General features: G+C 42.0%; 2 protein-coding genes and 1 long non-coding RNA gene across 6 annotated transcripts in view; 2 read left to right on the forward strand and 1 right to left on the reverse strand.

Annotated features, from left to right (window-relative positions):
* Positions 1-11669: 11669 nt before the first annotated feature.
* Positions 11670-39018, reverse strand: LOC118500799. 2 transcript variants are annotated; one of them, XR_004903380.1, is made up of 3 exons: positions 38854-39018; positions 35984-35988; positions 11670-11697 (listed from the first exon to the last, which is right to left on the reverse strand). It is a non-coding gene; the product is annotated as an uncharacterized LOC118500799 (long non-coding RNA). The 2 variants fall into 2 exon arrangements; XR_004903379.1 differs by lacking the exon at positions 11670-11697 and adding an exon at positions 25878-25915.
* MAT1A (methionine adenosyltransferase 1A) lies at positions 35625-57885 on the forward strand. 2 transcript variants are annotated; one of them, XM_028512864.2, is made up of 9 exons: positions 35625-35953; positions 39843-39920; positions 42658-42780; positions 46062-46174; positions 46609-46752; positions 51027-51245; positions 52374-52556; positions 52895-53028; positions 53599-57885. In XM_028512864.2, exons 1-9 carry the CDS (start codon positions 35860-35862, stop codon positions 53699-53701), a joined length of 1191 nt encoding a protein of 396 aa, XP_028368665.1. In that variant the 5' UTR covers positions 35625-35859; the 3' UTR covers positions 53702-57885. The 2 variants fall into 2 exon arrangements, with proteins under 2 accessions (XP_028368665.1, XP_035882636.1); XM_036026743.1 differs by lacking the exon at positions 35625-35953 and adding an exon at positions 38135-38154.
* Positions 57886-70702: 12817 nt separating this feature from the next.
* The window catches only part of LOC114497910 (pulmonary surfactant-associated protein A-like), a 4223-nt gene continuing 2836 nt past the window's right edge, over positions 70703-72089 (forward strand). The window contains exons 1-2 of one of the 2 annotated variants that reach the window (XM_036026744.1): positions 70703-70987; positions 71812-72022. In XM_036026744.1, coding sequence (XP_035882637.1) covers positions 71851-72022 — 172 coding nt within the window. In that variant the 5' untranslated portion in view covers positions 70703-70987; positions 71812-71850. The remainder of the gene's footprint in view (positions 70988-71811; positions 72023-72089) is intronic. The other variant, XM_028513915.2, reaches the window with a different exon arrangement.

Raw genomic sequence — 72089 nt, forward strand, 5'->3', positions numbered from 1 at the left:
AAAGCAAAACCAAAAGAAACTAAGTAAACAATTAGAACAGGAACAGAACCACAGAAATGGAGGGCACATGGAGGCTGAGCAGCAGGGGGGTGAGAGGAGGAGAGAGGGGGAAAAGGTATAGAGAATAAGTAGCATAGAATGTAGGTTGAAAATAGATAGGGGGAGGGCAAGAATAGTACGGGAAATGTAGAAACTAAAGAACTCGTAAGTATGACACATGGACATGAACTAAAGGGGGAAATGTGGGTGGGAGGGGGGTACAGGGTGGAGGGGAGAGAAGGGGGGAAATGGGACAACTGTAATAGCATAATCAATAAAATATATTTAAAAAAAAAGAATGTTGATCTGAATCCAATTGTGAACCACATTAAATTCTAAGCTAAGAAGTTTAGCCAGTATCTGGTGACAATAAGAATGGAAATGAGGACTGTACATTGAACAAATTTATTGGGAATGAAAGATGAGAAAGTGGTGCTATTTTACAAAGAGATGTTTTAAGATCCTTAAGTGGTGGTTTGGGCTTAGGATGCTATTTGCCATTGTTTAGGCTTCAGGTGATGAATGTCTGAATCTAGGTTGTAGTAGTGGAAATTAATTTAATGAACATTTAATGTGTATCTAGTACATGCCAAGAATAGTCCTAGGTTCTGAGGCGAACTTATATGCTCATATAAGTTCATGCTTATACTCATGCTGAGTAAGAACTCAGGCATGGTTCCTACTCTCAAGTCATTCACAGTCTAGTAGGGGATATAAAGAAAACAATGGTGGGAAAATGGAGACATCTGTAATAGTATCAACAACAAAAAAGAAGAAAAAAAGAAAACTAGTGGGTGTGACACCTTCTGTAGGTTGGCTTGGAAGCTGATTGTGTGGATGTAAAGAACATAGGAAGAGCTGGGAACCTGGAAAACTTGTGGGGCCTTATATGGCTTAGAAAGATCATGCAGAGGTACAGGTTTGGTGCAGGGAGGGACACCTAGCCAGCTGGGTGTGTAGCAGGTTGTAAGGGAGAAGATCAGAGCTTGTTCCTAATGCTCTCACTGATCCAAAGAGTAGGGTGGTGAGGGGACAGGGGGACATTGTCTGGGGAACTCTATGAATGAAATAATACACGTTCAGACCAGTGGTTGAACCACATAATATATGCAAGATAACCTATTCCAAAGTGTCATCCTCATAAAAAATATTCAAGTATAGACTACTAAAAACACAAATAAAAATAAAAACACAAGCTTTTAAATTTTGTGACAATTTAATTAAACCTAGAATTCAGATATAAATGATACATTGAATCAAGGTTGATTCTAGTTATAACTAAATTGTAACTGTTTCTGCTACCACTAGATGTCACAAAGATTCAGTTTTTAAAAGCCCTACCTCTTTTACATTGTGTTCTCACCACAACAGATATATATACACACACACAAATAAATAAATGGTAAGTATATGACCTGATGGATGCATTAATTAGCTTGATCATGGTGATATTTCACAATGTATATGTATATCAAACTTCAAGTACTACTCTTAAATATATACACATTTTATTTGTCAATTATACCCCAGTGAAGCTGGGGCTGGGGGGAGCACTAACTCTTTAGGCTGTGACTTTGAAAAATTTCTTCTTGTACAGTATTCACAAATATAATAAAATACTACTTTTAAATTTTAAAATTATGAAATTTTCCAAATATGCACAAGAATATACAATAATATTATAAGTAATGTATTTTACCTCAACCCAGATTTAACAAATATTAACCTTTTAACATACGTATGATAGTTTTTTAAAAACCTACAGTCTTATAGCTGATATTCTTTTTGTGCTCCTCCAATCCATTCTTTCATTTCTTGCCCATGGGTAGGCATTATCTAGAGATGAGTAGATGGACTTCCCAGATACATATTCCTGATGCTTTCATACAAATGTTTATTTATGCAAAATTACATCATTTTTGGTGAGATTAGAACTTAATGTTAAATAGTATCACACTGTAGGTGTAATTGTGCAACTTGCATTCATTCAGCATTATATCTTAAGATTTATCCCTGCTGATTCACAAATATCTACTTTATTTATTTTAACTGCCGTGTAATGTACTGTTGTACCCATTCTTCTGTTGGCAGCTGCTTTTAGACTTTTAAATGTTTTTTTAATCCTCACCTGAAGAAATGTTTATTGGTTCTAGAGAGAGGGGAAGGGAGAGGAAGGGAGAGAGAGAGAGACCCATGTGAGAGAGGAGCAGTGATCAACTGCCTCCTGTGTGCACCTCAACCAGGGATTGGACCTACAACCTAGGCATGTGCCCTGACTGGGTATAGAATCTGCAATCTTTTGGTATATGGAGTGATGCTCTAACAAACTGAGTGACTTGGCCAGAGCTAAATGTTTCCTTTTAATATCTACATCCTTGTATGTACCTCTTTGTGTAAATGTGTACTTTGAGGAAACCTGATTATCTGCACACTGTCCCTTGACTTGCAGTGACACTTTATCTTAGTGAATCAGTTTGTCAGACAGCCTTCCTAGAAAATGTGTCAAAAACATGTCCCTAATATCCCGATACAATATCCTGTTGAAATAGGTGAGAACTCAAGTGTGAGAGTTTCTCTGGGGCAGTGGTTTTGAAACTTGAGCATGCATCAGAATCTGCTGGAGTATTTCTTAAAATGCATCCCAGTGCCCTGGCTGGTGTGGTTCAGTGGATTGAGTGCCAGCCTACAAACCAAAGGCTCACTGGTTTGATTCCCAGTCAGGGTACATGCCTGGGTTGTGGGCCAGGTGCCCAGTAAGGGGCATATGAAAGGCAACCACACATTGATGTTTCTCTCCCTCTCTTTCTCCCTACCTTCCTCTCTCTCAAAAAATAAATAAAATCTTTTTTTAAAAATGCATCCCAGTTAGGCAGGAAGTCTGGGCTGGGGTGGTAAATTTGCATTCATAATAAGCTCTCAGGGCCCCTGTTGTACTCAGTAGCCACTCTGGGAAACACTGCTATAGGGTAGAGGAGGCCCGCCTGTGCAGTTCCTGGTTCCACCCCACCCCCGGCTTGTCAGGCTACTAGACAATGTTCAAGTGCTTTCCAAAGTGGGTATGTGAGTTTACTAGACAATTCTACCAGCAAGATATGCGCATCCTGCTGTGCTGTTTCCTTTCTGATACTTAGTGATGTCACACTTCAATATTTTTGCCCATTACAGGAGTATAATATGGCAGCTTTTTGTTGTTTAATTTGCATTTTCTCTGATTATTAGAGAGGTTACAAATCTTTTCATGTTTATTTGACAGTGGGTTTGCTGTTCTGGGAATTGCATGTTCATATTATTTGTTTATATTCATTATTGATTTATTTGTCTTCTTACTGACTTTGTTGGCTACTTGTGTTGGGAAATCTCTCAGGTGGTAGGTTGATTTTTAGTTTGGCTTATACTGTTTCTTGTTTGGCAAATATGTTAACTTTTACTTTAGTTAAATATACTTTTTTCATTCATGTTTTGTGCTTTTCTGTATTTTAATAAATTAATGAAACATTATTAATTCTTACAACATGTTCAGTATGATAATTTAAAAAATTTTTCATATATTTTCATTTAGATTTTTCAAATTAATTTCTTTCAAGTAAAGTCAATGATCAGACTGAAAAGTTAAAAGTCAGGTAAAGTGTAATTTTACCAGTTACACTGAGTAATAAAAACAATTCTAGTTAATAATTTGTACATTGATGATATTGCTGAAATGATAGTTTAAGTGCTAAACATGAACTATTGCAGTGTAAACAGCTCAACCTACTTCCACCACTGCTAGTATTTCTGGCCTTTTAATTTGACAATTAAACACTTTCTTCAAGGAGGAAGGAAAAGGGTGTTTGAATCAGAGGACTCTGAAGTATAGGTTAGTGCAAGAGAAGTTATCAGGTGTGCAGCGAAACTAAGCTGATGGTGATTGATAGACACAATTTTATGTCACAAGAAATGCTTACCTACTCCAAAATGCCTCCCATGTGGCCACACCAGCAGGAAGGATACTAACTAGATATTCATTTGCATCAACACTATTTTGAAATTCAGTTATTTCTGACATTATAGTTTATTCATTCAAAAGGAAGAGAGAATACTTACTATATGCCAGACATGGTATGCAAGATACTTTGCAGTATGTCTACTCCCTATGTAAGGCAGACACTATCCCTATTTTACGGAGCAGAAAGGGAAGTTCAGAGAGAACTTAAAGTTCTGAGATTCTCACAGCTGAGTATTGAGAGAGCTGAGATGCAGACCCAGGTTTTTCTGACTTTAAAATTTTCTTGGTACCACTGTGTTCACTCAGTAAAGAATCCATTGCTGAGTGCCATCCTCAGCAGCCACCTGAGAGGGCAGAGGCGGGCGGGTTGCCCGCAGCTGGCAGGGTGACGTGGCACGAGGGTGTGTGCTCCCTGCATCATGAACACCTTCACCAAGTCGGCCAGGACCAGCGACTGGAGATCTGTAGGAGTCCAGCTGAGACACCTGCAAGGGGAAGCTGTGAGCACCAGGATACACGAAGGAGATTGCACCACTGAATCTCACAAATATTCTACCACAGAAGTTCACACCATAATTAAAGGGAATTAGAACAGATCAAATTAACAAACAAGAAGAAAAAAGAAGAAACCCACGAACAATGAGAAAACAAAGAACCAACCCCCAATTGAAGGGAAACTAAGAAGCCTCAGGAAAAATGCTAAATGAAATAGAGTCAACTCAACTATCAGATAGTGAGTTCAAAACAATGATTACCAGGAAGTTCAATGAACTCACAATGAGCTTTCAGAAATTAGAGGGAAACTACATCAATCTCACTGCAAACTATATAAACATGAAAAAAGAAATAGAAACTCTCAACAAAGGTTGAGAGGAAATGAAGAATACAATTTCTGAACTGAAGAACACACTAGAAGGAATGAAAAGCAGGATTGATGAAGCAGAAGATCAGATTAGCAAGCTGGAGGACAAAGTAGAAAATAGCATCCAGAAAGAGCAAGAAAAGGAAAAGAGGCTCAGAAAGAATGAAGAGGGATTAAGAGAAATGCAAGACAATATGAAACGTAATAATATCCGTATAATAGGGATACCCGAAGGAGAAGAAGAAAAGCAAGGGATTGAAAACCTAGTTGAACAAGTAATGAAGGAGAACTTCCCGAATTTGATGAGAGAAAAAGTCACACAAATCCAGGAAACACAGAGAGTCCCAATCAAGAGGAACCCAAAGAGACCCACCCCAAGGCACATCATAATTGAAATGACAAAATTTCAAGACAAAGAGAGAATCTTAAAGGCAGCAAGGGAGAAACAGGAAGTAACATACAAGGGAGCCCCAATAAGGCTAACAGCTGACTTCTCAATGGAAACACTTCAAGCCAGAAGATAATGGCAAGAAATACTTCAGGTAATGAGAACCAGAGGGCTGCAACCAAGGCTACTATATCCAGCAAGGCTCTCGATCAAGAAAGAAGGCCAAATAAGAAGCTTCCCAGACAAAAGAAGTCTAAAAGAATACACCTCAACCAAACCAGCTCTGCAAGAGATTCTAAAAGGACTGCTTTAAGGAAGGGAGGGAAAAGAGAGAGAGAGAGAGAGGAACACACGTACATAAAAGACAATGAATAAGTACCTATCAATAATAACCTTAAATGTAAATGGATTAAGTGCTCCAATCAAAAGACATAGAATAGCTGATTGGATAAGAAAAAATGACCCACATATCTGCTGTCTACAAGAGACCCACCTCAGGAAAAAAGACGTACACAGGCTGAAAGTGAAGGGCTGGAAACAAATCTTCCAAGCAAATGGACAGGAAAAAAAAAGCCGGGGTAGCAATACTCATATCAGACAAAATAGACTTCCAAAAAAGGGCCATAAAGAGAGACCCAGAAGGTCACTTCATAATACTCAAGGGAAGAATCCATCAAGAAGACACAAATATTGTAAATATATATGCACCCAACATAGGAGCACCCAAATACATAAAGAAAATCTTAGAGGACTTCAAGAAAGATATGGACAGCAACACAATTATAGTGGGGGATTTTAACACCCCACTATCAAAAATGGACAGATCTTCTAAACAAAATATCAACAAAGATATTGTGGCATTGAACAATACCCTTGATGAAATGGACTTTACTGATATATACAGAGCCCTCCACCCAAAATAAGCTAAATATACATTCTTTTCGAATGTACATGGAACATTATCAAAGATAGACCACATGATAGGACACAAAACAAGCCTCAAGAATTTCAAGAAAATTGAAATCATACCAAGCATTTTCTCAGACCACAAGGGACTGAAGCTAGAAACCAACCTGAAGGAAAAAAACCAAAAACACTCAAAATCATGGAGATTAAATAGCATGCTATTAAACAATGAATGGGTCAAGAATGATATTAGGGAAGAAATCAAAAGGTTTCTGGAAACAAATGAAAACGAACTCACAACAACCCAAAACTTATGGGACACAGCCAAGGGAATCCTGAGAGGGAAGTTCATAGGGATACAGGCCCACCTAAAAAGGTTAGAAACATTCCAAACAAACAACCTTACCCTACGTCTACAAGAACTCGAGGAACAACAACAAAGGCAGCCCAGAGCAAGCAGAAAGAAGGAAATAACCAAGATCAGAGCAGAATTAAATGACATAGAGACTAAAAGCACAATTCTAAGGATCAATGAATCCAAGAGCTGGTTCTTCGAAAAGATAAACAAAATCGACAAGCCTTTAAGCAGACTCATCAAGAAAAAAAGAAGAGAAGACCCAAATAAACACAATCAGAAATGAAAGAGATTACAACAGATACCACAGAAATACAAAGGATTGTAAGAAATTACTACAAAGAGCTGTATGCCAAGAAATTTGAAAACCTAGATGAAATGGACAAATTTCTAGAAAAATATAATCTTCCAAAACTCAATGAAAAAGAAGCAGAAAGCCTGAACAGACCAATAACAACAAAAGAAATTGAAGCAGTAATCAAAAAACTCCCAACACACAAAATCCTGGGACCAGATGGTTTCACGGGAGAATTCTACAAAGCATTTAAGGAAAAGCTAACCCCTATCCTTCACAGACTATTCCAAAAAATCCAAAAAGGTGGGAATCTCCCAAACTCTTTTTATGAGGCCAACATCATCCTAATTCCAAAACCAAATAAAGACACAACAAAGAAAGAAAACTTCAGGCCAATATCACTGATGAACATTGACGCTAAAATCCTCAAGAAAATACTGGCAAACCGCATCCAACAATACATTAAAAAGATGATACACCATGACCAAGTGGGATTCATTCCAGGGATGCAAGGATGGTTCAATATTCGCAAGTCAGTAAATGTAATACATCACATAAACAAAAGCAAAGACAAAAACCACATGATCATATCAATTGATGCAGAAAAAGCATTTGATAAGGTACAGCACCCATTTATGATAAAAACACTCGGTGAAGTGGGAATAGAGGGAGCATTCCTCAACATAATAAAGGTCATATATGAGAGACCTTCAGCCAACATCATACTCAATGGCCAAAAATTAAAATCTTTTCCACTAAGATCAGAAACAAGACAAGGCTGTCCACTTTCACCACTTCTATTCAATATAGTACTGGAAGTTTTAGCCACAGCAATTAGACAAGAAAAAGAAATAAAAGGCATCCAAATTGGAAAGGAGGAAACAAAACTGTCACTGTGTGCAGATGACATGATAGTATACATGGAAAATCCTATAGACTCTGCCAAAAAACTGCTTGACCTAATAAATGAATTTGGCAAAACAGCGGGATACAAAGTCAATATCCAGAAATCAAAGGCATTTCTGTACACCAACAATGAAACAGCAGAAACAGAGATCAAGCAAAAAATCCCATTTGAAATAGCAAAAAGAAAAATAAAATATCTAGGAATAAACCTAACCAAAGAGATAAGAGACCTATGTTCAGAAAACTACACAACACTGAAGAAAGAAATCAAGGAAGACACAAACAAATGGAAACATATACCGTGTTCATGGATTGGAAGAATTAATATCATCAAAATGTCCATACTACCCAAAGCAATTTACACATTCAATGCAATTCCTATTAAAGTACCAATGGCATATTTCACAGACATAGAACAAACACTTCAAAAATTTATATGAAATTATAAACAACCCCGAATAGCTGCTGCAATTTTGAGAAAGAAGAGTAAAGTAGGAGGGATCACAATATGACACTAAACTATACTACAAGGCCACTGTAATCAAAACAGCCTGCGACTGGCATAAAAACAGGCACATAGACCAATGGAACAGAACAGAGAGCCCAGAAATAAGCCCAAGTCTCTATGGTCAATTAATATTTGACAAAGGAGGCAGCAACATAAAATGGAGTGAAAATAGCCTCTTCAACAAATGGTGTTGGGAGAACTGGACCGCCACCTGCAAAAAAATGAAACTTGAGCACCAACTTACACCACATACAAAAATAAATTCAAGGTGGATAAAAGACTTAAATATAAAACATGACACCATTAAAGTCCTAGAGGAGAACATAGGTAGGAAAATCTCAGATATTTCATGAAGAAACTTTTTTACTGACGTGTCCCCTAGAGCAAGGGACATAAAGGAAAGAATAAACAAATGGGACCTCATCAAAATTAAAAGCTTCTGCACAGCTAAAGAAAACAGTATCAAAATTAAAAGAGAACCAACTGTATGGGAAAACATATTTGCCAATGATACCTCAGACAAGGGTTTAATCTCCAAAATGTATAAAAAAACTTACACGACTGCACTGTAAGAAGACAAGGAATCCAATTAAAAAGTGGGCAAAGGACTTGAACAGACACTTCTCCAAGGAGAAACATCCAGAAAAATCCAAAGACACATGAAATGATGTTCAATATCGCTAGCTATCAGAGAGATGCAAATTAAAACCACAATGAGATACCACTTCACACCAGACAGAATGGCCATCATAAACAAAGCAACAAACAACAAGTGTTGGACAGGTTGTGGAGAAAAGGGGACCCTAGTGCACTGCTGGTGGGACTGCAGACTGGTACAACCACTATGGAAAGCAGTATGGAACTTCCTCAGAAAACTAAAAATGTATCTGCCTTTTGACCCAGCAATTCCACTGCTGGGACTTATCCTAAGAATACTAAAATACCAATTGAAAAGGACCTATGCATCCCAATGTTCGTAGCAGCACAATTTACAATAGCTAGATGCCAGAAGCAACCAAGATGCCCATCAGTAAATGAATGGATCAAAAAACTATGGTACATTTACACAATGGAATTCTATGCAGCAGAAAGAAAGGAGCTCCTACCCTTTGCAACAGCGTGGATGGAGCTGGAAAACATTATGCTGAGCGAAACAAGCCAGGCAGTGAAAGACAAATACCATATGATCTCACCTTTAACAGGAACCTAAATAACAAAACAAAGAAACAAGCAAAATATAACCAAAGACACTGAAATAGAGGACAGGCTGACGGTGACTGGAGGGGAGAGAAGAGGGAATTTAAGGGGACAGTAGGGACGGTTCACAGGAACAAACTTAAAGGACACATGGTCATAAACTAAGGGGAGGGTGGTAATGGGAGGGAGTGGGGAGGGTGGGAGGGGGGGACTGGGATTGGGGAGTAAAAAGGAGAAAACTGTATGTGAACAATGGATTAAAAATTTAAAAATTCTCTTTTTCAAAAAAAAGAGATTAAAAAAACCAATCCTTGGAGCCTACTGTTTTGCAGGTATTATTAGCTATTATACTCTAAGGTAAAGTAGCCCAAGCTATTTTGCTAAAGAAAACCTGGCTGAATGGGATATGCTAGGGGAATAAGTGAGTAGGTGGTCTGGTGCTGGGATCATTAGAACTTGGCCTGAAGAACTGGTACCCAAAGGACAGCAGGGGGTGGCAACCAGACAGGAGTAGTTCACTTGCTTTGGGTCCTTTCCTAGAGTAGTGCTTCTCAAATTTCAATTTCCTTATAAAATTACCAGGATTTTGTTAAAAGTGTAGGTCTTAATTTTCTGAATCTAGGGTGGAGCCCCAGATTCTGCATCTCTAACAAGTGGGCAGGTGTTACTCAGGCTGCTAATTAGGAGATCACCCTGAATAACAAGAGCCCCAAGTATACACAGAAGGTGTGTGTGGTGGAGAATGGACTGGGGAGGGGAAAAAAGTGTTTGATGCCACTTGAGTTAGTGCTGCAGTTCTAAGGAAGGTGATGGAGGGCTGCCTGGGTGGTGGTGGCAGGGGAGGGGGGTGGTGGGCACAATGCTGGCAGTGCCTTTAGCTCACACTATAGGTTCTGAGCTCAGACTGAGCAGTGTACCTTTCTCCTTTATGGTGTCTGATGATGCATTAGACACAGTACTGTGGTACAAGTGATCCTTATGGCTCAAAAGCCAGTGGAAGCAGATCACACTTAGCAGTGGAATTAGAGATGGCTTTGCCTCATTGTCCAAGAACTTTTTGGGTGTGTTTCTGGAGCATTCAACAGCAAGCTTTCTGCAAATGAAGCACTGAAAGTCATTTTTCTGAGCTCTGGTAGCAGAAAGCATTAGAGTAGCTGGTAGCAGATAAGTAACAAGAGTTCAAAGGTCATTGCAATTTATGATAGGAAAGAAAATTGAAGTAGTTTTACTAAGGAGCACAGTGTGGGAAAAGGAGCCAGTACTTGGAGCTGGAAGTGATGATTTGGAGTGTGGTGTTACTTACTAGTTGGGTGACCCAAAATAAATCACCAGTTCTCTTTGGTGTTCAGCTTCCTCCTCTATTAGGATTTTCTATGTACACTATCATGTTATCAGCAAACAATGACAGTTTTGCTTCCTCCTTTCCAATTTGGATGCCTTTTATCTCTTCTTCTTATCCGATTGCTGTGGCTTGGACTTCCAGTACTAAGTTGAATAAGAGTGGTGAAAATAGACATCCCTATCTTATTCCTAATCTTAAGGAAAATGCTTGTAGTTTTTCCCCATTGAGTATGATGTTGACTGTGGTTTGTCATATATGGTCTTCATTGTGTTGAGGTATATCTCCTCCGTTCACACATTGGTGAGGGTTTTTATCAGAAATGCGTGCTGGATTTTGTCAAATGTTTTTTTCTGCATCTATTAATATGATCATGTGATTTTTATTATTCCTTTTGTTGATGTGGTGTGCCATGTTAATTTATTTGCAGATATTATACCAACCTTGCATCCCAGGAGTAGATCCCACTTGATCATGCTGTGTTTTTGTTTCAGTATGTTGCTGCATTTGTTTTGTGAATATTTTCTTGAGGATTTTGCATCTATGTTCATCAGTGTATTAGCCTATAATTATCTTTCTTCTTAGTATTTTTATTGGGTTTTGAAATTAGTATAATACTGGCTTCGTAAAATGAACTTGGCAGTCTTCCCTCCTCTTGAATTTTTGCAATGGTTTGAAGGTAGATATTAGTTCTTCTTTGAATGTTTGGCAAAATTCACCTGTGAAGCAATCTGGTCCAGGGCTTTTCTTTGTTGAGAGTTATTTGATTACTGCTTTGATTTCATTGGCTGTAATCAGTCTGTTCAGATTTTCTGTTTCTTCTTGATGCAGTATGAGAAGATTGTACATATCTAGGAATTTACACATTTCCTTTTTTTTTCTTTTTTTAATTTTAATCATTGTTCAAGTACAGTTTTCTCCCCCCTACTCCCATTCAGCCCACCCACCAACCCTCCCCTTCCCCCCCATTACCCCCCACCCCTAGTTTTTGTCCATGTGTCCTCCAAATTTGTTCCTATAAACCCTACCCATTCCTCCCTGAAATTCCCTCTTCTCTCCCCTCTGGTCACTGTCAGACTATCCCCTATTTCAGTGTCTTTGGTTATATTTTGCTAGTTTTTTTTGTTTTGTTGTTTAGATTCCTGTTAAAGGTGATATCATGTGGTATTTGTCTTTCACTGCTTGGCTTCTTTTGCTTAGCATAATGCTTTCCAGCTCCACCCATGCTGTTGCAAAGGGTAGGAGCTCCTTCTTTCTTTCTGCTGCATAGAATTCCATTGTGTAAATGTACCATAGTTTTTTGATCCATTCATTTACTGATGGGCATCTAGGTTGCTTCCAGCACCTAGCTATTGTAAATTGTGCTGCTATGAACATTGGGATACATAGGTTCTTTTGAATTAGATTCAAGGTGGATAAAAGACTTAAATATAAAGCGTGACACCATTAAAGTCCTAGAAGAGAACATAGGTAGGAAAATCTCAGATATTTCATGAAGAAACTTTTTTACTGACGTGTCCCCTAGAGCAAGGGACATAAAGGAAAGAATAAACAAATGGGACCTCATCAAAATTAAAAGCTTCTGCACAGCTAAAGAAAACAGTATCAAAATTAAAAGAGAACCAACTGTATGGGAAAACATATTTGCCAATGATACCTCAGACAAGGGTTTAATCTCCAAAATATATAAAGAACTTACACGACTCCACTCTAAGAAGACAAGTAACCCAATTAAAAAATGGGCAAAGGACTTGAACAGACACTTCTCCAAGGAGGACATACAGAAAATCCAAAGACACATGAAATGATGCTCAATATCGCTAGCTATCAGAGAGATGCAGATTAAAACCACAATGAGATACCACTTCACACCAGTCAGAATGGCCATCATAAACAAAGCAACAAACAACAAGTGTTGGAGAGGCTGTGGAGAAAGGGGGGTCCCTAGTGCACTGTTGGTGGGACTGCAGACTGGTACAACCACTATGGAAAGCAGTATGGAACTTCCTCAGAAAACTAAAAATGGATCTGCCTTTTGACCCGGCAATTCCACTGCTGGGACTCTATCCTAAGAATACACATTTCTAATATATTGTCCATTTTTTGGCATATAGTTGTTCATAACATTTTCTTATAATTTTTTGTATTTCTGTGGTGTCAGTTTTTACTTATCTCTTTAATTTCTAATTTTATTTATTTGGCTCTCTCTTTTTTTCCTGATGAGTCTGCTTAAAGATTTATCAATCTGGTTTATCTTTTTTAAGACTCAGCTCTTGGTTTCTCTGATCTTTGGTATTGATTTTTTAGACTCTATTTCAATTGCTTCTGCTCTGATCTTTTTAAAAAGACTTTATTTACTTGTTTTTAGATGAAGGGGATATAAGGGGGAAAGAGTGGGAGAGAAATAATGTGTGGTTGCTTCTCTCACTCTCATATTTCATTTAAAATATTTAGACCCCCAGACTTCCAGCCAAGATGGAGGCATAGGTAGACACACTGTGCCTCCTCACAAAACCAAAAGGACAACAATTTAAAAACAAAAAAACAACCAGAACCGACAGAAAATTGAACCATATGGAAGTCCAACAACTAAGGAATTAAAGAAGAAACATCCATCCAGACAGGTAGGAGGGGTAGAGATGGGCCACCGGGCAGAGGGGACTCTCAGCAAAGCAGCAGTAGAGGACCAGGGTGGGCAAGGTGGCAGCTGGCAGACCCAGCGAAGCAGTGGATTGTGGAGCGCTGTGGGAAAGGCAGCAGCTGGTGGACTGGCTAGGCAGTGGTGGTCCCACATTCATGTCCAGATAAACCGGGAGGAACACCTAGGGAATAAGACAGTCCATGCAACCTGGGGTCCCAGCGTGGGAAAATAAAGCCTCAAACCACTGATTGAAAACACCTGTGGTGGTTGAAGTGGCAGCAGGAGAAACTCCCAGCCTCACAGGAGAGTTCATTGGAGAGACCCACAGGGTTCTAGAATGTACACAAGCCAACCCACCCAGGAATCAGCACCAGAAGGGCCCACTTTGCTTGTGGGTAGCAGGGGAAGTGACTGAAATCCAGCAGAGAGTGGAGCAAGCACCATTGTTCTCTCCCAACCCCTTCCCCACATACAGTATCACAGAGCAGCGATGCAAGTTGCCCAGCCCTGGTGAACACCTAACGCTCTGCCCCTTGTGCGTAGCAGGTGTGCTCAAAGACAAAAAAAAAGTCCCAAATGAAAGAACAGATCAAACCACCAGAAAAAATACACTAAATGATGAAGAGATAGCCAACCTATCAGAGATGCACAGTTCAAAACACTGGTGATCAGGATGCTCACAGGATTGGTTGAATCTGGTCGCAAATTAAATGAAAAAATGAAGGCTACGCTAAGTGAAATAAAGAAAAATGTACAGGGAACCAACAGTGATAGGAAGGAAACTAGGACTCAGATCAATGGTATGGATCAGAAGGAAGAAATAAACATTCAACCAGAAAAGAATGAAGAAACAAGAATTCAAAAAAAAAAATGAGGAGAGGCTTAGGAACCTCCAGGATATCTTTAAACATTCCAACATCCAAATTATATGTGTTCCAGGAGAAGAGGAAAATCAAGAAATTGAAAACTTATTTGAAAACATAATGAAGGATAAATTCTCCAATCTGGCGATGGAAATAGACTTCCAGGAAGTCCAGGAAGCTCAGAGAGTCCCAAAGAAGTTGGACCCAAGGAGGAACACACCAAGGCTCATTATAATTACATTAGCCAAGATAAAAAATAAAGAGAGAATCCTAGAAGCAGCAAGAGATAAGGGGACAGTAACCTACAAAGGAGTTCCCATGAGACTTTCAGCTAACTTCTCAAAAGACACCTTAGAGGCAAGAAGGGGCTGGAAAGAAATATTCACAGTCATGAAAAGCAAGGACCTACATCCAGGATTGCTCTATCCAGCACAGCTTTCATTTAGAATGGAAGGGCAGATAAAGTGCTTCTCAGATAAGGTCAAGTTAAAGGAGTTCATCATCACCAAGCCCTTATTATATGAAATGTTAAAGGGATTTATCTAAGAAAAAGAAGATAAAAATATGAACAGTAAAATGACAGCAAACTCACAATGATTAAGAACCACACTTAAAACAAAAACAAAAGCAAACAATTAGGACAGGAACAGAATCACAGAAACAGAGATCACATGGAGGGTTAACAACAGGGGAGTGGGAGGGGGAGAGAGGTGGAAAAGGTACAGAGAATAAGTAGCATAAATGGTAGGTAGAAAATAGACAGGGGGAGGTTAAGAATAGTATAGGAAATGTAGAAGCCAAAGAACTTATATGTATGACCCACGGACATGAACTAAAGGGGGGGAATGTGAGTGAAAGGGGTGTGCAGAGCAGAAGGGAATAAAGAGGGAGAAATGGGACAACTGTAATAGCATAATCAATAAAATATATTTTAAAAAATAATAAAATATTTAGGCCCCCAAATACTATTTGTTATTATCAAAATACTTTCTAGGTAAATAAGAGAAAGACAAAATATCAAGAGAAAACTAAAGCCAGATTACTGCATAGCTGTAATTATCTTTCTCTACATTTTTTGCTTCTAAAATGTTTTAACTCCCTGTTTAGTTGTTTGGGATGGGGATTTGTTTAGTGAAGAAATTCCATTCTGGGAAAGAGGTGACTTGACTTTTGTCTCTGCCATAGTTTTTGAGAAACTTTTTTGTGAAACTTTAGGTCAGCAATTCAGCCCCATTGTATAAAATGTGAACTGAATTCATATGGTTCTCTGTCAATCCGTACACTTCCCAGATTTCCCACCTATGTTGTCAAGTTTATGATGAGTTCATTTAGAAGGAAGGACATGATATTTTAAATTTCTATATATTTAATTAGGTCAGTTGAGATCATCTTCAGTTTTTAAAATAAAATTGATTGATACTGACTGGTCATGGCCATTATGGTTTTATTTCAAAATAGAAGTTATATGCATACATGTGGTTCTTGGAGATGCTGACAGATGTCTGCATCCTAGATGTCTTATAAGTGATGAAGTTTTGAGATGAGAGGTGATAGCTAGTTCCTTGAGACCATGTGTAGTATACCTAACATTCACATTGATTGCTATGAATTGATTCATAGGTTTGACTCAGTACTTTTTGTACTTTCAAAATATTAGAAGTCAAGAACTCCTAGTCATGATGGCAGAGAAAGTTAATGCTGTGCTCACCTCCTCTCATAGCTACATCAGATTTGCTATTTTGTTTTTGGGGGGGTTTTTTCCAACTAAATTATGGGACATGTACCCGAAGACTAACTGAACAGAACTGCCATAACTAAGGACATAAAGAGCCAATTAAGACTGGTAGGAGCAACAGAAATGCAAAGCAGGCTGGTCCCACACCCATGTGTGATAGTAAAGAATCAATAGGGCTATCTCAGCTGTAGAGGTCTTCACTGAGGAGTGAGGGGTCCCAGCACCACACAGGGCTCCTTAACCTGGAGCATCAGTGCTGGGAAGAGGAGTCCCCATGATAGCTGGCTGTGAAGATTAGTGGGGACTCAGTCTGCATGAGATGGAGTGTTTCTGGAATCCCAGGAGTCTTCTTAAGGGGCCCATACACAGAGTCACTGAGTCACAAACACTTGCCCTCAGTCACAAACACAAGCACCAGAGAAGGGAGAACTGCTGGAGAGGTATCAGGAACATATGGGGAGGAACTGAATTGTCTGGCTTCAGGGCAAGGGCTGGAAAGGAGATGCATGTACATGCCATTGCTCCTTTGTTGAGCTCTCCATGCACACAGCCTGCTGGTACAGGTGGGCACCAAGTTTGAAGCTCTATTAATCTGGCTACCCTGGTTATACTCTGAGATCCAACTCCACCCAAATCATGTGCCTGGCTGGAACCTCTTTCAAAAGCTAACCCACACAAAGGACCAGCTTGGTTCCACACTACAGACTTTCCTAAAATGTCTCAAAGGTGTCAAAAGTGTCAGCTTGCCTTGACATGCCCTGTGCCTCCTGCTAAGCAGCCCTTAGCCCTGCACTAGAGGCAGCTGGCTTTGGTTCACAGCATAACACTCCCAGGTGCTTAAAAGCCTAGTGCCATCAGCAACCAACTGAAGATCACTTTGTAGCTCCTAGCAGGCAGCCACAGGCTGGACTGTGCCTGTGTCCAGCCTGTGGCTGGACCTCCCAAGCACCTCCCAAGAAGCCCCAGAAAAAAACATACCTAGTGGCCTGCTTCACACCACACCAGAGCACTGCCCAATTATTTCCACAAGTGGACTCAGCAAGCTATTGAGCCTTGCTAAAGCAAATCCTGCTCCACGGGGTCAGCCCCCACACAACAGCTTGTTCACTGAAGCCATGGCCAGTTCTCCCAGTCAATCAGCCTGAGGGTGTCTCACCCACTGATATTCCAATAGGAATCAAGGCTCAACTACAACAAGAGAGTACACACAACCCACACAAGGGACACCCCTGGAGCCCCTGGCTCAGGTAATCAGGGAGATTACATCACTGGGCCCCATAGGACATCCACTACATAAGGCCGCTCTGAGAAATATAGCAGATCTACTTAATACATAGACACAAACACAAAGAGGAAATAAAAATGAGGAAATAAAGAAATATAATCCCAATGAAAGAATAGGACAAAACTCCATAAAATAACTAAAATGGAGACAATCCATCTACCAGATGCAGAGTTCATAACACTGGTTATAAGGATGCTCAATGAGCATAGGGGAATAACACATTATCTCAGTGAGAACTTTAATTAGGAGATAGAAAAGATAAAAATGAAGGTAGAAAACATTAAAAAAGTCAGAAATGAAGAATGCAATAAGTGAAATGAAGAATACATTAGACAGAATCAACAGTAGATTAGATGAAGCTGGTACAAAGGTTAAAGGGCAAAAGCAGGATGATCACATATAATTACAAAGGTAAATTAACAGACATACACAAACACACACAAGTAATAACATAAACATACATGTATAGGGGTAAAATGGCAGTGATAGTAGAATGTGTTCAAACTTAAGCAACCATCAGCTTAGAATATCTTGTTATAAACATAGCTTGGTACATATGAAGCACATGGTAACCACAAACTAAAAATATACAAAAATATATAATAAATAGAAAAGACATATATACCAATGGAATATTAGTCATAAAAAAAGAATGAAGTCTTACTTACCATTTATGCCAACATGGATGGACCTAGAGGATATTGTGTTAAGTGAAATATGTTGGACAGAGAAAGAAAAATACCATATGATTTCACTTATGTATGGAATCTAAAAAACAATAAATGAACAAGAGAGACAGAAGCAAACTCATAGATACAGAGAATAAGCTGATGGTTGCCAGAGGGAAGCAGGGTTGGGGGCGCTGAATGGAAAAGAGGAAGGGATTAAGAAGTACAAATGACCATTACAAAATAGTTATGGGGATTTAAAGTAGAGCTAGGGAATATAATATTGTAATAACTATAGATAGGTGCAAGACTTATTGGGGTATTACTCTGTAAGTTATATAAATATCTAACCCCTATCCTGTACACCTGAAACTAATACAATACTGAATGTCAACTGTAATTGAAATTTTTATTTTTTATTTTTTACCTTATTCTTAGCTTTTTATTGATTTTTTCTGATGTTAATAAAATATTAAAATGAATGTGTACATATTATTCATTCACACAAAAATATATGCACTTATTAACTTGTTTTTCTTTGTTCCTATGGCAATGATTGTATTGAATAAACAGATCAGAGGTATTTTATATTTCAATTATCCTAGTTATAATTTAACATATCATATTAAAATATTTCAAGTTTGCATTGGTACAAACTAAAGGAGGCAAAGGTATATTGAATCAGGTACCAACAATATATTGTTGTAGGAGAGGTGATGGTTTGTATTTGACAAAAGAATAAAGAAGAATGTATGCTTGAAAAATAGGGAAAGGGTGACTGCATTTTTTAAACATATGCAGCTTCAGTTATTAGCATGGACAATTAGATACTGTTGCTTTTGCTGTAATTGAAATTTTTAATTTAAAAATATTGAAAGTCATTCTACAGTAGTGATCATTAGCTGAGTAGAGAATTTCATAGAAGCACTCACAATTTGTGATTCCTTGTCTGAAAAACAGATGGGCTTATGTAATCCTCCTTTTTTTTCACCAAGGTTACCCTATGTTGGGAAATCAACTAGCCAATCATATGCTGCTTTTCTATCCCACCCAACTTCCTGATTTTTCCTCTGAAATTACTGGCTAATTTTAAACACACCCATGTTGGCCCCATTTTTACTTCAGTTGGTTTTACCTTGGTGAGTGTGCTCGCTTATGTAAAATGAGTACTGTTTATTTAGTGATAACTACAAGCTTCAGAACATTGCTTATTTAATATAGAATCACATATTTATATAAACATTTTTGTAGAAATTGGTTTATAAGGGTATGGGATTGTTTTTATATTTTATATCTAAAAATGTTTACTTTAAACTTTTTGGGTGTGTATTTAATATATCCTGACCTGTTGAGCAAGATGATTACTTGGAAGAAAGCCTGGAGTGTGCACGTAAAAGGCAGTGCTAGTATTTGCAGGGTGAGAAACTGGAATAGGTTACTGAGAACCCACTTCTCCCAAGGACACCAGCACTCACTCACCTCTTGGTAGTGGCTAACACACCCTGGGAACACACAGTGTTTGGGTTTATTGTCATTATTAGTCTACTCTGGCATTCTGTGTATTCACTCAGGCCAGAAACTTGGAAGTCATCCCCAAATCCTCCCACTTCTGTATTTCCTACATCCAGTGGTGTATCCAATCCCGCTTCTACTTTTTGACTATGCCATGTGATCTCCCTGCCTCCAGGGTAGCTCTCCTAGGTCAGTGTCCCCACAACAGTAGCAACAGCTAGCCAAATGTCTTCTGTAAATGTCTACATCTGATTGTATGCCCCATCCAGGCACATCTTGTGCTTGAAACCCTTCCTGGCTTCTCTTGCCATCAGGAAAAAGTCTAAATTCCTTATAGGACCCACAGGGCCCTTCATGATCTGGCCTCTGTCACCACCTCCAGTCTTCTCTCTTGCCATCCCCAGCCCATCCTCTATGCCCCAGCTTCACTGAAGTGCTTGAAATGTCATGAAGGTTTCATGCTCTCTCAAGCTTGTAAGCCTCAGTAAATGTTCTTCTTGTTGCCTGGAAAAAACATTTTCTCCCCATGTCACCTGGTATACCTGTTTGTCCTTATTGTGGAGGGCCTGCCCTATTCCAGGCATACAGCAGGTGTTTAATCATGTTCATTGAGTGAACGAATGCAATGTGAGAATAATGGGAAGATAGGTGATGGGTGCATCCCTGTGCAGCTGGAGTGCATCCTGTTATTGTCATATTGCCCATCTACCCTTCCTGCCTATATAGTCAATGCTGAGACAGCACCCCCATAGGGCATGTTGCTTCCTATCCATGTCTTGTCCTCCAACACAGGTCTGGCTTGCAGAGATACCAACAGCTAACCTGGCCTTCTGCTGTAAGACTAGACTCAGGTCATTGCTCCTGCTAGGACGTGGAGGCTGGGCCTGCTGTTATGGATTTCCCTTATTTGGCTCCAGAGCTGCTTTTTGCTCCTCTTTGGAAATCCTGTTCCTTGGCTGTCAAATTGCCAGACTGTATTGTCTTCAGCCTAAGCCTTTGGCTTCTTAAAGATTTTCCTTCCAAAAAAATTTTTAAAAAAAAGAACATTTTGCTTCATTAAAAATATTCTTAGAAGAGCAGAAAAACAGTAAAAAAAAATCAGTCATGTGAGTGGTCAAATATCACCTTTTGACATTCTAATAAACTGTTGCTTAGATAGAAAAAAAAGATTTTCCTTTCATTTCATTTTTTAATTTTTTAAAAAAGATTTGATTTATTTATTTTTAGAGAGAGGAGAAGGGAGAGAGAAAGAGAAAGAAACATGTATGTGGGGTGGCTTCTTGTGTGCCCCCTACAGAGGACCTGGCCCACAACCCAGGCATGTGCCCTGACTGGGAATCAAACCAGAAACCCTTTGGTTCACAGGCCGGCACTCAATCCACTGAGCCACACCAGCCAGGGCAAAATTTTCCTTTTACAATGAAGACTCAAGGAGATCATTTTTGATTTTGAGAGTAGTGACTTCCCTGCACTAGTCAACCTTATCTGTACAGGGATCCATGCATTCACCCATCCATTCATCCTCCCATTTTCATATTCTACTCATTCACTCTTTGAACATGAATTATACACCCACTATATGTCAGAAATGTGGTAGGCCCTCCACAGTAATGACAAATGCAGACATGCCCATGATTTGAAATTTTTAATTTTGAAGGAGGTGACTGACACCTTCCTTCTATGATTTAACAATCCCTTAGTGTTTATTTCATTTTTCCACTGCACTGTAAGCTCCTTGATGGCAGGAATCATGTTGGGGATTTTTGATCTTTGTATCTTCAGAAGCAGTACCTGGCACATAGTAGGTGCTCAGTAAATAATACTGTGAGTGAAGCGAATGAATATAGGAATGATTGAGCCAGGGTAGATATTTAGTTAAAAATATTTTTTAAATTTTTGAATGGCTCTAGATTTACCAATGACAAAGATGGTACAATGTTTCTGTATATCCCTAACCCAGTTTCCCTTATTATTAGTATCTGACATTACTATGGCACAACATTACGGGATCTTTTCCCTTTCTCTAAATTTTTCCACAGTCACTATAAATTATACCAGAATAAAAACCAATAAATGTTTTTTTAAAAAAGAATCCTAATATAACTGAATATTGTGATTAGAAGTTCACAACACCATTTAATGTGAAATATTTTGCTTTTATTTCTACGTGAGAAACCAACCTCAGAAAGTCCAGAGGTTTGAGGGATGTTGTATTGCTTTCCAGTTTTAGAAAGTTACCCTTGACTCTGGCAACCAATTCACCTGGACTGGAATGCTATCCAGAAACATGAATCCTTACCTGTCCCCACTATCACTTTCTCCTTTTCTCCTCACCTACAGCAGGTCAAGCCTTCAACTAGTGCTGTGGCTACCACATCAAATGAAGCACAGCACCATTTATCAGGGGGTGTGGTTCCCACCCCCCTGAGCCCCTTTGACCATTATGGAGCCAGATGATTTTTTAAAATATCTTTGATTTGGACTTCAACTACATAGCAATTGTTTAATCATAATCATGTTTCATTATATACACTGTTCATTGGTCTTTGTATAACTCAATTTTGTTAGTCTATCTAATGTATAATAATAATGTAATTAATAAGCATCCATCATGGAATAATTATGGCATAATGTAAAATCTATCACCAAGAGCAAAAGATGACCCTTTTGAGTGGGTAGGGAGTGGTGTTTATTTATTTTTATTGTTTATTATTATTTAAAAATTTCTTTTCAGTAACACTCAACATACAATGTATTAGATTCTGGAGGTGTACAACATAGTGATTAAACATCCCTCACCCACCTGCCATCTGGTGAACATCAATTTCTTTTTTGTATCCAAGTTTGTTTCTGTTCATTTATTTTGTTTTTTAGATTCCCCATATAAGCGAAACCGTATGGCATTTGTTTTTCTCTGACATATTTCACTTAGCATAATACCCTTTAGGTCCATCTGTGCTGTTGCAAATGGCAAGATTTAGTTCTTTTTTATGGCTGAGTAATATTTCATTGTACATATGTACTATTTCTCCATTCCTCTTCCATATCTTGCCTATTGTAAATAATGCTGCAATAAACATATGGATGCTTATATCTTTTTGAATTAGTGTTTTGGATTTCTTCAGATACATACCTAGAGGTGGAATTGTTGGGTCATAAGGTGGTTCAACTTTTCATTTTTTGAGGAATTTTTATACTGTTTTCTATAGTGGCTGCACCAATTTTCAATCTCATCAATAGTATATGAGGGTTCTCTTTTCCCCACTTCCTCACCAACACTTATTGTTTGGTGATATTTTTTCACTTTCTCTTTTTTTGGAGTATTCTATTTTATGTTTTTAAATATATTTTATTGATTATGCTATTATAGCTGCCCCATTCCTCCCCCCTTTATTCCCCTCCATCCTCTACCCCTCCTCCCATCAGCATTCCCTCACTTTAGTTCATGTCCATAATTGTACATACCAGTTCTTTGGTTTTTCCATTTCCCATACTATTCTTAACCTCCCCCTGTCTGTTTTGTACCTACTATTTATACCTGCTTCTTATTACCTGTACCTTTTCCTCCATTCTCTCCTTTGCTACTCCCTGCTGATAACCCTCCATGTAATCTCTACTTCTGTGAATCTGTTCCCCTTCTAATGGTTTGCTTAATTCATTTTTTGTGTGTGTTTTAGGTTCAGTTGTTGATAGTTGTGAGTTTGTCATTTTACTGTTCATATTTTTGATCTTCTTCTATTTCTTAGATAAGTCCCTTTAACATTTCCTATAATTAGGATTTGGTGATGATGAACTCCTTTAACTTTACCTTATCTGGGAAGTACTTTATCTGCCCTTCCATTCTAAATGATAGTTTTCCTGGATAGAGTAATATCAGATGTAATTCCTTGCCTTCCATGACTTTGAATACTTCTTTCCAGCCCCTTCTTTCATATAAGGTTTCTTTTGAGAAATAAACTGAGAATTTTATGGAAACGCCTTTGTAGGTTACTGTCTCCTTTTCTCTTGCTGCTTTTAAGATTCTCTCCTTATCTTTAATCTTGGCTAATGTAATTATTATGTGCCTTGGTGTGTCCTTCCTTGGGTCCAACTTCTTTGGGACTCTCTGACCTTCTTGGACTTCCTGAAAGTCTATTTCCTTTGCCAAATTGGGGAATTTATCCTTCATTATGTTTTCAAATAAGTTTTCAACTTCTTGCTGTTACTCTTCTCCTTCTGGCAACCCTATGATTCAGATGTTGGAACATTTAAAGTTGTCCCAGAGGTTCCTAAGCCTCTTCTCATTTTTTTAAAAATTCTTGTTTCTTCATTCTGTTCTGATTGAATGTTTATTTCTTCATTCTGGTCCAAATAGTTGATTTGAGTCCTAGTTTCCTTCCCTCCACTGTTGGTTCCCTGCACATTTTTCTTTATTTCACTTTGCATAGCCTTCACTTTTTCCTCTATTTTGTGACTATACTCAACCATTTCTGTGAGCATCCTGATTACCAGTGTATTGAAATCTGCATCTGATAGGTTGGTTATCTCTTCATTGCTTAGTTGTATTTTTTCTGGAGCTTTGATCTGTTCTTTCATTTGGGCCATATTTTTTGTCTCAGTGCTTCTGTTACATAGTAGGGGGAAGAGCCTTACGTATTTGTCAGGGTGAAGAAACCCACTTTACTATGTTGTGGCACTGTATGTGGTGGAGGGGTCTGAGAGGGAACAATGCCACCTTGTCAGCTCTCTCCCAGCTTTCAGCCACTTCTTCCTCTACCCACAAGCAAATTGGGCCCTTCTGGTGCTGATTCCCAGGTGGGTGGTTTTGTGTACATTCTAGGACCCTGTTCGTCTCTCCAGTGAACTCTCCTGTGAGTTTGGGAGTTTTTCCTGCTGCTTCAACCCCACAGGTTTTTAGTCAGAGGTTCTAAGGCTTTATTTCCCTGCAGTGGAACCCTGGGTTGCATGGTCTGTCTCACTCCCCTGTTATTCCTCCCAGTTTATCTACATACAAATGTGAGACTGTCTGCTCTACCAGCCACCACCTTACCTGCCTGGGTGGTCCAGCCACTGCCTTGGCATGTGTCCTCTCCACCCCAGCTGTCTGTCTCTGCCCCTCCTACTGGTCTGAATGAATGTTTCTTCTTTAACTCCTTGGTTGTTAGACTTCCATACAGTTCCATTTTCTGTCAGTTCTGGTTGTTTTTCATTTTTAAATTTGCTGTTGTCCTTCTTTTGGTTGTATGGGGAGGCAAAGTGTATCTACCTATGCCTCCATCTTGGCCAGAAGTCATGATATATTGATAACAGCCATTCTTACAGGTGTGAGGTGATATCTCATTGTGATTTTAATTTGCATTTCCCTGATGTGATGTTGAGCATCTTTTACATGTCTATTGGCTATCTGTATCCTCTCTTTGGGGAAATGTCTATAAAGGTCCTCTGTTCTTTTCTTAAAAATTGGATTGTTTGAGGTTTTTTGGTGTTAAGTTGTATGAGTTCTGTATAAATTTTGGATATTAACCCCTTAGCAGATGTATCATAAGCAAATATCTTCTTCCATTTGGTAGGTTGTCTTTTCATTTTGTTGATGGTTTTCTTCTCTGTGCAACAACTTTTTAGTATGATGGAGTCCCACCTGTTTGTTTCTTTTGTGTCCCTTCCTCAAGGAGACACATCCAAAAAATATTGCTGAAATGATGTCAAAGAGTTTACTGTGCATATTTCCTTCTAGGAGTTTAATGGTTTCAGGCCTTACATTTGTCTTTAATTCATTTTGAATTTATTCTTTTGCATGTATCTGTCCAGTTTTTCCAACACCCTTTACTGAAGAGACTGTTAATGCCCCCATTGTATATTCTTGCCTCCTTTGTCATATATCAGTGGACCATGTAGGCATGCATTTATTTCTGGGCTCTGTATTCTGTTCCATTGATCTATGTGTCTGTTTTTTATGCCAGTACTATGCTATTTTGATTACTATGGCCTTGTAGTATAGTTTGATATCAGGTAGCATGATACCTAAAACTTTGTTATTCTTTGTGAAGGTTGTTTCAGCTATTCAGGGTTTTGTGGCTCCATATAAACTTTAGGACTATTTGTTCTTGTTCTGTGAAAAGCACCATTGGTATTTTGATAGGGACTGCATTGAATCTGTAAATTGCTGAGTAGTAAGAACCTTTTAAGGATATTATTTCTTACTATCCATGGACATGGTATACCTTTCCATTTATTTTTATCTTCTTTGATTTCTTTTCCAATGTCTTATAGTTTTCTAAATACAGCCTTCTTTTTTATCTCTTCAATTAATTTTATTCCTAGGTACTTTACTCTTTTTAATACAATTGTAAATGCAATTTTTTAAAAAATCTCTTAAAGTTTTTTATTGGTATATAAAAATGCAACTGATTTCTTTTTTAATTTTATTTTAACCATTGTTCAAGTACAGTTTTCTCCCACTTACTCCCATTCCAGCCCACCCACCCAACCCTCCCCTCTTCCCCCGCAACTGATTTCTGAATATTGATTTTGTATCATGCTACTTTACTGAATTTATTTATCAGTTCTAGTAGTTTATTGGTGGAATCTTTTGAAATCTCTACATATTGTATCATGTCGTCCAAAAATAATGACAGTTTTACTTCTTTCAATCTGGATATCTTTTATTTCTTCCTTTGTCTGATTTCTATAGCCAAGACTTATAATACTATGTTGAATAAAAGTAGGGAAAATTTTAAATAATATAAAATTAACCATTTAAAGTATACATTTCAGTGACATTTTAGTACATAGGCAATGCTGTGCAACTATCACTTCAAACCAGGAAACAAAAACTAGTCCTTTGAGCCCTGTTAGACCTTTCAAATGATAAAATTCCAAACTTTGCCCAGAATCACAGCAGGAGTTCTGTCTGCACCTTTGTAAGTCACCTACTTCTTTTGATCTTTTCTGCCAGTCTGTGAATCCACAAACTAAGTCTGTATTCTCAATAAAAATCTGCTTGGGAATAGATACAGCGTGCTCTCCACTAGAGAGAGTGGCCCTTCTGTTCCTATTTCCCCACAGGAACTAGTTGTCTCTGTGTATGTTTTTTCTCCTGTTTCGACGGGCATCCACAGCCAAGATGGATACTGCTGGCCGGTATCCTCTACAGCCTTGCTCCCTTCTTGCCTTCTTTCCTCTCTCTCTCTTTTTTCTTTCTTACTCTTTCATTGCTCTTTTTGTTGAAGTGTAAGGGTTCTTCATATACTCTTGATACTAGATCCTTATCTGATATGTGATTTTCAAGTATTCTCTCATTCTCTAGGTAACATTTATTATTTATAGTGTCCCACAATGCACAAAGTATTTAATTTTGATAAGGTATAATTAATTATTTTTCCTTTGGTTGCTTGTGCTTTTAATATCATACCTACACCTGATTGACATATCCAAGGTCATGAAGATTTATTCATGTTTTAGTCTAAGACTTTAACTCTTTAATTTAGATCTTTCATCTATTTTGAATTAATTTTTGTATATGGTGTGAGGTAGAATTTAACTTCATTCTTTTGCAACTGGATATCTAATTGTCCCAGCACTATTAGTTGAAGGAAGTATTCTTTCATCATTTAATGGTTTGGGCACCCTGTCAAAAATCAATTGACCATAGATCTGTGAATTTATTTCTGGACTTTCAATTCAATCCTAGTAGTCTATATATCTACCCATATGCCAATACCATATACTACTTTGATTGCTGTAGCATTGTAGTAAGTTCTGAAATTGGAAAGAGTGAGTCCTTCGACTTTTTCTTTTTCAAGATTGTTTTGGCTATTTGAGGTCCCTTGCAACTCCATGTTAATTTTAGGATATGTTTTTTACATTTCTACAAAAGGGGCCACTGGGATTTTTAGAGGTTGCTTTGAATCTGTAGATTACTTTTGGTAGGATTGCCATCTTATGGTATCATCTTCCAGTTCGTGAATATGGGATATCTTTCCATTTGCTTACATTTTTTAAACTTCTCTTAGTATTTTTCATAGTTGCCATTGTACAAGTCTTCAGCCTATTTTATCTTTTTCTGATTCTACTGTAAATAAGAAAAAAATTTTTTTAAATGTTTTCACATTGTTCATTGCTAGTATATGGAACACAACTTATTTTTTGTGTTGGTTATATATCCTGAAATTTTGTTGAATTAGTTTATAAGTTCTTATTGTTGGGTTTCTGTTTTGTATGTGGATTCCTTAGAAATTCATATCTACAAGATTATGTTATCTGCAAATAAAGGTAGTTTTACTTTTTTCTTTCTAATTTCAGAGCCTTTTATTTCTTTTTCTTGCCCATTTGCTCTGACTGGAACTTCCAGTACAATGTTGAACAGACATGGTGAAAGTGGGCATCCTTGTCTTGTTTCTGATCTTGGGGAGAGAACTTTTAGTTACTCACCATTGAGTATAATGTTAGCTATAGGTTTTTCCATAAGTGCCCTTAATCATGTTGAGGAAATTGTCTTCTACTTCTAGTTTGTTGAGGGTTTATATCATGAGTTGAATTTTTCAAATGCTTTTTCTACATCAAATGTGATGCGATTGTGCAATTTTTCCCCTTCATTCCACCAATATGTCATATTGATTTTTATATTTTAATCCCCTTGCATTCCTCAGATAAATCATCTTTTGTCATGGTGTATAAAAATTTTGCTTGAATATTTTTTGCAGGCTTTTTCTTGTAGAGTCATAAGGAATATTGGGCTATAATTTTTTTTATTCTGATGTCTTTGGCTTTGGTTTCAGTGTAATGCTGGTGAAATAGAATGAGTTAGTAAGTGTTACCTCCTCTTTTATATTTTGGAAAAGTTTGAGAAGGACTGGTGTTTATTCTTCTTTAATAATTGGGGGAGGTTTTATCAGTGAAGATATCTGTTCCTAGGTTTTTCTTCATTGTAAGGTTTTTGATGGCTGATTCATTCTCTTGACTTGCTATAGGTCTTTCATATTTCCACTTCTTCTTGATTCAATGTTTATAGTTTGTATGTTTCTAGAATTTTGTTCATTTCATCTAGGTTATCTAAGTGGCATATAATTATCCATAGCATTCTCTTCTAATCATTTTTATTTCTGTAAGTTCTGTAGTAATGTCACTACTTTTTTTTCTGGTTTTAATAATTTGTCTTCTCTTTTTGGTATCTTTTTTTCATTGAACTAAACATTCATCAGTTTCATTGAGTTTTTTGAAGAACCAACTTTTCATTTTGTTGATTGTTTTGTTTTTCTCATCTGTATTTCATTTATCTCTGCTCTAATTTTTATTATTTTCTTCTCTAACTTTGGGTTTAACATGCTTTCCCTTTTCTGAGTTATTAAGGCATAAAATTAGGTTATTGACTTGGAATTTTTCTTTTTTTAAATATACGCATTTATAGCTATAAATTTCCCTTTGTTCACTGCTTTTGCTGTGTACCATAAGTTTTGATATAATTTGTTTTAATTTTCCATCATCTCAGAGTATTTTCTAATTTCCCTTGTAATTTCTTTTCAGTCCATTATTGTCCAAGATTATGTAGGTAATTTCCCTGTATTTGTAAGTTATGTAGTTTTCCTTTTGTTACTGATTTCCAACTCTGTTCCATTGCAAAAAAAAAAAGATGGTTTGTATAATTTTAATCTTTTCAAATTTACTTAGTTGTTTTGTCATGTAATATATGGTCTATCATAAAAAGTGTTCCATGTGCTTATGAGAGGAGTATGTATTTTGTTGTTGGGTGCAGTTTTCATCAGTTAGTGCTCATCTATAATGTTGTTCAAATCCTCTATTTCTTATTGATCTGTACAGTTTACTTATACATTATTGAATACGAGATATTGATCTCTTAACTATTGATACTAGAATTTTTTATCAACAGTTTATTTTCTCTTTTAATACTTTAAATATGTCATTCCATTGCCTTCTGGGTATGTTGGGGTGGGAGGTTCAGCCCAGTGGGTGCCTAACTCAAATGTGAGATGACAAGGGTCGGTACAAAGGTGACTAGCTATGGACATGGAAATGAAGGGGGAGAATCCCAAGGCACTATTGTGGGAAATTTTATATGGATAATAAAGGACTAGAAATTGAAATAACCTCCAGGTTTTCAAGCCTTGGAAGTTAGGAGTATATGTGTTTGGGGGAAGGGATGATTTTATTTTATTTAATTAAAAAAGATTTTAGTTATTTATTTTCAGAGAGAGGGGAAGGGAGGGAGAAAGAGAGGGAGAGAAACATTGATGTGGAAGAGAAACATCAATTGGTTGTCTATTGTGCGTGCCATGACTGGGGGTGGGGGGCAAACCCACAACCTAGACATGTGTTCTGATCTGGAATCAACCTGACAATGCTTTGTTTTGTAGACCGATGCCCAATCAACTGAACCACAGCCATTAGGGCAGAGGGGATGATTTCAATAAAAAAAGTTCTGAAAAATGACAATGTATGTATGGATTTTTTTTTTAGTTGTAATCAGCAACCAGGCTTAAGCACCACAGGGTGAGGCAGAGTAATTCCTGTGGGTGGGGGTGTAGCTTCCCCTTAGGCTGATGCCATTCAGACAGGGGTGCTGTGCTTGAGAGAGATGACTCCTGTTGTATGAGGAATGACTCAGCACAGGGATCCTGGTGTCTGTTCTTTCATTTCTTTACCCAGAGCCACCAACCCCAGGCTCCCCTCAAGTGTCTGTAGTCCACTCTGCCCTCCCTTTGCTGGGGCCCAGGGTAAGTAGTTGCAAATGAAATTTTGTACATTGGCCCTTTAAGAAGTGTAGGAGACTGTTCTGTGTGGCATGCCCCCGGCTTCCACTTGAAGATGCACAGGACTCATGCCCACGGATAGGTTCTCCCATGGAGAATTAGGCCTGCAATGTACCTAGGCTGCTTTGAGACTAGCTTTTGCTAAAACTCCCTTACCCTGGATTGAGACAGCAAGTGCTTACTGTAACTTCCTAAAATCCATGCTATAATTCCCCAGTACAGAGTGTAACTGGTTCAACTACTTTTCTGTTTTCATTTGCAAATATCCTTCTTCTGTGATGTGATTAGCAGCATCAGCTCCTTTGTTTTCTGTAAAAGATAACCACCTAAAGCCAACCTGTACATAGTAAAAGAGGACCATCATGTAATGTGCAAAGAAACCCAATAAAGGGCTGTCATGGCAGAGGCCATGGCTTTTGCTCCCCTTGAGAGTGAAGTCATTTGCCCTTTTCCTCCACAGGACTTGGTAGTCCATGTGAATGTCTTGTGTCACATCCGCAACGTGGTGGACCCCACAAGCCAGGGTCTGCATCAAAGAGGCTCTGCAACTCCAACCATCTCTCTCTGGTAGACAGAAACCTTGCTGCTTTTCACAGTTGGATATTACCTGAGTTCCTTTTCAGTTCTGATGTTAGAGATCCCAGCTTGGGGTTTAGACACCACATGTCTCAGGGAGAACCCCCAACTGCTGAAATATCCCTCTGTCACTTCAGCTCTTGCCCACAGGAGCCCAGGCCAGCCCTCTCGAATTTCCTCTGCACTACCTACCAGTCACATTGTAGTGAAGTGTTTTCTTCTGTCTGTCTGTGGTTATAAGGCTTTTCTCCAATTAGTGTTCAGATGGTTATTCTAGATGATCTCTCTACAGTTTAGTTCTAATTCCAGATTGGTTCAGGGAGGAGGCTAGTGTAGCTTCCACTTACTCCTCCACCATCTTGGATTTGCATTTTATTATATGACCATCTCAGAGACTATTCCTCTTCAGTTTACTTTGGGATCAAGGCAGGAGTTTTAACTCTTGTCTCTAATTTTGGAATCTTCTTTCATTAATCTAGCTTGGATTTCTCTGTCAGGTAGAAACTTGCATTTCTTTGCCTCTGCATGGCTACTTACCACTGAGTCCCAGCTCTTGGCTTGTCTGGCTTTCCAGCCCTCCTCCGACCTGGCCTCTGAGCCTTACTGTCTCCCTGTAATTCCTATAATTCCTGCCATCTCCACCTCCCTCCCCTGCAACAATTAAAAAAAAATCTTTAATTCCTTTGGGTCCAGCTCAGGTTCTGCTTTTTCCATGAAGCCTTTCCACATTTCTTTATTCTTTTTCAGAGTAGCTATTGCATACATGGTGCTTATTTGGACTTTTTACTGAATGAAGATGACATATTGCTGAAATTACCTAAAATTTTAAAAATATACTGTCTGAATCAATTTTATATTTCTTTCATAAATGAGTAATTCATGTTCCAGGATAACATATGGGGGAAAGGTTTGTGCTTAAATTAAAAGGGCAAAGAAATAAATCATCTTGATAATGTTCCGTGTGGTTATAATGCCATTTAGGTTAGGGGAGCTTCTTGCCAAAGCTTAGAAACATTTGCATTTAAACAGCATTTCAGTTGGATGCACACTCCACTTCTGCCCGAGTTTTAGGTCATCAAAACTACCCTTTTTCCTGCCTGTGGCACAGCCATCAGGCCTGGCAGTGCAGGGGCCAGAGAAGGACACCACATGGCCAGGCGTTTTCCATTATTTCTGCTGCGTCATGGTATTACCTGGGATCAGAGGCCCTCAGATTTCCTTCATGAAACCACTCAGTGTGGCTTACATGCACTGTTTATTGGCAACATGGTCTTCCCCCTGGTATTTTTCATTCAGAGATTCATCAAGATAAATCTGGCTAAAAATCAGATTTGTTTTCAAAGCCAAGTTTCCTCAGAAGCTAGTTAGCAAAGATTCAGAGTTGAAGGTTGTTGCTAAAGTGAAATCAACTGCAGGCCTTTGACACATTGAATTGGATTTTGGTCGCTAGTGGGGCTGGCGGTGTGGGGGGGGTGCAGTAGGGTAATTCATGCGTAAGGGAGAACAGGACAGTTTGTGTGCATAAGGAAAGCTTTAATTTGAGTTTATGATAACAAATTGGGGCTACTAAGTCCTTGTGAGTTCAACTCTAAATAAGTACATCATTGCCAAGATCTGCCAATTCTTTTTGAAAGGAGCAGATTGAAGCTATGATTTTAACTCTTGGTTGAAGTATTTCTTCCTTTTCTGCTACTTCTTTTATGTCACTGGTAAAACTTTATTATAAAATGGAAATCTTTTTGCTAATTCAGTGTTGCCAGGGCCTTGCATTTTATCTTTTGCAACAGTGTGTCAATGACTAAATATCTTCACTGCAGCAGCACAGTAATATTAAACAGAGAAATTGAAAATAGCCATTAGGGGATGAATGGTTGATATCAGGTTGGCCAAAAAGCTTGTTTACTTTTTAATGTGCAATAGCTGTAGTAGTGCTTAGTTGTCTTTAAATTCATCCAAAACAATTTTGTTAGATTGTATTGTGAGAGCTGTCACATCAGAGTGCATTAAAAAACATTAAAATTGGTGAATTTTTGTACAGCCATTTTAATATTGAAGATGGAAAAAATACACAACGTTTTTGGTGTATTATGCCTTATTATTTCAAGAAAGGTAATAACACTACTGAAATGCAAAACAAGATCTGTGCAGTGTATGAAGGTGTTGTAACTGATCAAACATATCAAAAGTGGTTCATGGAGTTTCTTGGTACTATTGCTATTTAGGCCAAATAATTCTTTGCTGTGAGATTGTCTTATGCATTGGAAGATATCTAGCAACACCCCTGGCCTCTACCCACTAAAAGCCAATAGTGGGAGATAGCCAACATATTCAAAATATCCAAATCAATAAAGTTATTGATAAAAAAATGAAAAACATATCTTTTATTTTATGGAAAAAACTAAATGGACTTTTTCGCCAACCCAATATATCCTATTGTAGGATATTGTTCAAATGCTAAGAAGTGAAGTCTCTCTGTATGGAGAAATGTGAAGAGGACTGCAGTATTTTGGGGGAGGGAAGCAAGATACAAAATAACATATTGTGCTTTGATCTATTGTGTTTCACAGTATGTTGCATATTTTACAAATTGAAGGCAAGACCCTCCATCAGTGAAAAGATTATGACACACTTTATTGCAATACTTTATTGTGGCAGTACTGGGTGATCTGGAACAGAACCTAGAGTATCTCTGAGGTTTGCCTGTATACAATGTCTTATTTTTGCTCAGAAAACATCATGTACATGTACACAGAAGATACTTAATATTAGGTAATATTTATCAAACTCTTATTGTGTATAGCACTGTGCTCATTACCCACCCAAATGACGTAATTTAGTTCTCACAACACTTATGAGTTAGGTAATTGTTTAGTTGTTTTACAGATGACGAAACAGCAGCCTGGAAAGGTTATGAAGCCTGCCCAGAGTGCATAGTAGGTAAGAAGCAAAACTGGGATCCAGCCTGAAGCCTGCACTCCCAGCACCATGCTTGATGTGCTTCTTGTTAACATTAGTCTGCTGAAGGATATAAGCTGGTCTAGCATTTATGTAGTAGAGGTGTCGTGTAAGACTCATACATGAGATGGGTACTGAACTAGGCATCTTCCAGATCCTTCCCTCACTCTGAATTTGTGTCCGGCTGCAGAAGCCTTCTGAAAGTGTCACTTCTCTGTACAGAACATGCTCCCCACCAACCCCTCCAGTGCCTCCCCACCCCATGGTGCTATGATTCATTTTGGAATTCAGAAGGCAGTTAGGTTGCTTTGTTTTCAGACTTCTTGCAACCTTGATGAGTACTTGATACTTAAATTTCACCCTGCTCTTAAAACATATCTATAACATAATGGCTACAGTTCTAACTGGTAGGATAACCTCAGTTTGTAGTTCACATTAAACATTAGCTCATATTGCCTCCAGATTTGGAACCAATGTACCCAGAAGAAATTTACAAAGAGACAGCAATGTTGAAATAGTTTAAGTGCAAACAGGGGAATTCCTGTGTGCTGACCAAGGACCAGGCTATATTGTCTAAAGTCCCTGTTTGATTACTCATTTTTCCATCCCATCTTGGGGTCTTTTCCTCTCTGAACTTTCAGCAGTCTGTGCCTGAGCATTCCAGCTCATTCATTGTTAAATGCCTCAGATTAAGTACATATATGTAAAGTGTCTTACTTTATCTCTGAAGAGGTCACTTCAATATGGTTTTCATTACTGCTGCTGATGATCAGTTGGCAAAACTCAAGAACTGGAGCCCCAGAAAAAAATTTTTAATGTTCATATTATAAGTACAGAGAGGATTTGGCCACCAGCATTGTTAGTTGGGATTATTACATCCTATATTTTGCTTCCCACAGTCTACCCTTTGATGCATCAAGTTTTCGTTGATTACTTTTCATTGCTTTCTAGTGATTACCTCCACCCATTCTCATTTTCTGTGATCTCAGTTCCCTATTGTCCTTGGGCCTGAGGATGCAGCTAGATCTGAGAGTGGGAGAGAGTGGAGAAATGCTATCATTTAGTGCATAAACTGATTAAAGATATAATCCTGTTTATTACATTTTTTTGGTCAAAGCAAAAATAATGCAAGAGTTATGTGAGCAGGATGTTTATCAAGTATATAGAGATGAATATGTATATCTTTAATTTATCATCTGGATACTTTGGGGAAGTAACTCTGGCAATTTCCCTCAAGAGTCCTTTCAAAAAAACACACTGTTCTTTTTTAAAAAGCCCAGATGCTTTTTAAACATCTTCCTTCTTATTGTGATTGACAGCATTGTAGAGAAGTTGACAGCTTAGGTGATTTCTATTAGCAGAAAAATGTGAACCCAAAAGCTTTTCCTCAAAAATGAATCTGTTGTGTAACATCTAAGCGGACTTAGAGTGCAGGTACATGCTTTTGCTCTGAGAAGATGGAAGAAGGGGAAGAGCCCAATCCAGGCAAAGTGTGGGGGAGTAGGGGGAGCACCCAGCTGCAGAGGCACCCTGTTTTACCTAACTATATTTCTGGGAAAATGATTTCTTGCTGCCTGTTTATATCCCTGAGTAACCACAGGTCCCCACCCTCCAACATGGGATGTTAACCTTGGAACAATATGGAGATTAGCTGCAGAGATGAAACAGGGGCCCAAAAGAGCTTCAGTTCTGCAGAATCTGTACATCCTTTTTCCCCATACTTTGACCAGATGCTAAGGCTTGGGAAATTAGAGCTAAAGACTGAAATTCCTCAAGGTAAGAAGCGCCCCCCACTCCCAGGAAATGGACTCCTCCAGTTTTCTCACATGATTATGCAGGCACTTTCACTTTTCCATATATAGGAGTCACTCAGGAGCAAGCTCTGACCAGTCGGAGGGAGTGACACATCCACATTCATTCCCTCCCTTCTCACCCATCCTCACCTTACTCTCGAATGCTCACAGGCAGTTAGGCAGAAGTACTCCCTGTGGTCCTGCCAGAGACAAGTCTGTTGAGTTTAAGAAAAAAAAAAAAACTGAGGCAAAGTAACAGCCTTAAAACTGTTGCCTTGAAGAAGCTGGGTGAAGAACTGTGAAAAGATGAATGGACCAGTGGATGGCTTGTGTGACAATTCTCTAAGTGCAGAAGGAGCCTTCATGTTCACATCTGAATCTGTAGGAGAGGGACACCCAGGTAAGTAGGTTAACTGGGACCAAAGGTGACCTGTGCTGAGTGAGTTGCTTTTACTAGAAGTCTTAAAACAGTTTGTGTTAGTTACCATAAGGGATCTCTGGACGAACAATATGAAGTATTTTTACTCTATTTGTAGTTTTGTAAAATAGTCACATATGCAATGATAAATTGTAAGTTAATGAAGCTGAAGGTTCATGCTGCCACCATCCCGGGCATCTCAGCATGGTGGGTCTGTGACAGAGAACATGCAGCTGGTTGTCTAAAGATAATCATGGACATAAAATGTGTCATTAGCTACAAACATTTTATGTATTTTTTTAGTAAATCTTTAATTTGTTATCAATGAACAACTTAAGTCAACAGAGAAGATTCCCTCAAATAAGATCGTGGATTACTAAGTTTTTTGTGTAAAGCACGTATAGTTTGTTTGTTTGTTTGTTTGTTTGTTTATCTTCATATGATATCATTTTTCATTGCTTTTAAAAAGAGGGGAAAGAAGAGAGAAACATTTATGTGAGAGAGAAGCATCGATTGGTTGCCTTCCTGTGCGCATTCTGACTGGGAATCAAACCCACAACCTTTTGGTTACATGGATGATGCTCCAACCAACTTGAGCCATACTGGCCAGGGACAAAAGCACATGTAGTTTAGAAATGAATGGCCATGCGTACTAATAGGTGCTAAGATTCATCTCTAGGTTCTAGAAGTCTCAGATATGTTATCTAAAAGAAGTTAAAGATGACTTCTTGAAGAGGAAGAAAATTCAAGCTTTTTTGGCGGGGGGGGGGGGGGGTACCTGGAAGGTAGGGGGACTGTGATGTGGGGAAATGAGGGAGGCTTCTGTGCTGACAGTGAAGACCATAATCAGAGCATCAAGTTTTAGAAGCGTGGTTCTCAAACTTCAGAGTAAAATATGAGTGTGGGGCCCCACCCCCAAACTTTCTGATTTAGTAGGTCTTGGATGAGGCTCGAGAATCTGCATTTTTAGTAGGTTCCCAATCTGCTGTTTGTGTGGGAAACACACTTTGACACCATTGTTCTAGGAAAACTCCAGGGGGATAGACACACTGATTTATGTATTTAAATGCTTCTTCAAAATTCATTTGAGTAGTTGAAGTTTTGGGTAACTTACCACCAAGTCTACCTTTTTTCTTCATCCTCCTCATTCTTGTTCTTTCTCAAAGAGATTTAACTTCCGTACCTTGTAACTCATCATTACACATCTCAAAATACACTACTCCTTCCATATGTTTTAGTCAGTGGTTCTCAACAGGGGCAATTTTGTCTCTTTTCACCTAAGGATATTTCAGAACGTCTAGAAACATTTTTGGTTGTCAGAACTATGGAAGGGGATTGATATACGGCCATTCGGTGGGTAGAGGCTGGACGTGTTTCTGAATGCCTTGCATGCACAAGACCATCCCCCCACAACAAAGAATTTTCTGGCCCCAAAGGTCAATAGTGCCACTGTTGGGAAACCTTGGGTTTTGTAAGTGACTTACCTGAATTCAATGTAAATAGCCTCTTTTATTATACATAGTTTTATAAAGTTTATAGGTTCACTGTACTCAAAATCTCAGATCCATTGCTATGTCTGGCAAATTCTGGACAGCTCCCTGGCTTTTGAAGGCCATGTATAGGTTGGGGTTTGCTACGCCTAGAGGAAGTGGGTTGTTTTGGCCTGAAGTAGCCAGTGTTCCCATGGTACAGACAGCAATGTGCTCAATGGACAGAAAAGGAAAATTCCAGCCAATCGGTTGTTTTCTCTGCTGAACAGCAGACCTTTGGTTTGTCTGATTCTTTCACTTGCCAGTAAAAATTAACTGTCCTCATAACTAAGTCAGTTTTCACTAAGGTTTGGTGACTTTCTGCTTGTTATTCCAGTGCTAAATTCCTCTCCACCAAAAATATAAAATTAATGCTTCTTTTTTAACTTCCAAAAAAACTAACTATTGACTATCTTAAGGCTACTAAGTGACAGTGATAAAAATTTCCAAAGCCTAAAGAAACAGTTCTGAAGGGCCTCCTTAGATGACGTCTTAGTCTGTCAAGCTAACTTGATACCCTTGCTCGACTCCAGCTTTATCCCTAATATCCTTTATCCCATTTCCCTGTGTGCACTGGGGCCATGTGACCTGTGTCCTTTCAACAAGTAGAGTCATCATGATCAGCATGTGAGTAGCTCCTAAGAGTCCTGATGAGTAAGCCTAAAGTGGGTGTTTGAGCTGTGAGAGGTCTGCATTAGTAGGGGTACGCAGAGGCTGTGGACTCATATAAACTTAGATTTACAACCAGATCTGCCATTGTGGGTGGATAGATAGAAAAACTCAAATGTGTGTTTTTTTCTCTTTTTAAATTTTTCAATTGCAGTTGACATTCAATATTATATTAGTTTCAAGTGTATTGCATAGTGGTTAAACATTTATATAGCTTACAAAATGATCACCCCAATAAGTCTAGTACCCATCTGACAGCATACATAATTGTTACAATATTAATAGTTCCCTATTACTATATTCCCTATACTGTACTTTACATCCCCATGTCAAGTTACTACCAATTTGTACTTCTTAACCCCTACCCCCTTTTTACCCAATACCCTAGCTGCCCTCCCTTGTGGCAACCATCAGTTTGTTCTCTGTATCTATGAGTTTGTTTCTGTTTTGTTTGTTTATTTTGTTTTTAGATTCCAGATATTGGTGAAATCACATGGTTTTTGTCTTTCTCTGTCTGACTTAGCATAATACCCTTTAGGTGCAACCATATATTTAATACCACTTTCTGGAAGGAAAAATTGGGGAGTTCACCTTTAATGACAAATTAACATTTTAAATTATAGAATTAATATGTGCTTGTGAGAGAACTACTTGATTCTGGATCCAAATTCTTAACTTAAAAACTTTAAAAAATAAGAGAAACACATGGAAACTTTCAGAGGTGATAGATATGTTTGTTACCTTGATCTGATGATGGTAACACGAGTGCATGCATACATCCAAACTCACCACATTGTATATGTTAATTATATGCAAAGTTTTCATAGACCAAATATATCTCAATAATTCTGGAATAAATCGTATTAATTTACTAAGAGCAGACTCTGGTTATTTTGAACACTAAATGAATGTAGTATGTGTAAATAGATGTCACCTTTATTTCTGAATTTGTGAACCTTGGCAGTTCACATAACCCCAAAGCAAGAACAGATTTTTCCACAGTGCTGTTGAGTGGTCTACATGCTCATCTATGTAGAGCTTTTAAGGCAAATACAGAACAAGGTCAAATGCCAGCTCATGCTGAACTGTTGTCAGTACCACCTTGACTGACTGAGGAGGTCAAAACCAGCTATTAGAATACCTAGGCTTTAGAAGACTGAGTGATTGTGGGAGGATGGGAGAGCTGCTTGTGGAAATGGTTTGCAAAACAGTAGTGATATACAGATGTTCTCTCACAGAGTCCTTCTGGGTAGAGTCATGGAACTAGGCATGGTGTTTTATAGCCACAGACTGCATCTTGTGGAACTTGTAGTACAGTGCATCTGCATGTCCCTTCTGATTTTACATCTTGGCACCTGATCTCACTGATGTTATTGACTACTTTAGCTTCTATATACAGGACTTTTCTAGACCTTAGAATTAAAAGGGATATGTTGAGGAATGAGAGACTTTTTAGTTTGAAGAATGTGTGTCTTTCTTTTTTTTTTAAAGAATACTATGATTTTATACATCATACAAAAGTAGGCAGACACAACAAGAAATTCAAAAAAATTTCAAACATTTTTAAAAAGTATCCTCTTAGGTAGATTTGTTATATAAACTGACAACATATTTGTAATGGTTTGTTATACCTAGTATTTCTGTGATTCTTACACATGTTCGTTCCTTTCCAGACAAGATTTGTGATCAGATCAGTGATGCAGTGCTAGATGCCCACCTCAAGCAGGACCCCAATGCCAAGGTGGCCTGTGGTAAGAAACGCCTGAGCCCCTCCTGCAAGAGACATGAGTTGTTGAGCTGGAACCTTTTGCCTGTGTTGAAGCTCCCATCTCAGCAGGGAGTTGGGAGGGCAACAGGGGTGATTAAGTCTACTTCTCTCATTTTACTATGGGGGTAGTGGAAATAGCTGAATCGGGGTCTTGGCCAAGGTCACAAGTAGTCGTGCGTACCATGGAGACCACACACAGCCTCGCTCTCTTCACTGTCGGTGCCCTGCACTGTCTGCTGCACAGAGCAACCTTTCCTTCTCCAGTGCCATCCTAGCCCCTATATAAGTACTAGGACCCTATGTCTCTCTGAGGTTAGACTTCACCCTAGCATCTCTGTAAACAGCTGAAGACAAGGCTGGCCTGCCTTTATTTTTTGCTCAGGATCTCACTCCCTAAATCCTGCAAGTGAGTTTTAGCAGTAAAGGAGTGGAAGAGCTCCAGATATGTCAACTTCATTCTTTTCTTTTAAAGTATATTTTATTGATTATGCTATTACAGTTGTCCCATTTTTTCTCCCCTTTAACCCCTCTGCCCTGTACCCCCCTGTCTCCAGCATTCTCCCCACTTAGTTCATGTCTATGGGTCATACACATAAGTTCTTCAGCTTCTCCATTTCCCATACTATTCTTAATATCCTCCTGCCTATTTTGTACCTATCAATTATGCTTCTTATTCCCTGTACCTTTCCCCGCATTTTCCCCTCTCCCCCTGCCCACTGATAACCTTCCAAGTTATCTCCATTTCTATAATTAACTTCCTCTTCTAGTTGTTTGCTTAGTTTGTTTTTGTTTTAGGTTCAGTTGTTGATAGTTGTGAGTTTGTTGTCATTTACTATTCATAGATTTCATCTTCTTTTTCTTAGATAAATCCTTTTAACATTTCATATAATAAAGGCTTGGTGATGATGAACTCCTTTAACTTGACTTTATCTGAGAAGCACTTTATCTGCCCTTCCATTCTAAATGAAAGCTTTACTGGATAGAGCAATCTTGGATGTAGGTCCTTGTCTTTCATGGCTTGGAGTACTTCTTTCCAGCCCCTTCTTGCCTGTAAGATCTCTGTTGAGAAATCAGCTGACAGGCTGATAGGAACTCCTTTGTAGGTAACTGTCTCCCTTTCTCTTGTTGCTTCTAGGATTCTCTCCTTATTTTTATTCTTGGGTAATGTAATTATGATGTGCCTTGGTATGTTTCTCCTTGGGTCCAACTTCTTTGGGACCCTCTGAGCTTCCTGGACTTCCTGGAAGTCTATTTCCTTCACCAGATTGGAGAAGTTCTCCTTTGTTATTTGTTCAAAATAATTTTTCCACTTGTTACTCTTCCTCTTCTCCTTCTGGAACCCATATAATTCAGATGTTGGAACATTTAAAGATGTCCTGGAGGTTCCTAAGCCTCTCCCCTCCCCCCCTTTTTTTTTTTTTTTTGAACTTTTATTTCTTCATTCTTTTCTGGTTGAATGTTTATTCCTTCCTTCTGGTCCACACCGTTGATTTGAATCCTAGTTTCCTTCCCATCACTATTGGTTCCCTGTACATTTTTCTTTATTTCACTTAGCATAGCCTTCATTTTTTTCATCTAATTTGCGACCAAATTCAACCAATCCTGTGAGCATCCTGATCACCAGTGTTTTGTGCATCTGATATGTTGGGTATCTCTTCATCACTTAATGTATTTTTTCTGGTGCTTTGATCTGTTCTTTCGTTTGAGCCTTTTTTTTGTCTTGATGAGCCTGTTACATAGTGAGGGGCGGAGCCTTAGGTGTCCACCAGGGCAGGGCAACCCACGTTGCTGCATTGTGAGGCTGTATGTGGGGCAGGGTTCCAAGAGGGAACTATGGCCTTTGCTCCACTCTCTGCCAGATTTCAGTCACTTCCTGTGCTTCACACAATCAAATTGAGCCCTTCTGATGCTGATTCCCAGGTGTGTGGGCTTGTGTACATTCTAGGACCCTGTGGTTCTCTCCAACAAACTCTCCTGTGAGGCTGGGAGTTTCTCCTGCTACCGCCACAACCTCCACAGGTGTTTTCAGTCAGTGGTTTGAGGCTTTATTTCCCTGCACTGGAACCCTGGATTGTGTGGTCTGCCTCACTCCCCAGTTGTTCCTCTCCGTTTATCTGCGTGTGAATGTGGGACTGCCCACTTTGCCAGCTGCTGCCTTGCCTCAAATCCTCTCTGCGTGCCTGTCTTCACCCCTCCTACTGGTCTGGATGAGTGTCTCTTCTTTAACTCCTTGGTTGTCAGACTTTCATACAGTTCGATTTTCTGTCGGCTTTGGTTGTTTTTTTTGTTGTTGTTTTTAAATTGTTGTTGTCCTTCTTTTGGTTCTGCAAGGAGGCACAGTGTGTCTACCGACATCTCCATCTTGGTCGGAAATCTTGACCTCATTATTTATGATAACAACATACAATCATTGTCTCATTTTAATCCGCACTGCAGTCTTATTATTATTTTCACCTAAGAGTTGAGGAAACAGAGAGAAGCTAAGTAAGTTGTTCAAGATCACACAAGTAGTAAGTACTTGCTATGAAAACTCAAGTGCAATCAATTCTTTTCAAAATGTAGTTCTCCAGATATTTGAAGATGGTCACCAACTGTGCTGGAATTCACTCTTTTTATTAGCATTATTTTCTGTCTAGAATCTATTCCTGGTAAGGTTCTCTGTGATTCTCTTTATCAGCACTGCTGGCACGTGGCCACTACCTTTCCTCCTTCCCTTCCAGAGACAGTGTGTAAGACAGGCATGGTGCTGCTATGTGGGGAGATCACCTCCATGGCCACAGTGGACTACCAGCGAGTGGTGAGAGACACCATCAAACACATTGGCTACGATGACTCTGCCAAGGGTAAGGACAGGACCCCTGCTCTGAATACATGTTGGTCCCTGCTGAGAGAGCCCCCGATGCTGAGTCCCACTGGAGGCTCTGAGTCTTCTGAAAGTGCATGTATCACCAGGGTGAAAACATTCCTATGTCTGCCTATCAGGGACCAGCAGTCGAAGTCTCCTACAACAGAATGGCAGACCAGGTGACGGTGCCCCATTGAGGAGTCTGTGTCCATCCATTGTTAACTATGGTCTTGTTCAATGTCCTGCCTTCTTGGAGCTTTGGAAAGAAAGAAGCTGTGAGGAAAAGAAGCTGCCCTCTGCTGGGGTCCTCTCCTCTGCTGGGCACTGTGATGGTCTCTTTGTACATGTCATTGAACTTAACTGTTTGAGGGACCCTGCTATACTTCTTATGCAGATAAGGAAATTGAGGCTTAAAGATGTAAGTAACTTAAGAGGACATGATCAGTACAGTACATGGCTGCCCCATTTGGGACTCCTGTGCTTTCTGCTATACTATGCTGCTTCATATTATAGACAAGAAGATGACAATTCAGAACTGGTACTGAGCAGGCAAAGGAGGCATGCTGGCCCAGGTTGGCACCAGTGGCAGGCAGTGAAGGAGTCTACAGCACAGGTCCTGTAAGGAATGCGGGAGGAGCACTGTGGTCAGCCATGGATGAGAGCTGGAAGGAACAGAGGGCCCTGTGAGTGGGTAGGCCAGTGAGGTGTCCCTGTAGAGGGGCATCAAAGGACAGGCGTGAGGGCTAGCTGCTGGGAGCCAGTGCCTACTGACACCCCACTTACTTCTCATTTAAGGTGATGTGTGGCATCTTTTTGGGTCAGGGCATGCAGGGATGACATGCCACACATTTATAAGTGAGAGAGCTGTTCATTGTTTGAGGCACAGACACATGCTTGGTGGTGCCACCTTCTGACTCACCTGAACATGTGCAAGTGTTGGATGTTACACAAGAATCACTGGGAAGAGAACCAGTGAGTGCAGGTCAGTTCTCCTAGCTAGGACATGGGGCATTCATATAGGCAACACATTGTCCCAGATCAGCAGCTTCCTGGTATGTGGCCATGCCAAGCCTCCACCCTGTTCTACCATACATTCAAACCTTATTCAAGAGCACACTTTGTTCTGTTAGGGATCAGGAAAATTCCCCAGGAGATAGCATCCCCAGGCCTAGAAAGGACAAAGCTCTGCTGTTGGCTAACGCTTCCATGTGCTGAGCTGTCCATATGCCTGCACCAAAGAGGCCCCATGTGCATGAATGGCCACTGTAGCAAGGACACAGGCTCACTGCTCCTCATGGTGGTTTGCTGCTGAGCCCCTGGGCTCACTGCCCTTTCCAAGCCCTGCTTCTTCCTTTAGTTCCCCAAACTACATTTTTCCAAATCACTTGAAGCCCTTGATTGATTTTTAGCATTAAGAAGATTCATTATTTAGACAGAGTGATTAGACAAAATGCAAAATATTTAATGAAAATTGGTGAGTCTTTGGCAGTTCTCTCAAGGTTGTTCATTAGTTTGTGCCTTCAAAAACATTCACTGGGAGCAGGAGGCAGCCCAGGACAGAGGTAACCTGATATTCCCAGAGTGGGGGCACTACCTGGCATCAGATGGCACAGCACAAGGTGCCCAGTAGGGAGTTGGTGGCATAGTGAACAAGGAAGAGCTGTGGGAGGGTCCAGAGATATTGACTGAAAGCTATCTGATTGGGGTGTGTGGGAACGGGGAGTTGGAGGAGGAGTATTCTAGGCAGAGAGACATGGGGGAGGTAGAAGAGCATGTTGTCTTTAAGGCTACACCCAAGTTCATGTTGGCTGACAGAGTCCATCTGGCAGGGGCAAGGTGAAACTGAGGAGTTCAGGTTTACTTCATTGGGCAGTAGGTCCTCACTTGAAGCATGTACATGGGTTGGATCTGAGTTTGTTGGTTTATTTGCTTGCTTGCTTTAGTTAGCCCATTAGCACCATAGGTAAGAGAATAGACTAGAAAGGAGGTACCAGTTAGTCAGCTTGTCACTAACACTAGACCCTGTGGTGGGCCCCTGTTTGCTTTAGCTCCCCATTCACACAGTCCCTAAGCTGAGGCCTGCACAGTTGGAGGACCAACAGGTAGAAGAACTCAGTGTCTGTGCACAGCACTCCCTCCTGGGGTGCCTTGGACTGGGCTGCTGTGAGCCCAGACTTCCCTGACCCAGTCCCCAGGCTGCTGCACCTGGTCTGGGCAGGATCAGCTCCCATCTCTGTGCCTGAGCTGTGGGGATGGGCAGACAGGGCCTCAGCCTCCAGATATGTGCTTCTTCCTTTGGCTCAGAATCTCAGGATCAGAGGACTCTGACTCTGGGAGCTTCTCTGAGTAGTTCATGCACACTTTATTTGTTCAGTATGTTTAATACACATGCTCTTTGAATTATGATGGGGTAACATCCTGATAACCCCTTCATAACTTGAAAATATCATAAGTCAAAAATGTACTTAATATACCTAAACTATGAACATCACAGTTTAGCCAAGCCTGCCTTATATGTGCTCAGAACACTTGCATTAGCCTGCAGTTGGCAAAAATCATCTAATGCCGTGACTACACTGTAAAATATGGGTTGTTTACCCTGGTGACCATGTGGCTGATTGAGACTGAGCCTTGCTGCTCCTGTCCAGCTTCATGAGATTATATCATACTGAATAATGATAACCCAAGAAAAGATCAAAATTCAAAATTTGAAGTATGGTTTCTATTAAATGCATATCACTTAGGCAACACCATACACTTGGAAAATCCTAAATCAAAGCATTATAAGTCAGGGACTGTCTGTACTTAAATTTGGCTCATACCTGGGCTTCTGAATGGCAGTGTTAGAAGGGCTCTGGGTTTTCACTCAGTTTAGTAATTTTCAACCTGGGTCCTTGGAGGTGCCTGTGGGAGAGCCCAAGGGTGCAGGGCCATGAGTCACCCACCTTCTTATCAGCTAAAGCAGCTGTAGCTGTTATCTGGTTTGTATGTATACAGCAGTTCTGTGTAGGACATAATTTCTAATCAAGGTGTAATTTAATCCAGTAAAATGCACAGTGCAGAATTTTCTCTAACTAAAGAATGTTACCTCATGGTAAGTATACATGGCCTTCCCCATTCCAGGCATCAGCCCTGGGCCCTGACAGACCCCAGCTAGTTAGAGACCACCTCTGCAGCACTAAATGCCATGTCAAGAATGGAACAGTCCACCGGGGGAGCTCACAGCCACCCTGTGTCTGACATGTGCTCCCACTCAGGCCTGTTTTCTCTTCTGCCTAGGCTTTGACTTCAAGACCTGCAATGTGCTGGTGGCTTTGGAGCAGCAGTCCCCAGATATTGCCCAGTGTGTTCATCTAGATAGAAACGAAGAGGATGTTGGGGCCGGAGATCAGGTAACTGAGCACTGAGCATGGGCGCTGGGTCAGGACATCCATGCAGTTCAACATCTCTTGGCCCTGGCCCTGACATGTGCTGGGGAAGTTCCTGAATAATGGATTAACCATACTGTGCGGTGACCCCTCATCCTAGAGGATTGTAGGGAGGCACATGCCTGGAGTGAGCTGCATACCCCTACATCAGGGCAGCAACTCAAGGACCCAACTGGCTGTGGAAGGCTGTGGTTGCTGGTGTGGATTTGAGCTTGTCTCCACCTTGTAGAGGGTTTTGGGCATCAGGGACCATGCCTTCCCCTCCACAAATGCCCAGTGCAAATGTGCCTGTATGAGGTGTCCAATAGATGTCAAAGTGCAGCAAAGCTTTGGATTTGAAGGAAGTTGTCCTGTGTCTAAAGCGGGTGTTGCTCAATTGGTTCTCTCCCTTGCCACAGGGTTTGATGTTTGGCTATGCCACTGATGAGACAGAAGAGTGCATGCCCCTCACCATCATCCTTGCTCACAAACTCAACTCCCGGATGGCAGACCTGCGACGCTCTGGGGTGCTGCCCTGGCTGAGGCCCGACTCAAAGACTCAGGTGAGTCTTTTTTTGACTCCTTGGGAGCTCCAGACATACACTTTAAGCACCCCCAAATCCTCCTGATTCTTGTTCCTATTAAGATCAAAATATTCAGTCTGGATACTCAAAGAACTATTGATTTTGAAAATAACTTTATTTGAAAAATCTTTAGCTCTAGATGTTTTTTCTCCTCATCTTATTATAAAAAAAAAATTACAAAAGAACCAAAAAATTAACAGAATTTTTTAAGATTTTTTTTTGCCTTCTTAGCCTGTGTTGACTCTGGTTTTATGATTCCCCAGTCCCTGCCACACACTTCTCAACTGGTTTCAAATTTTTGGTCCCTGCCTTGCCACAAAGACAGGCCTCCACATCCTAAACAAGCCCCGAATGCCACCTGAACAAGGATTTTCTGCCTCTATCTGGGGCTCTTTTTCTTGGTTTCTCATAAAAACACTTTATCTTTGCTGTTTCTGACTCTGGCCCCTTCGGCTCTTTACCGTGCTTCTCCCTGCAGGGTTGAAATCCCCTCTGAAGTCTGTATTTGAAGGCCTACGGAGATGCAAGTATTAGGACACCTGGAGGCCACCTGTCCACCTTCCCTGTCCACAGCCTTCCCTGTTTAACCCTGATGCCCCAGGTGGCCCTTTTCCTTGGGGTTCCTCTTCCACAGTTTCTTGGCGCTTCTTCCATACTCTCTCCCCTTCTATATGTGGTAGTGGATCCAATTTTCACTTCAGCTCACTCAAAACCCAAATCTTTCAGCTGCAGCTCTGTCTGAATCACCAATCACATTTTTCATTCACCCTGCAAACAAATGTGCCCAAGAGCCCACTGTGTGCTGCTGCACTGTTGCCTCAGCTGAGGGGAGTTCCATGAAGGGCCACCTCTCCCCTAGGGCTGCTAGGCGCCCTGTCTCCCCTCCCCTGTTCCCTGCTCCACACCCCTCTGCTCCAGCCCATTTCCCAAGCCAGGGCCAGGAGCAGTGCCTGGCCTGCCCGGCCCTCCCAAGGATTTTTCCTGCCAGGAAACTCCAGTTAATTTCTTTTGGGATTCACTTAGAATTTCCTAATATCTGCTCAGATTCTTCTACAACTTTCTGCTTTCTACAGGGGAGAGGGAAACCCCACTTGTTATTCTGACATTCAGAGCCTTTTACAGTCTTTCAGTATTGCCTTCCTCTGCCTCCCCTCCTTCAATCTTTGCTTAATCTATATTAGTTTACTCATGCCCCCCTTGTTTCTTAGTGCTTTGCCCCTGTGCTCTCACCTTGAACATTACCTAGGCTTGTTCTCTGGTTCCCACCTGTCTGTCATTTGTCAGCCAAGTTCCCGCCTCCTCATGATTGCCCTGGGCACCACCGGATGGGGCCTTCTCTTGCCCCTGCACTTGGAATTTAGCTCATGAGGCTTTACAGCTCAGCATGATGCGTGTGACTCATCCATTGCTCTGGCTGCACAAACTAGGGTCCTTTTCACCTTATGTGTAAGGCCACAAAGGGTGGAAGGGGTGTGTTGGCTGTACCTGAGGCAAAGGAGCACATTTGTGGCCTAGAGGAAACCCTTCCTTAGGACTTCTGATGTGATTTCCATGCCCCAACAGTAGGTGGGGTGGAATCAACAGCATTCCCCAGCTGTTGTTTGAGGTCATGGGGTAGGAGAGCTCAAATGCGAGATCATGATGGTGCCAGAAGGAAGGTATATGTAGAGGTCGGCATGCCCTGCTCGTCCTGTACTTGAGCTGTGTTTGGGGGCTGTTGTGGGGCTGTGTTGACAGAAAAGGCAATCCCAGAACAGGGATGGGAGGAAGTGGAGCAACTGAGCTTTCCTTTTCCCTTTGTGAGATGAGGGCTGGAGCTCCACCTGTATGCCCAGCTGAAGTATAAAGGCTTCTTTTTGCTTACTAATAGGTTTCCTAGCTGAGAAGGCAGCCAGGGAGGACAAGGGTAGGGGTGGGCTCATTCAGGGTTTCCCTTCCTGCAAGGATACACTGAATTCTCTTAAAAACTCTACTTTGGCTACCAGAGTGTGCCTGGCTCCCCTGCCGAGGGTGGTCCCAAGCCAGCTGGTGGCAAGAGAGTGCCAGTGTGGTTCTGCTGACAGTTCCTGGACCCACAGGCTGCTGCCCTATGGTGGACCTGTGCCAGGGCCCACTGCTAGGCCATCTTCTCTCTACCATATCGGTAAAGGATTTTTCATCATGTACCCAGTGTTGGCTGTGAACAGGATGAATCTTTCCACCTGAACAAATTCCTCCTGCTGATATGGAGAACTGAGTGGCAGCATGAAAGCTATTTTTGTACCCTTTCTAAGTTGTGATTTCTGTGGTGTGTTTTTCCCTTGACATGATGAGATAAGAGCTATGCTGGAGCCCTTTGCTTTGCCACAGTTCTGTGGTCCTGCAAGGACACTGCTTAGGATTTGCAGCCAAGTGGGAGGTTGGGAAGCAGCAGCTCCTCAGGATGTGAGCCTTTTCCTGAGGCTACCCAAGGGGCAAATCTAGTCCTAGAGCTAGTCATAGGCCCTCCCTTTCTGGGAGCTCCCCAGCTCTTGTCCCCTCTCACAGGGCCCTGAGTGTGCACAGCCAAGCAATTAAGGGTTGCTCCAAGTCCACAGATGTTTCTGCTCATCTGCCCATCTCACAAGGGTCAGGCTTCATGTGGGAAGGTTCTTTCTCTTCTTTTTTCTGGACCCCACCCTGTTGCTCTGTGGGGCAGGCAGGACAGAGTAAGTCTGACACAAGTCCCACAAGTCCAGTGTTCAGTGGACATCTGAGTGCCTTGGGTTTGCAGAGACCTTGCTGCAGGCATAGGCCCAGGAAGGAAGGCACTGCTTGTGGCCCGTGGTCCTGTCAATGCCCTAGGGTGGGAAGAAGTTCTGTGACTACCAGCCTGTGTCTCCACCAGGGCCATCTAGCATAGCTGCACTCCTGCAGGCCCCACAAACTCCATAGTCCCTGTGGCCACTACTCTTGTGGGTTCACAGTGATTGGGTAGCAATGGGGCCTGTGGCTCCAGCATAGACCAAGAGGGTCTTGAGAGACAGCCTCCAGCTCCTCAGAGCCCCAGCTACCAAGCCATACAGCTCCAGATCAGAGCCTGCTTTGCTGGCTGTGAGATTGACCTAGGCATTTATGTTCTGAAACCTTGGCTTTCTTGTCTTTAAAATGGGGCTAGTAACAGTTTCTCATAGCTTTTGGTATGGTTTCTAGCATACAGTGCATGCTGAGTCAATACTAGTTTCTTTTCCCAGCCTCATCTGCCATCTCCTTCCCTCTCACTCTGCAAGTCCAGAGTGCTCAGGCTGCTCTCCTTTGTTTCAATCAGACCAGACTGTGACATCAGGCCTTATGCTCACTGAGGTATCAGTAAAGGATGGGGGAAGGGCACTGGGGAGAAGCATTTTTTTCTGTGCTGCTATGGGAATGACATGAGCTTTTAGATCAGGCAGTACAGGGTTTGGCTCTTGGGCTTTTCACAGACTGGCATGTGACTTAGACAAGTTGTTTCACTTCTCATAGGCTTGTTTTTCTCATTTGCAAAGTGGAGATAACTGATAATGCCTGTCTTGCCAGAATGGCTTAGATATTAATTGATAATACACAGAATGGGCATGAACTGGCCCGTGCTGGTGGAAGTTATATTAGATCTGAGCCTGTGGCCTGATCTGCAAGGGTCCTGTGGGTAGGTTCCATCCCTCAAGGTGCTCTTTGCTTCTCTTTCATTTACCAAAATACCCAGAGTTGGCAGTCACAACTGGAACTCCTTCTGTCTCAGCTCCCCTGACCTGAGTCCCTCTCACTTTGTCCCCATAGCCAGGAAGTCTGCTGGCTCTATATGCTTCCAGAGCTCCTCCACTGAGAGGCTGGAACAGCGGGTATGTGGCCCATAGACTCCTGTGTCCTTAGAAGGAGCCAGGATAGCTTGACCCTGGGCCATAGAGGGTCAAGAGAGGGCTTTGGCCAGGGAACATTTGTTGGTACCTAGATCCTTTGAAATAGCAGTAGAGGAGGCCCATGGGTCATAGAGAGGAAATTATAAATACCGAAGTCCCCAAGTGGAAATAATTTTGGTCACAGGTGAGAATAGCTTATGCCTCATGCCCAGTCATCCCAGAGCCCTGGGCAACTATTCAAACACCAGCATGTGCCTGATTAACTTTTTTGAAGGCCCTTTGAAGACAAGAGAGCCTCTTGGTTCTTGGGAGCCCTTGCTGCCTCTGTACCTAGCACCGATGTATCCTCAACTCAGGGCACAGCCTCATGACATGTCCTCTTGCCCTTCTGACCAACAGGTGACAGTTCAGTACATGCAGGACAATGGTGCAGTCATCCCCGTGCGCATCCACACCATTGTCATCTCCGTACAGCACAACGAAGACATAACACTGGAGGATATGCGCAAGGCCCTGAAGGAGAAAGTGATCAGGGCTGTGGTGCCAGCCAAGTACCTGGATGAAGACACCATTTACCACCTTCAGCCCAGTGGGCGGTTTGTCATTGGTGGTCCCCAGGTGTGCCCTGGTCTCTGAATGAGGCCCTGATTTGTCTGTCACCTCCCCAAGCACAGAGACTGTAGGAGGGGCCTTTGTGTTACTCCGCCCGGTCTGGCCTTGGACAAAATGCGAAGTCAGCTCACTCTCTGTGAGGCTTGCTGTGTATTGGAGATATGTCCCCAGGATTCTTCCACTAGTGTTGCCCCTCCTACTCCAGACATCCCACATTTGATGTCATACCTGCCCAAGCAGTTACTGCTTTACCTGTTAATGTGCTAACTTACTGTTGCAAATGACTGACTTTTACCAGATGGCATGTACCAGGTCTTTGCCACAGGTTACCTTCAACTCCTATGGGCAGCAAGATGGGAAAGTTTATTATGTGTGGACATCTGCTGCCCTCTTCTTCCTGTCCCACAGGAGTGAGGAAGTGGAGATTCGCATAGCACTTCTGTGACGCTGCTGACCTCTGCCAGGGATCTCAGTGGTGAATGTGTTGCCACAGAGCAGAACACCCATAACAGGTCCTATGACTAAATGTTGTGCAGACACACATGTTGAAAAAAAGTTCAAGTTCATTATATTTTCTGCAGGACTCTCAAAGGCTAGAAATATGCGGGAACGATGGATTTCCAAGCAGGGGTGAATAGTGTGCAATTTTCTCAAATCATTTAACATAGAGCCCCTGCAGCCTTTTAAAACACCTTTACTGACTGGTGTTGCACAGAGCAGACATGTGAGGAAACAAGCCACATGCCATTTACTGGGTGGTACCAGCGAGGGCCACAGCCAAGGGTGTGTTGATTACAACACAGTTTCCTCCTGCAGTTGGATTTCTCCACTATGATTGACTCATAAAAACAAAGGTATTGGGAATGGGTCATCATTTGTACTTTCTGATAAGGCTCTGACAGCCTACCTGGCTTCTATAGCTGGTCGGTGACTGATCTGGAATTACAGCCAGGGTTTCTGGCTGCATCCTAGCTAAGAAGTCTTGGAAACATGCCCCCAGGCAACTGCAGGGTACTTTCCAAGGTGTAGTCCAGCGGCCTTCACAGTGCTCCAGCACCTGTCCTCCCAGTCCAGCCATGTGGGGTCTGTGGTTCTCATCCTACCCTCCCTCTGTTTCTTCCTTTCCCTCTGCAGGGGGATGCAGGTGTCACTGGCCGTAAGATTATCGTGGACACCTATGGCGGCTGGGGGGCACATGGTGGCGGGGCCTTCTCTGGGAAGGACTACACCAAGGTGGACCGCTCTGCAGCTTATGCTGCCCGCTGGGTGGCCAAGTCTCTGGTGAAAGCAGGGCTCTGCCGGAGAGTGCTTGTGCAGGTGGGTAAGACCCCACACCACTCTGACCTCACCAGCTCTGATGGGAAGGCCACATACTTTGCCAAAGGATGTGACTCTGTGTGTGTCACATTGGGCACCATGGCCAATACCCTGAAAATGTGGGACAGAGAATAAAATCTTCAGGGAGAGGGCCATGCACAGAAACTGCCCACCATGAAGACAGCAGGCATTTCTAGGCAGACAGGTGGGGAGAACATGCTGGGCAAGAGGTACCTGGTACATGGTTCTAGCTGCCCTTCCTGAGGACAGGAAAATTTCTGTGATGGGCAGGACCCTGCTCAGAGGCTTTGAGCCCTGACCCTGGTCTCTTCTGGAAGGTTTCCTATGCCATTGGGGTGGCTACGCCACTGTCCATTTCCATCTTCACCTACGGAACCTCTCAGAAGACAGAGAAAGAGCTGCTAGATGTGGTTAACAAGAATTTTGACCTTCGACCTGGAGTCATTGTCAGGTAAATATGTCACCTCGCACTCACTGGTAGCAGCACACACTCAGCTCAGCTGAAAGGGAAACAAGCAGGAAGGTCTTCGAGTTCTTGGCCCAGCACAATGCATAGCCCAAATGTAGTGTTCAAGTTGAGGGGGCTGTGTAAGATCCCTGCTGGCCCAGCAGATGCTGACTCCAGGTGGGAGGTCTTGGGAAAATAATTATAAGGCCAAGTGGCTAAGAATTCAGTTGACAAGTCTAGTCCCATCTGTTCTCATTTCTAATACCATCCCTGTTTTCTGGAGCTTGCTGACTTGATGTTGGTCTGGGTCAGGTTGGTGGGATGCAGAGGAAAAAGGCACCACAAGTCTAGAGTGCAATTCTGGTTCCCGATGGGGCTGTTCCTGTACTGCTGAGCCTACTTTTCAAGGGCCAGTGACAGTCACCCCATAAGACATGATATAGAGTAGACAGGAAACTTACAAGAAATTGCATTGTGAGTGTGATAGGCTATTACTCTTATGCCTGAAATTCAGAGAAGGAAACCCTGCTTCTTTTCCATTGAAAATGACCCTTTCTTCTACTGGACATGCAGGGATTTGGATTTGAAGAAGCCCATCTACCAGAAGACTGCATGCTACGGCCATTTTGGAAGAAGCGAATTCCCATGGGAGGTTCCCAAAAAGCTTGTATTTTAGAGTGAGAAGTTGGACCTGTCCTTGCCCTGGGGGCATCTGGGAGCCCCCATTCCTCTGCTCCAGGTTTCCCGGCGCTCAGCTCTCCCAGACCAAAAGCTGCTGACTATGGTCAAGAGAGAGTGCCCTATCCCCTACCCCTGCCCCACTGATCCCTCCTGGGCAAGGCCTAGACCCTCTGATTTAGCCCTATCCTGTCATCATCATGAATGGCAGGAAGCAGGCAGCTTCCTGGTGCTGAGGGTTCGATCTCTTCGTGAGGACAGTCACGATGTTCCCCTACCTCTTCCTGAGACAAGATGATGTTAATTTAATAGAAAATTTACCAAGAATAAAATCCCCCTCCTCCCCCACAACCTGGACCCAGACCACACACCCCCACCCCCTGGCATGTGCCAAGGTCAGTGCATCTCCCAGATCTCTGGCCAGAGCCTTGAGTCAGGGCCTTCACAAAGAGCCTCCCAGACCAGGCTTCTGGTCAGCATAAGAACAGGGGCTGCCATGGCCTAAGCACCCACAATAAGCAAGGGTCTGAACTAATCACTGATGCCATTTCTTCTTCATTGCAACATGATAAGGTGTCACCTTTGTTATCTCTGTTTATAAATGGGGAAATGAAGCACAGAACGTGTAGGTAACTTTCACAAGGTCCCACAGCCACATGTGTCAGGGCCTAGACATGAATCCAGGAGCTTTGACCCAGGAGTCTGGACCCCACTCGACCACCCATCCTTGCTCCAGAAACAGGACTGAGCAATGACAAATCAGGTTGAAGTGAGGCTGTGGCCTCTGTCCTAAAGACCTGAGGTCGCTGGGAATTAGGGGATTGACTCACTGGCTAATGGTGTGCCCTGAGCAATGATCTGAAAATTGAGGACAGAAACAAAGGACTGTTTATTTGCCTCATTTATATCAGAAGACAGTTCAGAGTGAGCTGGCTGGGCTGGAGTTTGGAATTAAGAAGCAACCACATAACCCCAGCCACTGACCACTTAGGCACATGAAGGGCAAGACCTCATGAGAGGGCTGGGGTCTGTGATTCAAGTCTAATCCAGTCCCATCGGCTTCCTGGAGTAGGAGAAGCCCTAGCACAGGCGGCTAGCCCCTGAAACAAGGCTCTGGAACCCTGAGTCCTTCAAGTCTTTCTCTCCCTCTGGCCCTTTCATAGCCCTGCAATCTCTGCTGTTAGAGTAAGTGGGTGAGCTCCTCAGATCATCCTGCCAGAGAAGCCAGCCCCAAGACCAAGATATCTAAGGTTCAGTGGTGACCTAGGGGGAAGGGCTTAAATCCTAGTGGTGGACAAGTTGGCTGAGATGTCATGGGAGATTCTGCCTTTGCCAGGTGGCTTCTGAGTCTACTTCTGAGGGACCCGAAGTATCCTCAGTGCAATAGGGTCTTAGAAGCTATATGTTCACCTGCTTTTCCATCCATTGCCATGCACTTTACCTGTCCTCAGCCTAGGAAGCATCTCTACCTTCTTTCCAGCTCCCCAGACCACAGGCTCAGGTAGGGGCTGCCAAGGGCCCCAGGAGAGCCCTGGGGACTGGGCTTCTTTCCGGGGCACATGGTGCTGGTTCTGGCTGTGACAGGCAGCCCTAGATGCCTCACCTGGGAGCAGACCACCTGTTTCTGGGCCCTAGGCCTGAAACACAAAGACCCTTGGGCATCTCTTTCTATCAGGAGAAAGGCTGCTCCAGAGAAGAAAAAGCCCAAATTACCATAAAATTCTAGAGTTTGCATATGACACAGGAAGCTCTGGTCTTTCCAGTTACCCAGAAAGTCTCTGGTTCTTCTCAGGAGAGAGAGACTCAGCTTTGAAGGTGGCTGAGTCCTTCTACTCAGGTTATATTCAAAGAGAAAATCCCCAACCCCCTAGAGAAATAAGATCTCTTTTTCTGTCAACATTGTTTATATAGAGCCTATATATATATTGGTTTTTCTAGGACAGTGAATAAAGACCCACAGAGCAACTCTCTGAGCCTAGTTGATTTTTGTCTACAAACCCTTCTCTTCAAGTGGCATTACCTGGTCTTCCATTCCTCAGGATAGTGGGTGTCCTCCCCTTGGCAGTGCACCAAACAGGGGGGGTTGGTTCCTGGCCATGTGGGGCTCACCCAGCATGGATTGAGTTTTCTTGTGCACCAGCTTCTATGCTGCCACAGTCATACTGTACCACACTGCCACTGAGATAGTCCTAGAAACCCACTAACATGTGGAGAACCTGAGGCCCAAAGAGGGTTTGGAATGTGACCAAGGAAGTTTGGCTGTCAGGTGGCTCCTTAGTCTTCAGACTATCCTCTCTGATCACCATTTGTTGCTGCTCTTAGTTCTTGTTTATGGTTCATTCTCCTGCCTCTTCCTGCATGTTATGCACAGTAAGGCTGACAAGAGGTGGGTGCTCAGGCAATATTTGTCAAATGGTTGAATAAGTGGAATGGATGAGGGGTTTGGTCTGCAGAGAGATGAGCCAAGCCTATAAATGGGTGTTCATTTCTTTTTCACATGTTCTGTGAAGAGAATTAATAGATGGTTATTTTTGTTAAAAATTGTCACTGCAGTAGCCTCTGGAGATGTGGTCCTGAGGGCCTGGACAGAACAGGTAGGGAGGTGGGACCAGCACTGTTTCTTACAAGCACACGGTAGGGACAGGAGTCACCTCTGGAGAATCGCCACGGTACAGATGAGGGCAAGGCTAGGGGAGGAGATCCTGATATGAAAGAGGTGGACCTAGGGTGCCAGGAAGGGCGGATGTGCAGAAAGACCTCAAGGGTGGCAGAGAGGAGGAGAAAACCAAAGGCAGGAGGGCTCCTGAGTCTTGTCTGAGATAGAATCTGTGCCTTGAGAAGCCACTACATGGTTTATACAGTGAAATCTTTTTCCTAGAAAATAGTACATATTTTTCAAACACTCATACAAACAAAAAACCTCACATGAAACACACTGGAATGCTTGCCGGTGGGGGAACATGGTAAATAAATGGTCTCCATAGGCATAAAGGCCAAATACTGAAAGCAAGTTTTGAGCCGTAAAGCCCCAAGTGTTAAGATGCAGAGGGAGCATCCAGGGGGGTGGGAGGAAAGCCAGGAGAGTGGGGGTGTCCTTGGAAGCCAGGAGAAGATACCATTTCTAGGATGAAGGAGGGGTCACTGGTGTGAAATGGTACTGATGAGTTAGATGCATGAGGCCTCAGAATGTGCACTGACTTTCATCTCGTGGAGGTCATTGGTGACCTGGGAAAGGGAAACCTGGTCAAGAAAATGTTAATATGGCCATATTCCCCATCCCATTTGGAATCCTTTAGTGTCTCTGATACATTCTGAATAAAGGTCAAGAGACATGACTAAGCTGTGACAACCCTGTGTTCTTGTCCATTGACCATCAGTTTACCCTCGTTCTGGGCTTCATTCCCCACCCCCATTCCAGATTCCCTGCCTTCTTTGGCTTTCCCAAACAGGTCCAGCTATTCCTACTTAGGCCTTTGCATATGCCATTCACTCTGTGATGCTCTTTTCTCTTTGAATGGGTGCTCCCTCTTATCCTATAGACTTCAGGAAAACACTCCTACGTTTCTGAAAAACTCCTTCCTTGATAACCTCCCTTTTCTATTCCATTCTATTTTTAGTTTCTTGTTCAGTGTTTAACAAAATGTATAAATATGTGTTTCCCTTTTTAACCTCCTTGGTGGCCATCCCTCTCATGACTTCTTCCACACCTACCCATCCTCCCTTCTCTTCACAGGTATTCCTCTGAATCCTTTCAGTCTCAGCTTGCAAGTCACTCTGCAGAAAGGCACTCTCAAACATCCTCCATAAACTATGCCCAACACCATCTTTATCTGGTACTGGGCTATTGAAGGCTGTAATTCTTTTTTTAATCTAAATTTCATGGTTAGAAGCTCTCCCTTGAAGATTAGAAGTAATATAAAAATCCCCCATATTGCTACATCTCTTCAACTGTACTGGAAATGCCATTCAGTGCAAAAGGTCAGGAAAAAAAGATACATAAATTGAATAGGGAAAAACAAAAAAACATTTAAAGATGAGTTGATTAGATATAGAAAAAAGCCAGAAGAATCCGCTTGCCTCATTATAATTAATAAATAACTTTAGCAAGCCTCTGGGATGTAAGGTAAATATTGAAAAATCAATTGCATGTTTATATATCTGTAATAAACAGCTAGAAATGAATAAAATATGTCATTTATCATGTCAAAGACAGTAATTCTTGAGGGATGCCAGTGCTTGCTTGTTTATGCCTATTGACCACAAGAGTAGAAATTCCTGAGGTCTGGCTTTGTCTGCTTTATTTGCCATTTCATACCTGTCCTGGCACAGAATGGGTACTCACTACAGCACTGATCACATCAGAGAATGATTTCTAGGTTGTGTCTGTCTCTCCTGCCCCCTGTGCTTACCTTGCAAAGAAGTTCTGCAAGAGATGAGGGTCCTATTTGTCCTCTGAGACATTCTGTGCCAGGCTCAGGTGCCCAGAGATCATTCGACAGAGGATTTTTTAAAGCTCCTGTTAAGACTTGTAGCACTGTGACTATTAGGGATTTATACATTTTAATGTTTCAACACAGCAAGTGAACATGGGATGAAAATGAGATGACAAATCCCATTTCCCACAGAGGTGCCGGAGGAAGGTGACATCAGATGGAGAGGAGCTCATAAGGCATGTACCAGGGGTGGGGAGGCTGGAGCTTGATCTGAAATATATTTTAGAGTTGGTAGTGGATGGAGGAGTATGGGGATGAGTGGAGACTCTGCAAGAAAGAATTAGAGGCTCAGTAGTGGTTGGGTTGAAAGGCTTGGAATGGGAACTTTAGAAGAAATTTTCACCTGTGACAAATTCTATGGAGTAGCTATGACCCAGATACAGTGTAGGAAGCATGATGACACAATAGCCAAAATATGAAAACAATCTATGTGTCCATCAATGGCTGAATGGATAAAGCAGATGTGGAAGTGGAATATTAATCAGCTATGAGAAAGAAGGAAATCCTGCATTTGCAACAACTTGAATAAACCTTAAGGGCATTATGTAAGTGAAATAAGCCTGACAGAGAAAGACAGATAACGGTGACTCCGCTTTTATGTGGACTTTACAAAAGCTGAATTCATAGAGACAGTTGAATGGTGGTTTTCAAGGGCTCAGGTTGGGGGAAATAGGATGTTGGTGTTGGGAAAATTTCCCAAGGTGTACTCAGACTGACCTCCAAAGGACAGCAGGGCTAAGAGGCCAAAGAGAGAAGCTGACAACTTCAGAATTAAACAGAGATTAATATATTAAGGGAACTTATGGACATAATCAGGGTCTTAGACAGTAGCAACATGGGGGATCTCCACATCTGAAAAGAAATGGGCTTGAAACAGAGGCTCCAGGAGCCCAGGTGGCTTGTAGCTAAGTGGCATGTGTTGTGCATGGGTCACCGGCCAGCAGTGACCACGGAACGCTGTGGATGGCTCACCGAAAAACACACGAGAAACAAACATACACAGAGACAACCAGGTCCTGTGGGGAAGTAGGGACAGAAATGGCCACCCCCCCTAGTGGGGAGGGCCCTGATTTACCGTCCATACCTGCTTTTATTGGGCTCATTTTGCATAATAATTCAGGTAAAGTACAGTACTCATTAGGGGGAAGTAAGGAACTATAGAAAACAAGGAACTCTGCTGGTCTATTGAGTCGGGGTCAAAGAGCTGTAAGACTTTGAGGAACAAACTTCCTCCTTGGACCCCTCTCATTCAACTGAGAGCATTCTTAAACAAAGAAGGTTTCACAGTAATGTACATGTTCTTTCTTAGGCCTGATCACCCAGGGAATCCACCCTTTCAGCACAGAGCTATACCACCCTGTCATTGTTTCAGGCTTAGCACGGGAACTAAGGCAATAAGGAGATTTTCTCCCAGACGAGGAGAACTCAGGCTATGTCAAAGCCGAGAAGCGAGGGTCCATCACACCCTTCTGCTGCAGCCCCCCAAGTCTTTCTTTTGGGGGGCCTCCCAAAGTGATCGTGCCTGGCTTAGGTCATTCCCCGCATGGGGAATCTTACCCATCTTTGGCTAACCGACCAAGCTTTTTGGGGTTCAGTTATGAATAAGGCAGCAGAAGCAGCATTCCTGCCAGGGAGACAAGCCCTTGTCTCCTTGCTGGCTTACGGTTCCAAGGGCGTTCCCTTAGCCTTAGCCTAGGCAGGGATTTCAGCTTCTGATACCAGTCAGGGCGGTTCCCAACAGCATGTGCTTGTTAAAACAGTAACCAACTTAAGGGGCCCACTCACCTGTGTAAGAACATTCCTTCTAGGTGATATTGGCCCACCTCTCCCCAGATGAGCTGATGGCCACTGAAAGCAACTTGCTTCTTAAGATGGTGTCTGTCCCATCAAGAACCAGAAACCATTTGCCTAATGGTTAGTTAAAAGGTACAAACTTCCATTTAAATGATGAAGAGGTTTGGGGGATCCATTGTACAGCATAGTGATTATAGATATTAATACCATAGTATATACTTGAAAGTTGTTAAGAAAATCAATCTCAGATTTCCTCACCACAAAAAGGAAATGGTAATTATATGACATGATGGAAGTGTTAGCCAATGTTATGGTGGTAATCATTTTGCAGTTTATAATTGTATCAAATCAGCACATTATACACCTCAAATGTCCACGTAATATGTCAATTATACATCAATAAGGCTGGGGGAAAAAAGCAGTGTGATAGACACCCAGTCCCTGGGCTGTGAAGTTTATTTCCTTCTTACCACAACATCTTCATGAAAGAGGAGAAATAAAGAAGAAGGTCTATATTCTGAGTTTGGTTCATGTCAGCTCTTGATGAGGAGAAATGTGGCTAGGTAAATAATTCTATGGGAAGGAGAAAGCAAGCAGAGGGAACAGAGGAGTTTACAGACCCAGAAATCTGCATCTAAGGTGGAGCTGGATGCCCTACAATATAGGAGGTTTTGTCAGACCTATTTGATGAGACTGTCACAGAACAGTGTGAAATTCAGAAGTCATAAATGAAATCACTCACCAAATTGGATTTCATAAAAATGAAGTTTTTGAGCATTAGGGAAAAAACACAATGGTAAAAGGTAAGTGAGAAAAAGGAAAATATTTGCAATGTCCAATTGAATGAACTATGATCCATAAGAAAGCAACAAAAAACCCAGTTGTAAATGGACAAAGTATAAGAAGACAAATAAACACTAATGTAAGAGATGGGGAATAAATCAAGACAAATGAAAGCTTGAACATTTTAAGAAATAAAAACTTTAAACAAATGCAATATTGTATCTTGACAAACAGATGGCTGAAACAAATAAGAGGTTCCTTCTTTAAAATCCTAGGCAGGCAAAGATGTAAGGAATGGGCATTCCCAAATACAGCTACTGTGACTTAGGATGACCTTTCTGCAGGAAACCCTGGGTCATTGCTCTTGAAATTTAAACATCATGTTTGCCTGGTTCCCCCAAGACAGGGTGAGGATGCTTTGCTCCCAGACTTGTGAGTCAGGTGGCTATGCCCAGGTCTGAGGAGAGCAGGAGGGCAAGGTAGGTGTCTGCTGAATGGATCAAGGTTGGGTGGGGGTGACTCCTGGGAAAGCCCACATTTGTCCTTGGCTTGAAGAACAGGGTCTCCTCCTGTCACCAACATTGAGGGGGTTACCTCTGGGGCCTGTACAGGAGCCCCCACAGGATGGCCCTGGGACACAGGGGTTGCGAGAAGTTCTTCCTTCACAAGTCATGGCTGCAACTGCTGAGTCAATTATGACAGCCTAAGAGGACTATTCAGACCCCCAAGTTACAGGGGAGGAAACTGAGGCTCATGCAGGTGAGGTCTCTTCTGAGGACCCCCACACAATACAAGGGCAGACCATGTCCTAGGGCAGGATGGGAACCACAGGTGTGGCTGGCACCATTCCCCTCCACTTTGCTGTGGTGAGCAGGTGAATCACACCTCCACTCTGCCCTAGGCCTCATCCTCCTTCTCTGAAGGAACCATTCCTAGGGATATGAGGATCCTGGGGGTCAGCCTCTCCTTCAATCCAAGTTGTCCATGTTCTCCAGGAGGACCAGCCCGGGTCCCCACTCTGCTCAGGCTCCATGGAAACCCCTCTGGGAAGGGTAGGAGGCCCCAGCTTCTCCTTGAGTTTTCTTCCCACACCTCCCCTGACCACAATCCTCTTAACAGGAGGAGGCGGGGTCTTGATATTTTTAGGTGACCTAAGGCCAAGTGGGCTGTTCTATTCTTCTCCTTGGGCTGAGGGATCCCCTAAAACAGCCTCAGGGTCTGGACCTGGCCAGGATGACCCCCCCCACACACACACACCCCTCGTCCACAGTCACTTGGCCTCTCCCAGGAGGTGCTGCTGTTCCCTCCACCTCTGTGTGTAGACCTCTGAAAGGTTGCTCTGAACACTGTCTCTTTAAAAAAAAAAAAAAAACATCCTATAATGACCTCTTAGACTTTGGCATCAAAACATTCGGAGTTTCTGAGTTCTAAGATATTTTATTTTTACTTATTTTTCTTTTTTAAAATTTTATTGTATACTTTTACTTTACCTCTTAGTCCCCTTATACCTCCCTCCCTGCTCCCACCCCCAGCAATCACTATACTGTTGTCCATGTTCATGAGTCTTTTTTCCTTTTGGCTCAATCCCTCCATACCCTAACCTCCTCTCACCACTAGCTGCCATCCTGCTCTCCATCTGTGACAAAATATTGCAAACCAAATACAGCAATGCATCAGAAAGATCATACACCATGATCAAGTGGGATTTATTCCAGGAATGCAAGATTGGTACAACATTCTCAAGTCAATAAATGTGATTTGCCATATAAACAAAATGAAGGATAAAAACCATATGATCATATCAATAGATGCAGAAAAAGGACTAGATAAAATCCAGCACCCATTTATTATAAAACTTGCTGCAAAGTAGAAATGAGGGATCATACCTAAACATAATAAAGGTTATATATGACAAACCCACTGCCAATATCATACTCAATCGATGCACTGAACTAATATATTTTAATTTGTTTCTATCTCATTTCTCCTCTTTCTTTGTGTTCCATTTTCCATTTCTAACTTTATGAGCTGCATGTTATTTCCAGTGGCTTCTAGATCCAAAATTTACTCAAGAGTTCTGAAACTTCCAAGTGATTGTTTTCTTTCAATTTTCTCATGTATTTCTAGTGTCACTGATAGGCAATTAACGAAAATAATCTTTGTTATTTTGAGATTTTCATTGCAGCCTAAAATGGTGAACTCTATAAGTGCTATGTGGTCACCTGATGTTGTCAGGGTATAGATTTGCATTTATTTCAATCTATTAATATCTAAAATTATATATTTATATTTTAAATTATATGATTCAGATATTCCTGTGAATAGCAATTTTAAGCTTTCTTTAGGAAGCAACTGATGAGAGAATAATAATGTGTGAATTCTAAGGAATGATGGCTTTATCCTTTTTTCCTCCTCACTCCCTCCCGCTACCTTGCACTTTTCCTTCCTCCCCCCACCCTCTTTTTCTCATTTCCTTGCCTTTTAAGACATGCATAGAGCACTGAGCACCCTGTCTTGGGACATGGACTGAGGAGCCCAGGGGTCACGGGTGGGTATGTGCTTACCACATGGGCAGTGAAAGGAAGGGCTTTCCAGGCAGGGGGAGCAGTAAGGGCACAGGATAGGGTGGGTTGTCTGGGACCATAGCAGGTAGGGTTGCAGTAGAGGTAGGGCTGGGGAGTTGTGGAGTTGAGGGTGTGTGACTTTGTTGCCACCTGCCCCCACCCCTCTGTAATGATTGTCTACCTTGATTACCAGACACAGCTTTGACTCTGGGCACAACCCCAGTCTCCTCAGTGTTGTGGCCTAGCAGGCCATGGTGGCCACAGGGACACTTCGCTGGCCTAGGGACCTGGGCTGTGATAACAATGAACCTGGAGGATGACATGGGGTTTCATGACAGAAGAAATTTTTGATGTGAGACCAAGTCTTGCTGTCCTGGATTTGAGTGGGAGATGGTGGAGGGTATCATGGCCATAGTTCTCTTATTTTTCATGGACTTATTCAATTAGTGAAAGAAAGACATTCTCTACCAAAAGACAAGGAACATGCCTGTAGGATTTCAGCACAAGAAAAATGTAAAGCTCTCATCAGGTTTTTTCCTGGGATAGAAGAAAAAAGCCCAGAAGTGCATGATGTCCTGAACCTGTCCAAAATGGACCTGGAGCTACAGAAAGTGAGTCAAAGATTTTTCAGAAAAGCTGGGAAAAGATGTTTCTTCTTCTCAGGACCAGATTCTGCCCCTTGAACTGAAAGCTCATTTTCATTGGTTTAGAGTTCAGGAGACTGAAAGAAACTACATCATCACCAGATAGGAGGTGCACACCTGGACAGAAATGGAGTAAATCTGAGCTTCTGGATGTAGAACCTCCCTCATGTGTCTGACCCAAATGAAGAGTTTGTCAGGAAGCATGTGCTCCCCTCCACTTATCCCCTCTGGGTTGCCCCCCACACACACACTCCCCTTCCTGTGCTTCATTCCCAAAGGCTTACAGCAGGAGGGTTTTCTCTTCCACCTCTTCTTCCAGGAAACCCAGGGGAGCCCTGAACTGGTGTCCCGTGAGGGGGTGGTCATTGTCACAGGTGGGCACAGGTAACCAGGTTCTTAGTGATTGGGACAAAGAATTGAACCGAACACCGAGAGTTTATAGCAGGGAACATGGGAGCAGGCCAACTCCAAGCAGAGATTGACCTCATGGGCTGGAGGGACTCTATTCTTATAGGGTAGATCTTTCCTGGCTAGTTTTGGTGGGCTTTTACTGAGCATGTACAAGTAGTTGTATTATTTTAAAGCTACCACTCCTCCTCCTGGGGTCTTCCTGTACTAGGTTCACCTTTCCCTTCGCCAGAGAATTATAGCTGTCCATGATAGATATTGGTGAAAAAGAAAGGAGTTATTTATTCAAGTTATAGACTAAAAGTAATGACTTGATGTCTTCGTCAAAATCGCAAAGTCCCTTAAAACACCCATAAACACACACAGTCCTTCCTTCCCCCCTTTGCCCAGTCTGGGGTACTATATCTCAGGGAAAGAAATAGAAGTCCATGGCTCAGGCAGCTCGTGGTTCTTCCCAGTAATCTGTGCTCAGCTGGTAGGCCTTTCTTGGTTCTCAGTACCATTGGCTGTATTGCTGGGATCTCCAGCTAAAGCCGCGTGGTGGTTCTTTGCTAAAGCTGCATGGTAATTCTTCTCATGGCTGTAGGGGTGAGGGGGTCCCCCTGTGCCTAAAGTGCATGATCCTCCATACATGGCTGCAGCGGCGTGCTTCTCTTCAATGGCTGCTGAGTCTGGGTTTAAATATCCTTCCAGCTTTACTGAGCTCCATCAGGAGTCTGCGCAGGGGTAGCCCCATGTCGTGGAGCCAATCATCTCCAAGCTCTCATGCAGGCGCTGTAACTAGGGGGAGTTGCCTCCCAGTTACATCCTAGGGGGAAGTTCCTTCCACACCCCTGGCTCAGAGCATGGCCACAGCTATTTAACATATCTATGCAACCAGTTAAAGGTTATAGATATGTTAAATGACCACACCAGAGGTTAGCTGCAAAGGTTAGTTGCTATGCAAAACAGCTCTGAATGGCCCTGCTCCATGTGTCCCTTCTTCCAACTCACACCTGTTGTGGAGGGTGAGGACATCCTATATATCTTTCTTTTTTTAAAAAGATTTTATTTATTTGTTTTTTAGAGAGGGAAGGGAGGGAGATAGAGAGAGAGAAATATCAATGTGGGGTTACTGGGGGTCATGGCCTGCAACCCAGGCATGTGCCCTGACTGGGAATCGAACCCGCAACACTTTGGTTCGCAGCCCGCGCTCAATCCACTGAGCTACGCCAGCCAGGCCTATATATATTTCTAATATTTCCTGGACACCTTGGGTTCTGAACCCCATTACAAGTCCTTCTTTTGGGGTCCCTCTGGCTGCACCCTCCTACAGTCATCATCCTCTTTATTGTCCCTGATGGACTGAGGTTTCCCTGGACACCCTTATCCAGAAAATGGAAATGAGTTGCCTCAAAGCTCCACTGAGCCTGCAGATGATCCTGCTAGTCCAAGTCCCAAATCACCATGAGGCACTGTGTACTCTCTCACTTTTGTTCAAATGTGTTTTAAAATTATCTATATCTGTGTTTAGTGTAAAAACTTTTTATATAAGTGTAAACTTTTTATATACTTTTTTTCTTGGATTCTTTTAGATTTTACCTTTTCTCAGTATTATAAATAAACTTCTGGACAGAATTTAGTAAATACTGGTTATTTAAACTATTAAATATAATTTCTAGAGAACACAAGGAGTTATATTGAATTTGATGACACAGTCCACTCTTTCTTAGAAAACATCTGGAGACAGTTCAACCACCAGAGCCATTAGAAATATTAGAGCATTTTCTCCCTGCCAGTCTTCTCTGTCACTCAATGGTAAGAGAACAGTGGAGGTTACTTATGGTCTCCATAAACAGTAGTTTATTAGAGAATGGCTGGGCCCTGCTGACTGTGTGGAGGGAAGGTGTATAGAAGGAGAGGCCCAGGAGGCTCCTGGTGGTCTGAGTCCTGCAGGGCTGCTGCACTCTGGTTGTCAGGGCCCCAGCCAGGACTTTACCAAATTCAGCTACTCAGGACAGCAGAAGGTGGATACAGGCTGGGGTTCTCATTTCTGTTCCACCTTACCAAGGGATATGGTCTGCTCGGGCCCTCATTCTTGTCATCTAGAGTGAAAAGCCTTCCCCAATATCACCACTGCTTGTACAATGCATGTGCCAAGGGCCTTGGGGCACCCTGTGCCAAGCTCTGAAGCACCCTCTGCCTTGGGGTTGGGGATTGAAGTGTGTGTTGCTGTGCCCAGCAGTCCAGCTGAGCCAGGATCAAGCATGCCCAGGGATTGATGTAGGTTATGGGCAAAGAGCAAGGCCATATGGAGCCTCTGCGTGATACAGTAAGCAGTCTTAGGACCTTAGGCTTGGAAGAGGTCTGCTATGCAGAATAACAGTCTAGGGACACCCTGTCCGGGGCTTGATTCACAACTGTGGGCATTGTGGGCAGAGAATGTGCTGGGTTCTTCAGGAAAATCACACCTAAGATGCTCTGGAGTTGGCAGGAAAATGTTTGAATCGAGTTCTAGAATCTGCAGGCTGCCCACCTCTGGTAATTTATGGAACCTCACTGAGCCTCAGTTTCCTCCTCTGTTAGAAGGGAGCCTCCCTTCCAGTGAGCCTCAGAGAGATACCATAAATGGACCTACTAGCTAGTGCCTGGTACCTAGCAGGGGCTCAGAAATGGACAGTTGTTCACATTAGGCTTCTCCAGGTATATAACAGTATACCAGCTTTTGTGGGCAACTTAGGATGGGACAATTAGCCAGAAAAGCCCTCACACAGGGCAAAGACTGAATCTATCAGACTAGTCATGGGTAAGCAAGATCCTCGTGGATACAGTCTGGGTAAGTCAGAGGTTTAAACTATGGCTCCCATGCTATCAAGGCACCTGATGCAAAGGAGCCCTCATGGAGGTGGGATGAATGAACAGGGAGGGTGATGTGTGACCTTGGTCTACACATCATGCAGCTGCAGTTTTTCATATGGACGCCAGAGAGCAGAACTGACTCACACATTCCCTGTGGGAAGGAGGAAAGGCTCCCTCTTGGGAGTTCTGTGTGCTTCACAGAGATCAGCCCCAGGATTCAGGGACCTGAAACCTTCCATGAGGAATGATGAGGCAGGAGCAACATGGAAGGTTCAGGTAACAAAGCCCTTGCAAATACAGTGAGATCTTGTTTTTTCCATGATGAAAACAGAAAACTCTAAAAGAATATTTGAAATTGGAGGGAGGTGGGGAGGGCTGGGTGGGTGGGCTGGGATGGGAGTAAAAGATAGAAAATTGTACTTGAACAATAATTAAAATAAAATTTAAAAAAGAAAAAAATAAAAGAATATTTGAATTCAGACCCCATCTTTTCAGAGAATGATCATGTTATTTGACACACCAAAAATGAGCTTGAGGACAGCAGGACTGAAGGACTGTCCTGGGCAGCTGTACTAGTTTCATAGTCCAGATAATGAAAAGAAAACAGGATCTCGAACAGATACCTACACTTCCACTTTCGTTTCAGCATTATTCAGCATTATTCATGATAGCCAGCATATGGAAACAACCTAAATGTTTGTGTGTATGTGTATATGTGTATATATATATATATATATCCTATATCTAAATTTAAAACTTCAGCCACAAGAAAGAAGGTGTTCTTGCCATTTGCAACAATGTAGATGGATCTTGAAGGGATTATGCTACCAAAATAAGTCAGACAGAAAAATGCAAATAGCGTGTGATATCACTTATATAATGTGGAACCCTAAAAAATCTCAAATCATAGACACAGAGTAGAATTGTGGTTACCAGGGGCTGGGTGGAAGAAATGGGAGATGTTGGTCAAATGGTACAAATTTCCAGTTAAAAGATAAATCAGGTCTGGGGATCTAATGTGCAGCATGGTGATTACTGTTAACAGTACTGCATTATGTACTTGAAAGTTGCTAGGAAAATAGATCTTATTTTCACCGCAAAAAATAAATGGTAATTATTTGAGGTGATGAGGGTATTAACATTATTGAGGCAATCATTTCATAATTATGTGTATTAACTCAACACGTGTACCTTAAATTTCATGTTATGTCAATTATACTTCTATAAGGTTAAAAAAAAGTCTAGGCATGATGTGCTTCTCTGGAGTTCAGAAGGCACTCGGGATAGTACTGACAATACTAAGGGCAGGGAGAAAGGTGAAAAGTCTGTGTTGGTGGAAAATTGAGAGAAAAACAAATAATGTGAATTTTTTAACAAATTGTCATTTTGGGGGGACAAGAAATAGGTTTATTTGTTGTTATTTTTAATGAAATTACACTCATTGGAAGGGCAGCAATATAATATGTATTTATTTATTGAATATGTTAATTGTACCAATGAATAACAGGTTCAATTCTTTTCCTTCATGTTGTTGAACTGCCTCCTAGATTCCTTCACTTAAACCTTGATCCAAGCAGTAAATTTATTTGTTTATCCTTTTGTCTTTATGTACAATGAAGACAAGCACAGACTTCTGACTGTGGGAATCTTATGACAGAGAATTTAAAGTGGACTTCAGGAGACCTGGGTAATAATCTCTCTCTCTCTTTTTCTCTCTCATTCATTCCTTCCCTCCCTTCACCTCCCTCTTTCCTGTGTGTGTCAGAAAGGGCAGGCAGAACACTCCAGAACAAAGAAAAATCATGATCAGAAAAAGAGATGTGAAAAGCACCCCTCAATTCTGTGCACTAGCACTGTTTTCTTTTTAGAGGTTGCAGAAGGGAGAATGGTGGGACACAGGATGAAGGCGGTAAAGCCAGGTAGCTAATTGAATAGTCATTTTATTAGAATTGTATATGGCATATATTTGCATGTTGCCACTTAACTTGTGAGTAACTTCAATGATTAGATAAACAGGTAACTTAAGAAATTAAATAAAATGCCCCATGATATTCTATCACTTTTTAACAAAAAGTAATATCTGAATTATGTTAATTTCTAGATTTTGATGGTTCTATTGTGGTTGTATAGGAAAATATATTTGTGTGGAAGTTCTGGGGTGATGGATCTATCATATTGGCTACCTACTCTTAATGGGTTCAGAAAAAAAAATCTGTACTAAACCTGCAATTTTTCTATAAGTTTTTGATATTGCTTCAGAATAATAATAAAAAGGATAAACCAAGGCTGACATTTATATGAGCTGACCAAGCTCACATGGATAATAAGTGGCAACTCCAAATTTCAACTCAGGCCTCTCTGACTCCCAAATCCACACCCTCCCCCGCCAAGCACATGGCCCTGGACATCCCAGGTACCTCTCTCCAGACCCTTCAAAATCTTCCCTAGAAGATCTCTGTTCCTGTTCCTTCACCTGCAGAACAACCTCCCTCTCCCAACCAGAGCTGAAGTCTTTTTGATGGAAGCGCTTCCCCAGCTGACCCCAGCCCTGCCCTGGCCCTGGCTCCTCCATCCCACTTGGCCCAGCACCCACACTGGGGCACATGGCTGGCAGTGGCTGGGCAGCTGAAAGCACTTAGTGATCCAAATAAGCTCTGGCTGGCTTCCTGTCCCCAGGAGTGGGGTTCCATCAGCTGAGCTCCCACTCTGCAAAAGTTCTCCAGTTCTTCCTGAGGATCTCGAGACTTTTCAAACCACTAACAAGTAAGCATGGCAATTTTTTCTTGTCTTAGTTCTGCACTGTTACCAATCCTACTGTTTGAGATTTCCTCCTAATCAAGTGGCTTGAATAAGGAATATCATGAATTAGGGCTTCACATATTATTTCACCACTTAAACACATCATCATTGCAGATTATCAGATATCACCCATGGCCAAAGGCAGAGCCTGCTGCTCTCCTGTGACTTCAGGCCCTGCCCTGCTCCCCATAGCTGAATCTGTCAATGCAGAGCAAAGGGGAATATGTGTTACCTGTAATGCCACCGTCATTACCTGTCACTCTGAACCACATGGCCACCAACTCAGCCACAGGCTCTAGAGGCACGAGCTGGGAGGCCTGGAAGCTCAGTGCTGAGGCACATCCCATGACAGTTTGTTCCAAATCAACCTGATGACCCTCAACTTGAATCAGGGCCTCTCCACTGTCTGGGACCACATGGAGCCTTCCAAGAGTTAAAGAGCTAGCATGGCCCCAGAGAGGAGTCACGTGGAAATATCCTTGCATGCTGTTAATCTGCCTCTTTGCTCTCCTGGGAAGAGTCTAGCCTTGATATTCTCTGTTGACAGTGGGCATTTGGGGGGTGATGATCCTTGCATGTAAATGTCACCAGCCAGGATAGTGGGGGGAAGTCCAGGTGGGGGAGGGCTTCCTAGCCCTGTGTAAGTACTCTTATCCTGCACTGCTTGGAAACTGGTTACGAAGAGTGGGGAGCCTCCAGCCCACGAGCAATTTCCCTTCTTACAGAACTGGAGTTTCTCTTTAGCAGGTTTCCTAAGTACCCCTCCAGCCTGAGTGCTCTGTGAAGAAATGTGCTGTGTAAATAAGACTTCTTCCTGACTGGCTGGCCCTCCCTGGCATAGAGGTCCTTGTGACAGGAGCCTCTCCAGGCTGCAGGGGAAGTCTGCATCTGTATAAATGGTACAGTCTACCTCTCCACTCTGACCTGGAGGTAGAGATCCACGTAGGCTCTGTGTGTGTAGGTGAGTTAAGCTCCATCTCCTGGGTGTTCTCCAATACACACATTGGAGACAGTGAGAACCAGCCCATCAGTCACAGGCTTAGCTCAGAGCCCGGCTGGGAAGAAGGGGGCCTCCACCCACACCCCTGCAGTTGTTTCACAAAATTTTAACTATGGTGCAAGCAGAAAGGCTTGCAAATATCCTTATACTTTGCTGGGTTCCTCAGCTAGGTCCATTCTCACCAGGATTTCAGTAGGGCCTGCTAGGGGTCAGGCGGGGAGAGGGTGCAGAGAACGGCCTGCCAAGGAGAAGGGGTTACCCCAGCAGGGGGAGGGGTCTCCCCATCATTGACTATCTTGGAGTATCCAGGCCATGGACCCTGGTTATCTTCATTCATTCTCAGGCACATGGTCCCTTAGTACCTGAAAAGAGGGTAGCTGAGAGGATAAGAGACAGAGTAGATGAGTGAATGAGTGGCCACATCCTCTTCCCAAGAGGGACAGGTTAGGATTGTCTCCAGGGCAAGGAAGTTTTAGCTGAAGTTAGCAATGGTGAAGTGAGTTCCTCATGGTCATACAACAAGGTACTAGCAGAGACTTCATTAGAACCTAGGCGCTCTGACTCTCCAGATCTTTTTACCCTATAACTCCTCACTTGCCCAGGTATGACACCACCCCAAGCCAGACCAATGGGGCATGAGACTATGTTAGATGCCAGATGATGCTAGGAGTTTCCAATAATAATTTGGGTCTTCCCAGAGCTCCTGCCTATACCTGCTCTGGCCCTGAGGCTCAGCCATGGGAGGGAAGGGGAGATTTTTGCAAATGCTTCAGATGGTCTGGCAGCCCTTTCTTTCTGCAGGAGGAGCAGCTGGAACAGGAGCCATGTTGCTGTGCTCTTTGGCCCTCTCCCTCATCCTACTGATGGTCTCTGGCATTGAGTGTGAAGTGAAGGAAATTTGTGTTGGAAGCTCAGGCATCCCTGGCACTCCAGGGTCTCATGGCCTGCCAGGCAGAGATGGAAGAGATGGAATCAAAGGAGACCCTGGACCTCCAGGTACTGGCTGGGGGACCCTTTCTTCAGCTGAGGGACAGTGACCTGTTTTCAGGAGCCCAGTGTGTTC

Source organism: Phyllostomus discolor, chromosome 5 (genome assembly GCF_004126475.2).
Source record: "Phyllostomus discolor isolate MPI-MPIP mPhyDis1 chromosome 5, mPhyDis1.pri.v3, whole genome shotgun sequence".
Lineage (NCBI taxonomy): Eukaryota > Metazoa > Chordata > Mammalia > Chiroptera > Phyllostomidae > Phyllostomus > Phyllostomus discolor.

Bases quoted from the DNA above. Each gene is read 5' to 3' on its own strand.
- MAT1A (XM_028512864.2), top strand. From the start codon at position 35,860: ATGAATGGACCAGTGGATGGCTTGTGTGACAATTCTCTAAGTGCAGAA. The intron at 35,954-39,842 runs GTAAGTAGGTTA...GTTCCTTTCCAG, and splicing joins TGTAGGAGAGGGACACCCAG to ACAAGATTTGTGATCAGATC. The intron at 51,246-52,373 runs GTGTGCCCTGGT...TTCCCTCTGCAG, and splicing joins TTGTCATTGGTGGTCCCCAG to GGGGATGCAGGTGTCACTGG.